General features: G+C 42.0%; 6 non-coding genes across 6 annotated transcripts; 3 read left to right on the top strand and 3 right to left on the bottom strand.

Annotated features, from left to right (window-relative positions):
- Window positions 1-15428: 15428 nt before the first annotated feature.
- Window positions 15429-15619, top strand: LOC140285696 (U2 spliceosomal RNA). Its single transcript, XR_011910677.1, has one exon. It is a non-coding gene; the product is annotated as a U2 spliceosomal RNA (small nuclear RNA).
- Window positions 15620-16006: 387 nt separating this feature from the next.
- LOC140285706 (U5 spliceosomal RNA) lies at window positions 16007-16120 on the top strand. Its single transcript, XR_011910686.1, has one exon. It is a non-coding gene; the product is annotated as a U5 spliceosomal RNA (small nuclear RNA).
- A 275-nt stretch (window positions 16121-16395) lies between these two features.
- Window positions 16396-16581, top strand: LOC140285684 (U2 spliceosomal RNA). The gene has a single exon (XR_011910667.1). It is a non-coding gene; the product is annotated as a U2 spliceosomal RNA (small nuclear RNA).
- A 5579-nt stretch (window positions 16582-22160) lies between these two features.
- On the bottom strand, window positions 22161-22348 carry LOC140285666 (U2 spliceosomal RNA). Its single transcript, XR_011910651.1, has one exon. It is a non-coding gene; the product is annotated as a U2 spliceosomal RNA (small nuclear RNA).
- A 275-nt stretch (window positions 22349-22623) lies between these two features.
- LOC140285714 (U5 spliceosomal RNA) lies at window positions 22624-22737 on the bottom strand. Its single transcript, XR_011910693.1, has one exon. It is a non-coding gene; the product is annotated as a U5 spliceosomal RNA (small nuclear RNA).
- Window positions 22738-23148: 411 nt separating this feature from the next.
- Window positions 23149-23339, bottom strand: LOC140285708 (U2 spliceosomal RNA). The gene has a single exon (XR_011910688.1). It is a non-coding gene; the product is annotated as a U2 spliceosomal RNA (small nuclear RNA).
- Between the last annotated feature and the right edge of the window lie 48750 nt (window positions 23340-72089).

Raw genomic sequence — 72089 nt, forward strand, 5'->3', positions numbered from 1 at the left:
GCCTGACAATGACTATGAGAAGAAGTGAAAAAATATGTGCGCCTACTTTATTGGCTGTGTCGCTCACTCCAGAGCACTTCGATTTTTTTAATGTTTGTGGTACTCGCCCTCACATTTCCTTGGCCAAACGTACACACTGGCAGTGACAAGGTGTGGGAGAGTTTGTTGCTACATGTCAGAAAGAAATGGAGTGGACTGTTTCACCTGCTGATCCAAATTTGATGTTTTCTGAACGATTGTCAGCATACAAAAAAACATTTTTGAGTACAATGCATTGTCAAAGAACTGTGGACTTAATTCCTACCACAGAATCACATTTTGAAGCATGTTTTTTATCTGAAACAGATTTGTCTTTGATACCCATGTTGGCTGAAGTGCCCAATGATCTTTGGGCTAAGAGCAAATATGATGTGGGGTTGATAAAAGGCTGTGAACCAGTAATTGTCACCCCTAAATCAGACTTTTGTCCATGTAAAAAACAATACCCTTTTAAGCCTGAAGCAATTAAAGGGATTAAACCTGTTTTTCAATCTTTTCAGAAAACAGGCGTTATTGTTCCTTTTGAAAATTCACCTGTGCTTACTCCATTGTTTCCTGTTAAAAAGATTAAAGATGCTGGCCAGCCAGATGAATGGCGTTTTGTACAGGACCTCCAAGCGGTGAATGCTGCAGTTCAGCCACATGCTCCTACTGTGCCCAACCCACACACTATTTTGTCTCAAATTACATCAGATGCACAGTTTTTCTCAGTGGTTGACTTGTCGCCAGTGCACCCTGATAGCCCATTTTGGTTTGCTTTTTAGTTTGAAGGGAGATCTTGGACTTTTACCCGGTTATGCCAGGGGTACTGTGAAAGTCCCACTATTTACAATGCTGCCCTCAAAGCTAGTCTGGATTAACTTCAATCAACCACAGGCTCTGCTCTTTTGCAGTATGTGGATGACATCCTTTTATGTGGTCCATCTAAACAACAGTGTGAAAAAGACAGTGAATCTGTTGAAACATCTTCCTTCTTATGGCCATAAAGCCAGCCTTTCTAAGTTACAGTTTGTACAGGACGAAGTCACCTTTTTGGGTCATGTGATTTTTAAGGATGGGCGCTCACTTTCTCCTAAACGTGTTGCTGCAGTTCAGATCATTCCTAAACCGGTTACTAAAAAACAGCTTATGTCATTCTTAGGTATAACATCTTACTGCAGGAACTTTATTCCTAACTACTCTTTTCTCGAAGCTCTCTTAGGTGCTCTTATCCATGGTAAAGGCAGCTGCAGTTCTGACATGCAGCTCCAGCCTTTAGTCAGCTTAAGCTGGCTCTTCAAACAGCACCAACACTTGACATTCCAGATCCTCATAAACCTTTCATACAGGCAGTTGATGAGAAGCATGGTTGTATGACATCTGTTCTTATGCAGGAACATGGGGCAGGCAAAGGCCAGTGGCTCATTTCTCAGCAAAACTGGACTCTGTGACTGCAGGCCTGCCTGGTTGTCTTCGTGCTGTTGCAGCTGCAGAGAAAGCTGTCCTGGCCTCCCAAGATATTGTGGGCTACGCTAATTTGACTGTTTTGGTTCCTCATGCTGTTGCCTTTATTCTTCTCGAGCAGAAAACTTCACATCTTTCAACTGCTCGTTGGCTCAGATACACCTCTGTGATATGCCAAATGTCACTGTTAAACGTTGTACTGTTCTGAATCCTGCTACTTTGCTTCCGACTCCTGAGGATGAGGAGCCTCATGACTGTGAAGCTGTTTTGGAACAAGTTTGTACACCCCGACCTGATCTTTTAGAGACTCCTCTTCCAAACTCTGACATGATTCTTTTTGTAGATGGATCAGCTTTGCGTGATCCAGCCACAGGTACTAACTGTGTTTGGTTTGCAGTATGTTCTTCACATGACACTTTGTTGTCTGGTTCTCTTCCTAAACATTTCTCTGCTCAAACTACTGAGCTTATTGCACTTACTGAAGCTTGTAAGTTGGCAGCTGGTAAGTCTGTCACTATTTACACAGATTCCAGATATGCTTTTGGTGTTGTTCATGACTTTGGTGCGCTGTGGAAACACAGGCATTTCCTTAAATCAGATGGTAAAACTATTCTGAACTCCAAGCAGGTTTCTGATCTTCTTGATGCGATCCTTTTGCCTACAGCAATCTCGGTCTGTAAGTGTACGGCTCACACTAACTCAGACGATCCTGTTGCTTGTGGCAATGCCAGAGCTGATGCTGCAGCTAAGCAAGCAGCTAATTTTTTCCTGTTTTCGCTTCCCTCTCTTTGCAGGCAGAAGACTCCCTCACAGATCTCCATGCTTTGCAAACTTTTGCCTCTGCAGATGAAATTTGGTCCTCTGGACGCATTTGGTCCTCTGTGGGTGCAACTCATACGGATGGTGTTTGGATGGGACCTGATGGTAAACCCTGTCTACCTAAACATTTTTTTCCTCATTTTTCAAAATTGACACATGGGTTGGACCATGTGTCAAAAGGGGGGATGCTGAATGCACTCACTGCTCAGTGGTTCACAAAAGGGTTCAGTTCATATGCGCAAAAATACTGTCAGTCATGTATGGTTTGTGCCACACATAATGTAGGAAAGGCATTACACACATCGCAAGTTGCACACCCTCCACCAGAGAAACCTTTTGAACATTTGATGATGGATTTTGTTGAACTCACACCAGCTGAAGGAAAGAAATATGCACTAGTAATAGTGGACGTGTTTAGTAAATGGGTTGAAGTTTTCCTTGCAAAACATGCAAACAGTAATGCAGTGACTAAAGCACTGCTAAACAGAAATCATTCCTAGATGGGGCATTCCAGAGAAGATCAGCAGTGATAATGGCACACATTTTGTAAACACTGCATTGACTGAGGTTGGTAAATTCCTGGGAATAACCTTGCGCACACATTGTGCTTATCATCCACAGAGTGGAGGTGCTGTGGAAAGAGAAAATGGTACATTAAAGTCCAAGTTAGCCAAATGTTGTGAAGAAACAGGTCTGCCATGGACAAAAGTATTACCTATTGTGCTTACCTACATGAGAATGAGAATCAGAGCTCAAGTGAATCTCAGCCCATTTGAAATTTTATTTGGCAGACCTCCTAACCTGGGATTGGGACCTGTAACCAGACCCCTCCCTTCCACAACTGTTTGTGATGATGCTATGTTGTCTTACTGTCGAAACCTTTCCACTGTTCTATCTCAAGTTTCACAGACAGTAAAAGCAGCCCTTCCAGCCACAGAAAACACACCACTCCAACCAGATGACAGGTGGTGAAGGAACTTCGCAGGAAACATTGGAAGTCCAAACGTTGGCAAGGCCCGTTCCAGGTGCTACTGGTCACTCATACAGCTGTTAAAGTTGCAGAGAGAGCAACCTGGATTCATGCCAGTCACTGTAAGAAGGTACCAGAACCAGTAGATGACTTCCACCCTGACATACATCAGCCTAACCAACACGCCCGGAAGGACAAAGATAAGAGTCAGCAGTAAAAGCTGTACTCCACCGGTGTGTTAAGTGCTAGTAACCTCTGACACCGAAGATTGAAACATCCTTACTGAGACCTGCGATGAAGATGATCATACACATGCTGTGAACCATGGAAGAAACTGTTTGTTGTTTGTATTTTCTTATTTGTAACCAGCATGTGCACATTGTATCTTGATTTCACAGGAAGCAATAATACAGGGCTGCTGTATTTTTCCCTGTGTGAAAGGCCTCATTGTATGTATCTCACCAAATGATTCAAATGACTCAAAGAACTTTTTTGCTTTCAAAATTTTTCCTCTAGTGACGCTGACTTAGAGAGGGATGAAGATAATCATATTTAATTGTTCATGTTTTGATTGTTTATCATTGGACCCTTTATCACTATGATGCCTGCATTTTAAACTCACGTTGTGTGCAAATGCAGGCTGATGTTTTACAGATAAAGTTATTATTTTCCTTGTTTCTTTTGGGTTGATTAATATAATGGTATTATTATAATCAAAAGGGAGGAATGTAATGGAAAATAATTCTTATATGCATTGTATTGAGTGTTACTGTGTATAACCTGCAAATGACCGAGCTGCAAGGTACCACCCTGCCCTGTTTTCTTAAATTCCTCTTTACAATGGTGGGCTTGTTATTATGAGATAGCTGCACTTTAGGGGGGACAGGGTTAGGCTGGTATTTACGAGTGTGTCTGGGTAACCTCAACTAATGGTTGGGGAGGAAAGTTAGAAGAACAATCAATTATACCCAAAAACAGATGACGTGATGAGTGGGCAATATAACTGTGTGTTTTTGCTTCAGTGGTCAGAGCAACTCTGTATTCTGTACTGTGTTGTTCTCTCTTGCAAGATATTATTATTAAAGCCTCTTATCTCCTCAAAAGAAAATAACTGACTCCCCAAGTGCAAGTGTCAGGACAAATGATCAAACTTCTCCAAGCTTCAGTCTGCAGAGAGGTACAAGACAGGGTTGCCCAATCTCGCCCTCACTTTTTGCTATTTTCATCGAACCTTTAGCAGCTGCTATCAGACAAGATAGAAATATTAAAGGCATCCAACCCCAAAATATTGAGCATAAAATAAGTCTTTATGCTGATGATGTATTACTTTTCCTTCAGAACTCACAGACGTCTCTCACTCACACGATCACACTCATAAATAAATTCTCAGCACTTTCTGACTACTCTATCAATTGGTCTAAGACCACAGTTCTGCCCATTAACTATAGGGACCAGAATATACCTTCGATCACTTTACAGTCAGGAAATATTAGATATTTAGGCATAAACATTTCCTCCAGGCTCTCAGGGCTAACAAAGCTAAATTATGTGCAATTATTAAAGACAGTAGAGGACGATCTCTCTCGTTTGAAGTCCTTACCTATATCACTTATGGGGAGAGTTACAACCATTAAAATGATGATACTACCAAAAGTTAACTATTTGTTCTCAATGATCCCCATAAAACCATCTGCTACTTGGTTTAAGTCACTAGGTTCATGCATCTCCAAATTTCTGTGGAAAAACAAACCACCACGTATTAGTTTAAAAACCCTACAGAAGACCAAGGACAGTGGTGGATTAGATTTACCTAATTTTCAGCACTATTCCTTAGCCAATAGGTTACAGTATATATCAAAATGGTTTAAACCTAGCCCAATAGATGAACCATGGATAAATATAGAACAAGCATTGTGTGATAATCTGGAAATCTCTGACCTGCCACTTATTAGTCAAAACGTAAAAAATCACAAATGTTTCAAAAGCATTAACATCAGCACCTCTCTGACAGCCTGGTAGGAATTTCTTAAAATAACAAAGTCTTCACTTGTCCCGTGTAAGCTTACACCCATCTGGAACAATCCTGACATCCTGCAAAACAAAAAAATGCTAAACTTTACTCTGTGGAAGATCAAAGGAATCAAACATCTGGAACATATAATCCAAAATGGACATTTTATTTCATTTGATGAGCTCATATCACAACATGAGATAGGCAGCAATAAATTCCTAGAATATCAACAACTTAAGTCTATAATAACAAAGAAATATATCCTCCACCAACCAGACTTACAACTCCCGATTAGGGTAGTAGAATTTCTAAGCATCTGCACCCCAAAACTACTATCAAAAATATATAAATTATTGTCTAAGATAGATGACACAATGTCTCTACCGTCCTCAAAATGGGAGGCAGATTTATCCATCAGTTCTAGTCATAGCTTCTGGCCACATATATGTTTGAACACCTTCAGAATGACTCGAAATCCTAATTTACAGCTCATACAATACAAAATTATTCATAGAACACACTATACAGGACAAAGGATGTTCAGGATGGGTCTAACACACTCAAACATCTGCTCACATTGCACAGATAACACACCTGATGATTATGCACACGCTTTGTGGTTTTGTGCGCCTGTCCAGAGGTTCTGGCTTGAAGTCTTTGCGGACCTATCAACATGACTAAAGTGTAGCATTCCTGCATGCCCCACACTGTGCATACTGGGTGACTTAGACAACATCAATGTGGAATTTAGCTTAGCACACATGATCCTCACAGTGTTATGTATAGCAAAGAAAACTATTCTCATGAACTGGAAAGCGAAGAACAATCTGTGTATTAACCAGTTTAGAAATTTTCTTTTAGATTATATTAGCATGGAAACAATGTTTGCTTCCTCAAAACATCAATTGGCTGAATTTCATTCTCTCTGGTCCCTTCTGATTAGCTTGATCACATAGTGGTGGTGGTGGGTTGCTGTCCCGTCGCTCTGGGCGGTTGGGTTTGTGCTGGGGGGGGCTGTGTGGCTTCGGGCGTCTGGTGGTCTCTCGGGTCGTGGGGAAATACAGCAGCCCTGTATTATTGCTTCCTGTGAAATCAAGATACAATGTGCACATGCTGGTTACAAATAAGAAAATACAAACAACAAACAGTTTCTTCCATGGTTCACAGCATGTGTATGATCATCTTCATCGCTGGTCTCAGTAAGGATGTTTCAATCTTCGGGGTCAGAGGTTACTAGCACTTAACACACCGGTGGAGTACAGCTTTTACTGCTGACTCTTATCTTTGTCCTTCCGGGCGTGTTGGTTAGGCTGATGTATGTCAGGGTGGAAGTCATCTACTGGTTCTGGTACCTTCTTACAGTGACTGGCATGAATCCAGGTTGCTCTCTCTGCAACTTTAACAGCTGTGTGAGTGACCAGTAGCACCTGGAACGGGCCTTGCCAACGTTTGGACTTCCAATGTTTCCTGCGAAGTTCCTTCACCACCTGTCATCTGGTTGGAGTGGTGTGTTTTCTGTGGCTGGAAGGGCTGCTTTTACTGCCTGTGAAACTTGAGATAGAACAGTGGAAAGGTTTCGACAGTAAGACAACATAGCATCATCACAAACAGTTGTGGAAGGGAGGGGTCTGGTTACAGGTCCCAATCCCAGGTTAGGAGGTCTGCCAAATAAAATTTCAAATGGGCTGAGATTCACTTGAGCTCTGATTCTCATTCTCATGTAGATAAGCACAATAGGTAATGCTTTTGTCCATGGCAGACCTGTTTCTTCACAACATTTGGCTAACTTGGACTTTAATGTACCATTTTCTCTTTCCACAGCACCTCCACTCTGTGGATGATAAGCACAATGTGTGCGCAAGGTTATTCCCAGGAATTTACCAACCTCAGTCAATGCAGTGTTTACAAAATGTGTGCCATTATCACTGCTGATCTTCTCTGGAATGCCCCATCTAGGAATGATTTCTGTTTAGCAGTGCTTTAGTCACTGCATTACTGTTTGCATGTTTTGCAGGGAAAACTTCAACCCATTTACTAAACACGTCCACTATTACTAGTGCATATTTCTTTCCTTCAGCTGGTGTGAGTTCAACAAAATCCATCATCAAATGTTCAAAAGGTTTCTCTGGTGGAGGGTGTGCAACTTGCGATGTGTGTAATGCCTTTCCTACATTATGTGTGGCACAAACCATACATGACTGACAGTATTTTTGCGCATATGAACTGAACCCTTTTGTGAACCACTGAGCAGTGAGTGCATTCAGCATCCCCCCTTTTGACACATGGTTCAACCCATGTGTCAATTTTGAAAAATGAGGAAAAAAATGTTTAGGTAGACAGGGTTTACCATCAGGTCCCATCCAAACACCATCCGTATGAGTTGCACCCACAGAGGACCAAATGCGTCCAGAGGACCAAATTTCATCTGCAGAGGCAAAAGTTTGCAAAGCATGGAGATCTGTGAGGGAGTCTTCTGCCTGCAAAGAGAGGGAAGCGAAAACAGGAAAAAAATTAGCTGCTTGCTTAGCTGCAGCATCAGCTCTGGCATTGCCACAAGCAACAGGATCGTCTGAGTTAGTGTGAGCCGTACACTTACAGACCGAGATTGCTGTAGGCAAAAGGATCGCATCAAGAAGATCAGAAACCTGCTTGGAGTTCAGAATAGTTTTACCATCTGATTTAAGGAAATGCCTGTGTTTCCACAGCGCACCAAAGTCATGAACAACACCAAAAGCATATCTGGAATCTGTGTAAATAGTGACAGACTTACCAGCTGCCAACTTACAAGCTTCAGTAAGTGCAATAAGCTTAGTAGTTTGAGCAGAGAAATGTTTAGGAAGAGAACCAGACAACAAAGTGTCATGTGAAGAACATACTGCAAACCAAACACAGTTAGTACCTGTGGCTGGATCACGCAAAGCTGATCCATCTACAAAAAGAATCATGTCAGAGTTTGGAAGAGGAGTCTCTAAAAGATCAGGTCGGGGTGTACAAACTTGTTCCAAAACAGCTTCACAGTCATGAGGCTCCCCATCCTCAGGAGTCGGAAGCAAAGTAGCAGGATTCAGAACAGTACAACGTTTAACAGTGACATTTGGCATATCACGGAGCACAGAGGTGTATCTGAGCCAACAAGCAGTTGAAAGATGTGAAGTTTTCTGCTCGAGAAGAATAATGGCAACAGCATGAGGAACCAAAACAGTCAAATTAGCGTAGCCCACAATATCTTGGGAGGCCAGGACAGCTTTCTCTGCAGCTGCAACAGCACGAAGACAACCAGGCAGGCCTGCAGCCACAGAGTCCAGTTTTGCTGAGAAATGAGCCACTGGCCTTTGCCTGCCCCATGTTCCTGCATAAGAACAGATGTCATACAACCATGCTTCTCATCAACTGCCTGTATGAAAGGTTTATGAGGATCTGGAATGCCAAGTGTTGGTGCTGTTTGAAGAGCCAGCTTAAGCTGACTAAAGGCTGATTCAGCCTCAGGAGTCCATGGAACACGATCAGCTGACTGGAGCTGCATGTCAGAACTGCAGCTGCCTTTACCATGGATAAGAGCACCTAAGAGAGCTTCGAGAAAAGAGTAGTTAGGAATAAAGTTCCTGCAGTAAGATGTTATACCTAAGAATGACATAAGCTGTTTTTTAGTAACCGGTTTAGGAATGATCTGAACTGCAGCAACATCCATCCATCCATTTTCTATACCGACAGTCCGTTAATCGGGTAGCGGGTGGGCTGGAGCCTATCCCAGCAGTCATCGGGCGAAAGGCGGGGTACACCCTGGACAGGTCGCCAGTCCATCGCAGGGCCACATAGAGACAAACGAGACAAACAACCATGCATACTCACACTCACTACGGACAATTTGGAGTCAACAATTAACCTGACATGCATGTTTTTGGATGGTGGGAGGAAGCCAGAGTACCTGGAGAGAACCCACGCATACACGGGGAGAACATGCAAACTCCACACAGAAAGGCCCCAGGCAGGGATCGAACCTGGAACCCTCTTGCTGTGAGGTGACAGTGCTAACCACCACACCACCGCGCAGCCCTGCAGCAACATGTTTAGGAGAAAGTGAGCGCCCATCCTTAGAAATCACATGACCCAAAAAGGTGACTTCGTCCTGTACAAACTGTAACTTAGAAAGGCTGGCTTTATGGCCATAAGAAGGAAGATGTTTCAACAGATTCACTGTCTTTTTCACACTGTTGTTTAGATGGACCACATAAAAGGATGTCATCCGCATACTGCAAAAGAGCAGAGCCTGTGGTTGATTGAAGTTAATCCAGACTAGCTTTGAGGGCAGCATTGTAAATAGTGGGACTTTCACAGTACCCCTGGCATAACCGGGTAAAAGTCCAAGATCTCCCTTCAAACTAAAAAGCAAACCAAAATGGGCTATGAGGGTGCACTGGCGACAAGTCAACCACTGAGAAAAACTGTGCATCTGATGTAATTTGAGACAAAATAGTGTGTGGGTTGGGCACAGTAGGAGCATGTGGCTGAACTGCAGCATTCACCGCTTGGAGGTCCTGTACAAAACGCCATTCATCTGGCTGGCCAGCATCTTTAATCTTTTTAACAGGAAACAATGGAGTAAGCACAGGTGAATTTTCAAAAGGAACAATAACGCCTGTTTTCTGAAAAGATTGAAAAACAGGTTTAATCCCTTTAATTGCTTCAGGCTTAAAAGGGTATTGTTTTTTACATGGACAAAAGTCTGATTTAGGGGTGACAATTACTGGTTCACAGCCTTTTATCAACCTCACATCATATTTGCTCTTAGCCCAAAGATCATTGGGCACTTCAGCCAACATGGGTATCGAAGACAAATCTGTTTCAGTTAAAAAACATGCTTCAAAATGTGATTCTGTGGTAGGAATTAAGTCCACAGTTCTTTGACAATGCATTGTACTCAAAAATGTTTTTTTGTATGCTGACAATCGTTCAGAAAACATCAAATTTGGATCAGCAGGTGAAACAGTCCACTCCATTTCTTTTTGACATGTAGCAACAAACTCTCCCACACCTTGTCACTGCCAGTGTGTACGTTTGGCCAAGGAAATGTGAGGGCGAGTACCACAAACATTAAAAAAATCAAAGTGCTCTGGAGTCAATAAAGTAGGCGCACATATTTTTTCACTTCTTCTCATAGTCATTGTCAGGCCCCAAAGAAATGTGTGATGTGCAGTGCAAATCAGTAGGTTGCATGAAATCAGAAAGGGGTGAAACTAACGCTTTTTCTTCTTCCACTAGTTGTTGTGAAAAAGGAGAGCTGGGAAGTTTCCACTCATAAGCATATGTAAGTGCCGATGAATCAAACTGCACTGCTGTGAAAAAAGGCTGTAACATAACCTTAACACCCTCTGGTGTAGAAGTTAAAATAATGCCTAATTTACACATGAGATCACAGCCCATCAGGTTAATGGGACACAACTCTGATAACAAAAATGAGTGTTTGAAGGAGAGCTCATCGGGAGTGACAACACGCAATGGGCATTGTCATTTTCTCCTTCACAACCTGGCCTGATGCAGACATACAGTAAACGTGGTTTCCACTTAACTTTGGAGGACAATCAAACTCCCCTGACGTCACTACTGACGAACATAAGTTCCTATATTCTGAGAGAAATATCTTTGCTCTAGGACGGAAATAGCATGCAAAACTTTACTACGTGAATCACAGTCGGCAAGCGTTGCTTCACTACACAGAGCAGGAAGAATGTGTGAGTGTGTTTGTGCTATCACCCATTAGTGGAGGCTCCGCTGCCGCGTGACGTCCAGAACCTGCCTCCCACCCTCAGTCAGCCTTTTGCCCAATTTCATCACTGTTTAGCTGTGGACAGTCCTTCTTCCAGTGTCCAGTCTGGCCACAGTAAAAACAAATATTCGGATCATAGCTCTGGCGTGGCCCATTTCGACCTCCTCTCCCACACGTCCACGTCTTCGACTTCGGCCTCGTCCTCTGTTTACACCAACTGCGTAATACATGGTCATTGTTGCCAAATGCAGCTCCTTTTCACACTTGTCCCTTTTGGTTGTCTTACGCGTCTCAACTTGGTTCTGAGCATGGCGAGCATATCGGCGAACGTCAGCCAAACGAGGACCCTCACACCATCCCACGTAAATGTTCTTTACTTCAGTGGCGACATCTATATAATATTGTCTGGGTCCCGTTAAAACATGTATTTTTCCCATCTAATTCCTTGTTTGCTTTAAGTATTCCCCATTTTCTATCCCATCAGTTGCCAACCAGTTTGTATGGAGTACACTGGAGCAACTTGACTGATCAGTAAAACACTGCTTTTGTTGTCACCGCAAGGCTTCCCCCGTCGGTTGTTTCACTGAGACACTACTGAGTAACTACAACTCAACACAGTTTATACACATAACATTCATATACATACTAACAAACAAACAAACAATAATTTATCGCAATTTTCTCATCTCTGTTTGAACGTACACCCAGGTAAATATTCCTGTAGTCTTCTCATACCGACTATGGACCCATTCATTGTTTAACTTCACTGTTTTGCAAATCCTAATTGAATATTACACATTGACATTGAACTTTACTGGATAAGCAGGTCTTCATTGCATTCAGCAGCCTATATGTGAGCATCTATGTGTAAGCTGTTCTTCTTTGCATTTATCAGCAGCAAGCAATTCTTCACTGCACATGCATATGTAAATAGTAAAACAATTCCAATGTGTTAGCGAAACCTTCTATATCACAGTGGTTTCTAAGATCTATTTTAAGTTCTTTGCCATCAGTGAGATGACATAGTTTACAAAGTGTGTCAAATTATCACTGAAGATCTTTTCAGGAATTTCAAATCTAGAAATGAGTTATTTTACGCGTGATTTTGCTACTGAGAGTGCATCTGCTTGTGCACATGGAAATATTTCAGACCATTTGGTAAAAACCTCTGTTGTCACTGAGCAGAATCGTTTCCCTTAACATTAATTTAGTTCAATGAAATCTACACAATAATGAAATAATGAAATACAAACAAATATGTTGAAAAAGATACACTGGCTTAGGGAATTATCTTCGTTTTGGTCTTAGATTGCCCTGTGGAATGTATTTTGCACATATTTGACCTGCTAGACAAAACTTTATTCATTTATTTATTCTAAAAAAAAAAATTCAATAATTAGTAAAACCATATGCTGTAAAAACCTTGTTCATTATTGCTTCCATCCCTCCTGTTGAGACATGACATGGTCCGTGGCTCAATACTGCAGCATATTTAAACAAATTCTTTGGCAGTATGGTTTTCCTTCCGGTCATTCATACGAGTCTATTGTAGATGGCAATTGAATAACATCTAATAATGCTAAAATATTTGTAGTTTATACATTTAGCTGTGGATGTCAACATACCTGTTTTTCCAATGCTGTGTTAACACATGTACAGTTGAGAAGGCATACTGACTGTCAGTGTAAACGTTAACAACCTTTTTGTTATTTAATTTACAAGCTTCAGTTAAAGCTACCAATTTGACTGCTTGAACAGAGTAATTTTTTGGTAGTGGTTGTTTTAAGAAAACTTCAGTTTCTGTTACTACTGCAAATCCTGTAGCATTTGTGCCATCAGGGTTTTTTGCTTGACCTGTTGAATAAATATAGTTATTTCTGCATTTTCATAACGTATATCAGTTAAGTCTGGCCTGGGTAAAACACTGATGGTTATTTCTGACATGCAATCATGAGGCTTTCCATCTGTGGGGTAGGTAGCAGTGTGGATGGATTAAGTGTAGCACATCTCTCGACAACAAGGTGTGGCTGTGAAAGAAGAACTGTTATGTAGGAGAGATGTCTGGTAAAGATATTTTGTTAAGTAACCATATCACAGCCACTGCATGAGGTACCTTAAGTGTTAATGGGTGAAATAACACCATTATTGTTGATGCCTGCACTGCCAATGGCTTCTGGCCATTGATTCAAAAGTACGATCTCGTCCCTGTTTCCCCCTTTCAGTGGACACTGGCCCCTAATTACCGCAATTCAGCAGGGGGTCTTTCATTAGGAGTACTGGACTCCCCCGTGCACGGTTTCAGCTCCGACCCTGGAAAGCGGAAAAAACGTTGAGATCTGGTTTGAGGACCCAATTGTTGAGAAAAGTCTCTCAATGAGACTCAGAGTTGCTGGAGTCAGTTAATGCAAATGTTTAATCTTGCAGCAAGTTCAAGAATGTGTGTGTGTATGGGTGTATGTGTGCGAACGTGTGTGAGTTTGTGTGTGTGAGAGTTTAAAGAACCTGTTATCCACAGGCAGGTCTTAACTAGTATGGCACAGGTCCAGCCTGTCTCATCTTTTTTGGAAGGTCCAGCGCTCGGCCGTAACCCTTCTGTCTGTTTGGACTCTCACATACATTCGGTTAATCATAGAAAAACGAGAACAAAACTTTTTAGCCCCTTAAATTCATAAAACAGACATGGTGCAGTTATTTCCATTCTAGAAAATAAGAGTAATCACCACCATTCCTATAAATTCTGGATATTCTAACAATCTGAATCTTTTTTAAATGTTCGATGAAGCCCTTTGCTGTTCTGTTTAGAGACTCAGCTGATCATAAACCAAGTTTTGCTCTTGAACCAAGCTTCTAAACTCTTCACCTTTTTCATTTCTCAGTTAGTATTCACTTTAAAACTGATTAAAAGAAAAATTAAATGAATGCCTATCAACAAATGTGGGATCTAAACTCTAGTGCTTTCTCTAAAATAATTTCCTTTCTCAATTCAGAAATGTGTGTGTGTAAGTCACAACACCCGTGACACCAAAACGGCTTTCTTTTCTCTCTTTTCTCTACACTCTGCACTGTGAGCACACACACCAAATCAGAAAGGCTTTTTTCTCTCTTTTCTACATTATGGACTGTGGGGACAGTCCATAATGTGTGCCAGGGCGTTGTCTCACGTATTAGATTATGCTTAAGATACGAATGGGTTTATCAGTCACATCAGAATCCATACATACTGATCCTCCCGTAATAAAATGGTCGGATCTTATCAAACACACTTTGTTTCTTGTGACAAGTCAGCGAAACAGCGTATACACGTCAAGACACTGAATCAAGTTTGCCACAAGAACTCATAAGTTTGGCAGTATTGCTCTGCCGTCAGCAATCATACACCCATTTTATTTTCATGAGACATGTGCAGGCACCTGTTCATCTACTGTTCTATCACTATGAATTAGTTTATCTATTATCAATAAGGATACTTCTACAACTACTATCAAAGTATGTCCAGACTTCTTATGTTGTCAGTTGCTATATATGAATAAGTGGGTTGCTACTGAAAAGCATTAAGCATGTCACACAGCCCAAACATATAACATTTCAGGACACACCACACAGTTAACAACCACAGTGAAGCGTGTCAAAGCCCAAACATGTAACATTCAACAGGACACTTACACAACACATTCAAATCAAACAGTCAGACAACATACAAGAACATATACCCCAGCCGGCATTGCTCCCTGCCTATTTTCCTACAACTCACTATGTGTGCGCACACCTTTATTCACAAACTCTTCAACTTATACTCTTTTACCGAAGCTGCTACAGCTCGATTGGCCAAATACCCTTAGATCCTATTTCGGTGAATTTGACATCTGCCTTGTATGTAACAGATTAGCGGTTTAGCAGTTTTAATTTAGTTTGAGTGAAGGAATTCATTTTATAGCAAAATCCGAAATCGTGAAGAACTCATGAAAGTAAGCTTATTCTCGGATTCCTGAAACTTTAGATTTGCTCTTTCTTTTACTGCAAAGTACAACGTTGAGCAGCACTAATGAGTTGTTTCTATTTTTGGCAGGCTTTACCTTTGCGGATGAAGCCCTTTCTGTCTGTGCAAAAGAAATCTTGTTACTGTGCAGAGTGACTTCTCTGAGTAGAGTCGCCTTACTTGTTGCGACTGTGCCGATGTTCGAAGCTGGAGTGCAAAGTTGTTGCTTGAATGGTGCTCGCTGGAGCGTGTGGTAGTGTAAAGTTATACCATTTAAAAGGGCTGAAGAGTGCTCAGTGCAGCGGGTGGGCGGAGGTGCAAAGTGACACTATGGCCATAAAAAGAACACCGCTACAAGTGCGCATTTTGCCAGGAAGGGCCCTCGGACGTGAACCAGTGGACAGTTATCGCTTCTCGGCCTTTTGGCTAAGATGAAGTGTAGTATCTGTTCTTATCAGTTTAATGTCTGATATGTCCTCTATGCGAGGACTACATATTAAATGGATTTTTATCAATAGGAGTTGAAAAAGGAGCTTGCTCCGTTCACTCCAAGCATCGACCCGGTACTGCAGTGCCGCTGGGAACGGTGCGCTCTCCTCTGCTCTTGTGAAAAAGCAAACAGCGGTGCAGGATGGAACTTTCTTTTAATCTGCTGAGAAAAGAGAGTGAATGCGAAGCAGACTTTAACACGGCTCTGGGAGCGAGCCGAGTGCGGGCTAACCGGGACAATTGCTTGAAAGAAACGCGACACCGAATGAGCAGTCAGAACAAAGCCTCAATACGGTGTTCCTGTGTTGTTTGTGGCTGCCTTGTCTTTTGCACAGAGTAAAAGACAAGGCAGCCATCGAATAGGGCCCGATTGTTCCTACTTGGTCAGCCGAGGAGCAAGGGGGGGAGCAAGCGTCTCAACCAAGCAAAGCTCACCATGGGGAAGGTGGCTATGCCAACTAGCCTGATGCCCTGCTCCCGCAGTGATGGATAATCGTACACTGGTTTCTCTTCATAATGTACAAGTCTTTCGCCTTTTACTAAAGACTTCCGTGGAGAGCAGCACTAATGAATTGTTTCTATTTTTGGCAGGCTTTACCTTTGCGGGTGAAGCCCTTTCTGTCTGTGCAAAAGAAATCTTGTTACTGTGCAGAGTGACTTCTCTGAGTAGAGTCGCCTTACTTGTTGCGACTGTGCCGATGTTGCTTGAATGGTGCTCGCTGGAGCGTGCGGTAGTGTAAAGTTATACCATTTAAAAGGGTTGAAGAGTGCTCAGTGCAGCGGGTGGGCGGAGGTGCAAAGTGACACTATGGCCATAAAACGAACACCGCTACAAGTGCGCATTGTGCCAGGAAGGGCCCTCGGACGTGAACCAGTGGACAGATATCGCTTCTCGGCCTTTTGGCTAAGATCAAGTGTAGTATCTGTACTTATCAGTTTAATATGTGATATGTCTATGCAAGGACTACATATTAAATGGATTTTTATCAATAGGATTTGAAAAAGGAACGGTGCGCTCTCCTCTGCTCTTGTGAAAAAGCAAACAGCGGTGCAGGATGGAAGTTTCTTTTAATCTGCTGAGAAAAGAGAGTGAATGCAAAGCAGACTTTAACACGGCTCTGGTAGCGAGCCGAGTGCGGGCTAACCAGGAGAATTGCTTGAAAGATACGCGACACCGAATGAGCGGTCAGAACAAAATCTCAATACGGTGTTCTTGTGGTGTTTTTATAAAATGCGGTGTAAAAAAAGGTGTGAATGCCCCATAGAAAACTAAAAGGTGGAGCGGAAGTGTTCGGCTGCAAGAAGGTGTGAATGTCCGACTATATTTGGTGAAAAGCAGGTGAAGCAAGGTCTGAATGCCCAACCTTACATCATCAAAAGCGAGATAAGAGGTTTTTGGCTGCAAGAAGGCCATAGTTTGCCAAAAGCGGGTAAGGTGCGAATGATCGGCTAAATATCAACAAAAGTGGGGGCGGAGGTCTTCGGATGCAAGTGGGTGTGAATATCCCACCATACAAGTATGGTGGAGAGGAAGCTGTGAATGGCCGACCATAGTTTGCAAAAAGCGGGTGAGAAAAGGTGCGAATGTCCAACCATACATGATCAAAACAGGGAGCGGAGGTGTTTTGCTGCGACAAGGTGTGAATGTCCACCCATAATTAATGAAAAGCGGGCAACAAGTAGGTTCGAATGCCCAACCATACATCATCAAAAGCAGGAGTGGATGTGTTCGGCTACAAGAAGGTTTGAATGTCCGAGCATAGTTTGTAAAAAGCGGGTAAGAAAAGGTTCGAATGCCCGAACATACACCATCAAAAGAGGGAGCGGAGGTGTTCCGCTGAAAGACGGTGTGAATGTCCGACCATAGTTGGTAAAAAGCGGGTAAGAAAAGGTTCGAATGCCCGAATATGTACCATCAAAACGGAAGCGGAGGTGTTCGGCTGTAAGAAGTTGTGAATGTCCGACCAAAGTTTGTAAAAAGCAGTTAAGAAAAGGTTCGAATATCCAACCAAACATAATCAAAAGTGGGAGCAGAGCTGTTCGACTGCAAGTAGGTGTGAATGTCCACCCATAATTCCTGAAAAATGGGTAAGAAAAGGTGCGAATGCCCAACCATACATCATCAAAAGAAGAAGTGGATGTGTTCTGCTACAAGAAGGTTTGAATATCCGACCATAGTTTGTAAAAAGTGGGTAAGAAAAAGTTCGAATGCCCGAACATACACCATCAAAAGAGGGAGCGGAGGTGTTCCGCTGTAAGATGCTGCGAATGTCCGACCATAGTTGGTAAAAAGCGGGTAAAAAAAGGTTAAAAAACCCGACTGTACACAATCAATAGCGGAAGCGGAGTTGTTCGGCTACAAGAAGGTGTGAAAGTCCACCAATAATTACTGAAAAATGGGTAAGAAAAGGTGTGAATGCCCAACTATACATCATCAAAAGCAGAAGTGGATGTGTTCGGCCACAAGAAGGTTTGAATGTCCGACCATAGTTTGTAAAAGGCGGGTAAGAAAAGGTTCGAATGCCCGTACATACACAATCAAAAGAGGGAGCGGAGGTGTTTCGCTGCAAGAAGGTGTGAATGTCCGAGCATAGTTTGTAAAAAGTGGGTGAGAAAAGGTTCGAATGCCAGAACATACACCATCAAAAGAGGGAGCGGAGGTGTTCCGCTGTAAGAAGGTGTGAATGTCCGACCATAGTTGGTAAAAAGCGGGTAAGAAAAGGTTCGAATGCCAAAATATACACCATCAAAAGCGGAAGCCGAGGTGTTCGGCTGCAAGTAGGTGTGAATGTCAGATCATAATTTGCAAAAAGCTGATGAGAAATGTGTGAATGACCGACAATAATTGCTGAAAAATGTGTTAGAAAAGGTAAGAATGCCGGACCATTCATCATCAAAAGCGGGAGAAGAGGTGTTCGGCTGCAAGAAGCTGTGAATGTCCAGCCATAATTACTCAAAAACGGGTAAGAAAAGGTAGTATTGCCAGACCATAAATGATCAAAAAAGGGAGCGGAGGTTTTCCGCTGTAAGAAGGTGTGAATATCCGACCATAATTGGTAAAAAGCGGGTAAGAAAAGGTGCAAATGCCCGACAATGTATGATCAAAAGAGGGAGCGGAGGTTATCGGCTGCAAGAAGGTCTAAATGTCCAACCATAATTTGTAAAAACCGGGGAAGAAAAGGCTCCGAAGCCCAACTATACACCATCAAAAGCGGGAGCGGAGGTGTTCAGCTGCAAGAAGGTCTGAATGTCCATCAATAATTGCTAGAAAACATGAAAAAAAAATTTCGAATATCCAACCGCACATGATCATAAGTGGGAGAAGAGGTGTTCAGCTGCAAGAAGGTGTGAATGTCCACCCATAATTCCTCAAAAATGGGTAAGAAAAGGTGCGAATGCCCAACCATACATCATCAAAAGAAGAAGTGGATGTGTTCTGCTACAAGAAGGTTTGAATGTCCGACCATAGTTTGTAAAAAGTGGGTAAGAAAAAGTTCGAATGCCCGAACATACACCATCAAAAGAGGGAGCGGAGGTGTTCCGCTGTAAGATGCTGCGAATGTCCGACCATAGTTGGTAAAAAGCGGGTAATAAAAGATTAAAAAAACCCGACTGTACACAATCAATAGCGGAAGCGGAGTTGTTCGGCTACAAGAAGGTGTGAAAGTCCACCAATAATTACTGAAAAATGGGTAAGAAAAGGTGTGAATGCCCAACTATACATCATCAAAAGCAGAAGTGGATGTGTTCGGCCACAAGGTTTGAATGTCCGACCATAGTTTGTGAAAAGTGGGTAAGAAAAAGTTCGAATGCCCGAACATACACCATCAAAAGAGGGAGCGGAGGTGTTCCGCTGTAAGATGCTGCGAATGTCCGACCATAGTTGGTAAAAAGCGGGTAAGAAAAGGTTAAAAAACCCGACTGTACACAATCAATAGCGGAAGCGGAGTTGTTCGGCTACAAGAAGGTGTGAAAGTCCACCAATAATTACTGAAAAATGGGTAAGAAAAGGTGTGAATGCCCAACTATACTTCATCAAAAGCAGAAGTGGATGTGTTCGGCCACAAGAAGGTTTGAATGTCCGACCATAGTTTGTAAAAGGCGGGTAAGAAAAGGTTCGAATGCCCGTACATACACAATCAAAAGAGGGAGCGGAGGTGTTTCGCTGCAAGAAGGTGTGAATGTCCAGCCATAATTACTCAAAAACGGGTAAGAAAAGGTAGTATTGCCAGACCATAAATGATCAAAAAAGGGAGCGGAGGTTTTCCGCTGTAAGAAGGTGTGAATATCCGACCATAATTGGTAAAAAGCGGGTAAGAAAAGGTGCAAATGCCCGACAATGTATGATCAAAAGAGGGAACAGAGGTTTTCGGCTGCAAGAAGGTCTAAATGTCCAACCATAATTTGTAAAAACCGGGGAAGAAAAGGCTCGGAAGCCCAACTATACACCATCAAAAGCGGGAGCGGAGGTGTTCAGCTGCAAGAAGGTCTGAATGTCCATCAATAATTGCTAGAAAACATGAAAAAAATTTTTCGAATATCCAACCGCACATGATCATAAGTGGGAGAGGAGGTGTTCAGCTGCAAGAAGGTGTGAATGTCCACCCATAATTCCTCAAAAATGGGTAAAAAAAAAGGTGCGAATGCCCAACCATACATCATCAAAAGCAGGACTGGATGTGTTCGGCTACAAGAAGGTTTGAATGTCCGAGCATAGTTTGTAAAAAGCGGGTAAGAAAAGGTTCGAATGCCCGAACATACACCATCAAAAGAGGGAGCGGAGGTGTTCCGCCATAAGAAGGTGTGAATGTCCGACCGTAGTTGGTTAAAATACCCGACTGTACACAATCAATAGCGGGAGCGAATGTGTTCGGCTACAAGAAGGTGTGAATGGCCGACCATTTTTTGTAAATAGCGGGTAAGAAAAGGTGCGAATGCCCGACAATGTATGATCAAAAGAGGGAGCGGAGGTTTTCGGCTAAAAGAAGGTCTGAATTTCCAACCATAATTTGTAAAAACCGGGGAAGAAAAGGCTCGAAAGCCCGACTATACACCATCAAAAGCGGCAGCAGAGGGGTTCAGCTGCAAAGTCTGAATGTCCATCAATAATTGCTAGAAAAAATGAAAGAAAATTTTCAAATATAAAACCGCACATGATCATATGCGGGAGAGGAGGTGTTCAGCTGCAAGAAGGTGTGAATGTCCACCCATAATTCCTGAAAAATGGGTAAAAAAAGGTGCGAATGCCCAACCATACATCATCAAAAGCATGTGTGAATGTCAGATCATAATTTGCAAAAACCTGATTGTGTGCAGCTGAACACCTCTGCTCCCGCTTTTGATGGTGTATAGTCGGGCTTTCGAGGCTTTTCTTCAACGGTGTTTACAAATTATGGTTGGAAATTCAGACCTTGCAGCCGAACACCTCCGCTCCCTCTTTTGATCATACATTGTCGGGCATTCGCACCTTGTCTTACCCGCGTTTTACAAACCATGGTCGGACTTTCACACCTTCTTGTAGCTGAACAGCTCTGCTCCCACTTTTGATTATGTTTGGTTGGATATTCGCACCTTTTCTTAACTGCTTTTTACAAACTTTGGTCGGACGTTCACAACTTCTTACAGCCGAACACCTCCGCTTCCGCTTTCGATGGTATATATTCGGGCATTCGAACCTTTTCTTACCCGCTTTTTACCAACTATGGTCGGACATTCACACCGTCTTTCAGCGGAACACCTCCGCTCCCTCTTTTGATGGTGTATGTTCGGGCATTCGCACCTTTTATTACCCACTTTTTACAAACTATGGTCGTACATTCAAACCTTCTTGTAGCCGAAAACCTCCACTCCCTCTTTTGATCATACTTTGTGGGGCATTCGCACCTTTTCTTACCCGCTTTTTACAAACTATGCTCGGACATTCAAACCTTCTTGTAGCCAAACACATCCACTCCTGCTTTTGTTGATGTATGGTTGGGCATTCGAACCTACTTGTTGCCCGCTTTTCATTAATTATGGGTGGACATTCACACCTTGTCGCAGCCAAACACCTCCGCTCCCTGTTTTGATCATGTATGGTTGGACATTCGCACCTTTTCTTACCCGCTTTTTGCAAACTATGGTCGGCCATTCACAGCTTCCTCTCCACCATACTTGTATGGTGGGATATTCACACCCACTTGCATCCGAAGACCTCCGCCCCCACTTTTGTTGATATTTAGCCGATCATTCGCACCTTACCCGCTTTTGGCAAACTATGGCCTTCTTGCAGCCAAAAACCTCTGATCTCGCTTTTGATGATGTAAGGTTGGGCATTCAGACCTTGCTTCACCTGCTTTTCACCAAATATAGTCGGACATTCACACCTTCTTGCAGCCGAACACTTCCGCTCCACCTTTTAGTTTTCTATGGGGCATTCACACCTTTTTTTACACCGCATTTTATAAAAACACCACAGGAACACCGTATTGAGGCTTTGTTCTGACCGCTCATTCGGTGTCGCGTTTCTTTCAAGCAATTCTCCTGGTTAGCCCGCACTCGGCTCGCTCCCAGAGCCGTGTTAAAGTCTGCTTCGCATTCACTCTCTTTTCTCAGCAGATTAAAAGAAACTTCCATCCTGCACCGCTGTTTGCTTTTTCACAAGAGCAGAGGAGAGCGCACCGTTCCCAGCGGCACTGCAGTACCGGGTCGATGCTTGGAGTGAACGGAGCAAGCTCCTTTTTCAACTCCTATTGATAAAAATCCATTTAATATGTAGTCCTCGCATAGACATATCACATATTAAACTGATAAGTACAGATACTACACTTGATCTTAGCCAAAAGGCCGAGAAGCGATATCTGTCCACTGGTTCACGTCCGAGGGCCCTTCCTGGCACAATGCGCACTTGTAGCGGTGTTCGTTTTATGGCCATAGTGTCACTTTGCACCTCCGCCCACCCGCTGCACTGAGCACTCTTCAACCCTTTTAAATGGTATAACTTTACACTACCGCACGCTCCAGCGAGCACCATTCAAGCAACATCGGCACAGTCGCAACAAGTAAGGCGACTCTACTCAGAGAAGTCACTCTGCACAGTAACAAGATTTCTTTTGCACAGACAGAAAGGGCTTCACCCGCAAAGGTAAAGCCTGCCAAAAATAGAAACAATTCATTAGTGCTGCTCTCCACGGAAGTCTTTAGTAAAAGGCGAAGGACTTGTACATTATGAAGAGAAACCAGTGTACGATTATCCATCACTGCGGGAGCAGGGCATCAGGCTAGTTGGCATAGCCACCTTCCCCATGGTGAGCTTTGCTTGGTTGAGATGCTTGCTCCCCCCCCTTGCTCCTCGGCTGACCAAGTAGGAACAATCGGGCCCTATTTGATGGCTGCCTTGTCTTTTACTCTGTGCAAAAGACAAGGCAGCCACAAACAACACGGGAACACCGTATTGAGGCTTTGTTCTGACTGCTCATTCGGTGTCGCGTTTCTTTCAAGCAATTCTCCCGGTTAGCCCGCACTCGGCTCGCTCCCAGAGCCGTGTTAAAGTCTGCTTCGCATTCACTCTCTTTTCTCAGCAGATTAAAAGAAAGTTTCATCTTAGGCTCCCTGAAACTTCCATCCTGCACCGCTGTTTGCTTTTTCACAAGAGCAGAGGAGAGCGCACCGTTCCCAGCGGCACTGCAGTACCGGGTCGATGCTTGGAGTGAACGGAGCAAGCTCCTTTTTCAACTCCTATTGATAAAAATCCATTTAATATGTAGTCCTCGCATAGAGGACATATCAGACATTAAACTGATAAGAACAGATGTTACACTTGATCTTAGCCAAAAGGCCGAGAAGCGATAACTGTCCACTGGTTCACGTCCGAGGGCCCTTCCTGGCACAATGCGCACTTGTAGCGGTGTTCTTTTTATGGCCATAGTGTCACTTTGCACCTCCGCCCACCCGCTGCACTAAGCACTCTTCAGCCCTTTTAAATGGTATAACTTTACACTACCACACGCTCCAGTGAGCACCATTCAAGCAACAACTTTGCACTCCAGCTTCGAACATCGGCACAGTCGCAACAAGTAAGGCGACTCTACTCAGAGAAGTCACTCTGCACAGTAACAAGATTTCTTTTGCACAGACAGAAAGGGCTTCATCCGCAAAGGTAAAGCCTGCCAAAAATAGAAACAACTCATTAGTGCTGCTCAACGTTGTACTTTGCAGTAAAAGAAAGAGCAAATCTAAAGTTTCAGGAATCCGAGAATAAGCTTACTTTCATGAGTTCTTCACGATTTCGGATTTTGCTATAAAATGAATTCCTTCACTCAAACTAAATTAAAACTGCTAAACCGCTAATCTGTTACATACAAGGCAGATGTCAAATTCACCGAAATAGGATCTAAGGGTATTTGGCTTATCGAGCTGTAGCAGCTTCGGTAAAAGAGTATAAGTTGAAGAGTTTGTGAATAAAGGTGTGCGCACACATAGTGAGTTGTAGGAAAATAGGCAGGGAGCAATGCCGGCTGGGGTATATGTTCTTGTATGTTGTCTGACTGTTTGATTTGAATGTGTTGTGTAAGTGTCCTGTTGAATGTTACATGTTTGGGCTTTGACACGCTTCACTGTGGTTGTTAACTGTGTGGTGTGTCCTGAAATGTTATATGTTTGGGCTGTGTGACATGCTTAATGCTTTTCAGTAGCAACCCACTTATTCATATATAGCAACTGACAACATAAGAAGTCCGGACATACTTTGATAGTAGTTGTAGAAGTATCCTTATTGATAATAGATAAACTAATTCATAGTGATAGAACAGTAGATGAACAGGTGCCTGCACATGTCTCATGAAAATAAAATGGGTGTATGATTGCTGACGGCAGAGCAATACTGCCAAACTTATGAGTTCTTGTGGCAAACTTGATTCAGTGTCTTGACGTGTATACGCTGTTTCGCTGACTTGTCACAAGAAACAAAGTGTGTTTGATAAGATCCGACCATTTTATTATTGGAGGATCAGTATGTATGGATTCTGATGTGACTGATAAACCCATTCGTATCTTAAGCATAATCTAATACGTGAGACAACGCCCTGGCACACAATCAAAAAAAAAAGAGAGAGAGCGGTTTTGTGTCCCCACAGTCCTTTCTGATTTGGTGTGTGTGCTCACAGTGCAGAGTGTAGAGAAAAGAGAGAAAAGAAAGCCGTTTTGGTGTCACGGGTGTTGTGACTTACACACATACATTTCTGAATTGAGAAAAGAAATTATTTTAGAGAAAGCACTAGAGTTTAGATCCCACATTTGTTGATAGGCATTCATTTAATTTTTCTTTTAATCAGTTTTAAAGTGAATACTAACTGAGAAATGAAAAAGGTGAAGAGTTTAGAAGCTTGGTTCAAGAGCAAAACTTGGTTTATGATCAGCTGAGTCTCTAAACAGAACAGCAATGGGCTTCATCGAACATTTAAAAAAGATTCAGATTGTTAGAATATCCAGAATTTATAGGAATGGTGGTGATTACTCTTATTTTCTAGAATGGAAATAACTGCACCATGTCTGTTTTATGAATTTAAGGGGCTAAAAAGTTTTGTTCTCATTTTTCTATGATTAACCGAATGTATGTGAGAGTCCAAACAGACAGAAGGGTTACGGCCGAGCGCTGGACCTTCCAAAAAAGATGAGACAGGCTGGACCTGTGCCATACTAGTTAAGACCTGCCTGTGGATAACAGGTTCTTTAAACTCTCACACACACAAACTCACACACGTTCACACACATACACCCATACACACACACATTCTTGAACTTGCTGCAAGATTAAACATTTGCATTAACTGACTCCAGCAACTCTGAGTCTCATTGAGAGACTTTTCTCAACAATTGGGTCCTCAAACCAGATCTCAACGTTTTTTCCGCTTTCCAGGGTCGGAGCTGAAACCGTGCACGGGGGAGTCCAGTACTCCTAATGAAAGACCCCCTGCTGAATTGCGGTAATTAGGGGCCAGTGTCCACTGAAAGGGGGAAAAAGGGACGAGATCGTACTTTTGAATCAATGGCCAGAAGCCATTGGCAGTGCAGGCATCAACAATAATGGTGTTATTTCACCCATTAACACTTAAGGTACCTCATGCAGTGGCTGTGATATGGTTACTTAACAAAATATCTTTACCAGACATCTCTCCTACATAACAGTTCTTCTTTCACAGCCACACCTTGTTGTCGAGAGATGTGCTACACTTAATCCATCCACACTGCTACCTACCCCACAGATGGAAAGCCTCATGATTGCATGTCAGAAATAACCATCAGTGTTTTACCCAGGCCAGACTTAACTGATATACGTTATGAAAATGCAGAAATAACTATATTTATTCAACAGGTCAAGCAAAAAACCCTGATGGCACAAATGCTACAGGATTTGCAGTAGTAACAGAAACTGAAGTTTTCTTAAAACAACCACTACCAAAAAATTACTCTGTTCAAGCAGTCGAATTGGTAGCTTTAACTGAAGCTTGTAAATTAAATAACAAAAAGGTTGTTAACGTTTACACTGACAGTCAGTATGCCTTCTCAACTGTACATGTGTTAACACAGCATTGGAAAAACAGGTATGTTGACATCCACAGCTAAATGTATAAACTACAAATATTTTAGCATTATTAGATGTTATTCAATTGCCATCTACAATAGACTCGTATGAATGACCGGAAGGAAAACCATACTGCCAAAGAATTTGTTTAAATATGCTGCAGTATTGAGCCACGGACCATGTCATGTCTCAACAGGAGGGATGGAAGCAATAATGAACAAGGTTTTTACAGCATATGGTTTTACTAATTATTGAATTTTTTTTTTTAGAATAAATAAATGAATAAAGTTTTGTCTAGCAGGTCAAATATGTGCAAAATACATTCTACAGGGCAATCTAAGACCAAAACGAAGATAATTCCCTAAGCCAGTGTATCTTTTTCAACATATTTGTTTGGATTTCATTATTTCATTATTGTGTAGATTTCATTGAACTAAATTAATGTTAAGGGAAACGATTCTGCTCAGTGACAACAGAGGTTTTTACCAAATGGTCTGAAATATTTCCATGTGCACAAGCAGATGCACTCTCAGTAGCAAAATCACGCGTAAAATAACTCATTTCTAGATTTGAAATTCCTGAAAAGATCTTCAGTGATAATTTTACACACTTTGTAAACTATGTCATCTCACTGATGGCAAAGAACTTAAAATAGATCTTAGAAACCACTGTGATATAGAAGGTTTCGCTATCACATTGGAATTGTTTTACTATTTACATATGCATGTGCAGTGAAGAATTGCTTGCTGCTGATAAATGCAAAGAAGAACAGCTTACACATAGATGCTCACATATAGGCTGCTGAATGCAATGAAGACCTGCTTATCCAGTAAAGTTCAATGTCAATGTGTAATATTCAATTAGGATTTGCAAAACAGTGAAGTTAAACAATGAATGGGTCCATAGTCGGTATGAGAAGACTACAGGAATATTTACCTGGGTGTACGTTCAAATAGAGATGAGAAAATTGCGATAAATTATTGTTTGTTTGTTTGTTAGTATGTATATGAATGTTATGTGTATAAACTGTGTTGAGTTGTAGTTACTCAGTAGTGTCTCAGTGAAACAACCGACGGGGGAAGCCTTGCGGTGACAACAAAAGCAGTGTTTTACTGATCAGTCAAGTTGCTCCAGTGTACTCCATACAAACTGGTTGGCTACTGAAGGGATAGAAAATGGGGAATACTTGTTTTAAAGCAAACAAGGAATTAGATGGGAAAAATACATGTTTTAACGGGACCCAGACAATATTATATAGATGTCGCCACTGAAGTAAAGAACATTTACGTGGGATGGTGTGAGGGTCCTCGTTTGGCTGACGTTCGCCGATATGCTCGCCATGCTCAGAACCAAGTTGAGACGCGTAAGACAACCAAAAGGGACAAGTGTGAAAAGGAGCTGCATTTGGCAACCATGACCATGTATTACGCAGTTGGTGTAAACAGAGGACGAGGCCGAAGTCGAAGACGTGGACGTGTGGGAGAGGAGGTCGAAATGGGCCACGCCAGAGCTATGATCCGAATATTTGTTTTTACTGTGGCCAGACTGGACACTGGAAGAAGGACTGTCCACAGCTAAAAAGTGATGAAATTGGGCAAAAGGCTGACTGAGGGTGGGAGGCAGGTTCTGGACGTCACGCGGCAGCGGAGCCTCCACTAATGGGTGATAGCACAAACACACTCACACATTTTTCCTGCTCTGTGTAGTGAAGCAACGCTTGCCGACTGTGATTCACGTAGTAAAGTTTTGCAGGCTATTTCCGTCCTAGAGCAAAGATATTTCTCTCAGAATATAGGAATTTATGTTCATCAGTAGTGACGTCAGGGGAGTTTGATTGTCCTCCAAAGTTAAGTGGAAACCACGTTTACTGTATGTCTGCATCAGGCCAGGTTGTGAAGGAGAAAATGACAATGCCCATTGCGTGTTGTCACTCCGGATGAGCTCTCCTTCAAACACTCATTTTTGTTATCAGAGTTGTGTCCCATTAACCTGATGGGCTGTGATCTCATGTGTAAATTAGGCATTATTTTAACTTCTACACTAGAGGGTGTTAAGGTTATGTTACAGCCTGACAAAGTTTTCACAGCAGTGCAGTTTGATTCATCGGCACTTACATATGCTTATGAGTGGAAACTTCCCAGCTCTCCTTTTTCACAACAACTAGTGGAAGAAGCAAAAGTGTTAGTTTCACCCCTTTCTGATTTCATGCAACCTACTGATTTGCACTGCACATCACACATTTCTTTGGGGCCTGACAATGACTATGAGAAGAAGTGAAAAAATATGTGCGCCTACTTTATTGGCTGTGTCGCTCACTCCAGAGCACTTCGATTTTTTTAATGTTTGTGGTACTCGCCCTCACATTTCCTTGGCCAAACGTACACACTGGCAGTGACAAGGTGTGGGAGAGTTTGTTGCTACATGTCAGAAAGAAATGGAGTGGACTGTTTCACCTGCTGATCCAAATTTGATGTTTTCTGAACGATTGTCAGCATACAAAAAAACATTTTTGAGTACAATGCATTGTCAAAGAACTGTGGACTTAATTCCTACCACAGAATCACATTTTGAAGCATGTTTTTTTATCTGAAACAGATTTGTCTTCGATACTCATGTTGGCTGAAGTGCCCAATGATCTTTGGGCTAAGAGCAAATATGATGTGTACAGTTTTGTACAGGACCTCCAAGCGGTGAATGCTGCAGTTCAGCCACATGCTCCTACTGTGCCCAACCCACACACTATTTTGTCTCAAATTACATCAGATGCACAGTTTTTCTCAGTGGTTGACTTGTCGCCAGTGCACCCTGATAGCCCATTTTGGTTTGCTTTTTAGTTTGAAGGGAGATCTTGGACTTTTACCCGGTTATGCCAGGGGTACTGTGAAAGTCCCACTATTTACAATGCTGCCCTCAAAGCTAGTCTGGATTAACTTCAATCAACCACAGGCTCTGCTCTTTTGCAGTATGTGGATGACATCCTTTTATGTAGTCCATCTAAACAACAGTGTGAAAAAGACCAAATGACTCAAATAACTTTCTTGCTTTCAAAATTTTTCCTCTAGTGACGCTGACTTAGAGAGGGATGAAGATAATCATGTTTAATTGTTCATGTTTTGATTGTTTATCATTGGACCCTTTATTACTATGATGCCTGCATTTTAAACTCACGTTGTGTGCAAATGCAGGCTGATGTTTTACAGATAAAGTTATTATTTTCCTTGTTTCTTTTGGGTTGATTAATATAATGGTATTATTATAATCAAAAGGGAGGAATGTAATGGAAAATAATTCTTATATGCATTGTATTGAGTGTTACTGTGTATAACCTGCAAATGACCGAGCTGCAAGGTACCACCCTGCCCTGTTTTCTTAAATTCCTCTTTACAATGGTGGGCTTGTTATAATGAGATAGCTGCACTTTAGGGGGGACAGGGTTAGGCTGGTATTTACGAGTGTGTCTGGGTAACCTCAACTGATGGTTGGGGAGGAAAGTTAGAAGAACAATCAATTATACCCAAAAACAGATGACGTGATGAGCGGGCAATATAACTGTGTGTTTTTGCTTCAGTGGTCAGAGCAACTCTGTATTCTGTACTGTGTTGTTCTCTCTTGCAAGATATTATTATTAAAGCCTCTTATCTCCTCACAAGAAAATAACTGACTCCCCAAATGCAAGTGTCAGGACAAATGATCAAACTTCTCCAAGCTTCAGTCTGCAGAGAAGTACAAGACAGGGTTGCTCACTTTCTCCCTCACTTTTTTGCTATTTTCATCAAACCTTTAGCAGCTGCTATCAGACAAGATAGAAATATTAAAGACATCCAACCCCAAAATATTTAGCATAAAATAAGTCTTTATGCTGATGATGTATTACTTTTCCTTCAGAACTCACAGACGTCTCTCACTCACACGATCACACTCATAAATAAATTCTCAGCACTTTCTGACTACTCTATCAATTGGTCTAAGACCACAGTTCTGCCCATTAACTGTAGGGTCCAGAATATACCTGCGATCACTTTACAGTCAGGAAATATTAGATATTTAGGCATAAATATTTCCTCCAGGCTCTCAGAGCTAATAAAGCTAATTTATGTGCAATTATTAAAGACAGTAGAGGACAATCTCTCTCGTTAGAAGTCCTTACCTATATCACTTATGGAGAGAGTTACAACCATTAAAATGATGATACTACCAAAAGTTAACTATTTGTTCTCAATGATCCCCATAAAACCAACCTGCTACTTGGTTTAAGTCACTAGATTCATGCATCTCCAAATTTCTGTGGAAAAACAAACCACCACGTATTAGTTTAAAAACCCTACAGAAGACCAAGGACAGTGGTGGATTAGATTTACCTAATTTTCAGCACTATTCCTTAGCCAATAGGTTACGGTATATATCAAAATGGTTTAAACCTAGCCCAATAGATGAACATGGATAAATATAGAACAAGCATTGTGTGATAATCTGGAAATCTCTGACCTGCCACTTATTAGTCAAAACGTAAAAAATCACAAATGTTTCAAAAGCATTAACATCAGCACCTCTCTGACAGCCTGGTGGGAATTTCTTAAAATAACAAAGTCTTCACTTGTCCCGTGTAAGCTTACACCCATCTGGAACAATCCTGACATCCTGCAAAACAAAAAAATGCTAAACTTTACTCTGTGGAAGATCAAAAGAATCAAACATCTGGAACATATAATCCAAAATGGGCATTTTATTTCATTTGATGAGCTCATATCACAACATGAGATAGGCAGCAATAAATTCCTAGAATATCAACAACTTAAGTCTATAATAACAAAGAAATATATCCTCCACCAACCAGACTTACAACTCCCGATTAGGGTAGCAGAATTTCTAAGCATCTGCACCCCAAAACTACTATCAAAAATATATAAATTATTGTCTAAGATAGATGACACAATGTCTCTACCGTCCTCAAAATGGGAGGCAGATTTATCCATCAGTTCTAGTCATAGCTTCTGGCCACAAATATGTTTGAACACCTTCAGAATGACTCAAAATCCTAATTTACAGCTCATACAATACAAAATTCTTCATAGAACACACTATACAGGACAAAGGATGTTCAGGATGGGTCTAACACACTCAAACATCTGCTCACATTGCACAGATAACACACCTGATGATTATGCACACGCTTTGTGGTTTTGTGCGCCTGTCCAGAAGTTCTGGCTTGAAGTCTGTGCGGACCTATCAACATGGCTAAAGTGTAGCATTCCTGCATGCCCCACACTGTGCATACTGGGTGACTTAGACAACATCAACGTGGAATTTAGCTTAGCACACATGATCCTCACAGTGTTATGTATAGCAAAGAAAACTATTCTCATGAACTGGAAAGCGAAGAACAATCTGTGTATTAACCAGTTTAGAAATCGCTCTGGGCGGTTGGGTGTGTGCTGGGGGGAGCTGTGTGGCTTCGGGCGTCTGGTGGTCTCTCGGGTCGTGGGGACCGGGTTGGTCATTGCTGGGGGGGACTGTGTGTCGGGCTTGGAGGGCAGTTTTGGGGGCTTGCGGGTTGGGTTGTCTTGCGGTGTGGGGCGGGGTCCCTTAGGGGCCTTGGGGTGGTGGCTGCTGGCTCTGTACCGGGTGACCGGGCCGCTCTGGCGTGGGTGGTGGAGCTGGGCCTTGACCTGGTGGCTTGCCGCTGCCTTGTGCCCAGGGCGGGGCCCTGCCTGTGCCTGGGGGGTCTGGGTTGCCCTGGACATGCCACAGTATGCGTGGGTTGGTGCAGGTCCTGGTGCCGGGCTTGTTGCTCTGGGAACTCGAAGGTGTCCGCAGGTGGTTGTTTTTTTTAGGGTGTTGGGGCGTGCGGTGAGGGGGAGGGGGTCTGTGTGGGGGTGTGCTTTTCCCCTGTTGGGAGGGGCCTGGGGGGGCCTGGGTGATGGTGGGTGTCAGGCCCGGGCTGCTGCGACTGGTGTAATAAGAATAAGCTTCTTTTCACGAGTTCTACACAATTCCGGATTTTGATATAAAATTAATTCCTTCACTCAAACCAAGTTAAAACTGCTTTGTCCTTCATATTTATCCATGTCTAAATAGCTTTAAACAAAAAAGAACGTTGTACTTTGCAGGATAGGAAAGAACAACACTAAACCTTTAGGAATCCGAGAATAAGCTTATTTTCACGAGTTCTACACAATTTCAGATTTTGTTATAAAATGAATTCCTTCACTCAAACCAAGTTAAAACTGCTTTGTCCTTCATATTTTTGCATGTCTAAATAGGTTTCAGGCATAATATTCTTCATATTACCCTGTTTGTGAAAGAAGCATACTTGTGATGGAGCAATACACTCCTTTTGGGTAACCTAAACTGATGGTTGGGGAGGAAAGTTAGAAGAACAATCAACTATCAACCAAAGACAGATGACGTGATGAGCGGGCAATATAACTGTGTGTTTTTACTTCAGTGGTCAGTGCAACTCTGTATTCTGTACTGTGCTGTTCTCTCTTTCAAGATATTATTATTAAAGCCTCTTATCTCCTCAGAAGAAAATAACTGACTCTGTGCGTTACTAAATTTCCACCACAATTTTGGCGTCACGAACAGGATCCCTCGACTGGTGTCTCTGGACCGGATCGCAGTGCATGGCCAGCCTGGACTGAAGTAGCTGTTCCAGCCTCATACCTCCAAGGCCTTTTCTGAGAGAGAGGACTGGCAGGTCCTTTTCCTGAATACCAGCGCTGGGATCATTTTTGAAATATGATAGTCTGAGACGATAGGACTGCTTTTTAGTTTTTATTTGAATAAAAGAGGGTTTCCCGGTTGTGTCATTAGTGAGACAGAGATTTCATGGGTAAGTGAAACTTTTGAAGCAGTCCGAAGAAGTGTGAAGTACTCCGAAGAAGTGTGAGTACAGATTAAGGTCCTCATTGGAGACGTCCTTTGAGTGAAGGAATATATTTCCCCATTCCAAGTCTGAGAATGGGAAACAGTAGGTCTCAGACTTTTGACCCTACCGGGGGACCTGAGCATGATGAAATGAAAAAGACATATGGTCCAGAGGTTTTCCACCTGAAGGTTCTTTTAGTATGTTAGAAATAAGAAAGTTTTGCAAATATGAGAAAGAGATGAAGCAAAAAAAAGAAAATTAAGTTTAAATAAGAAGTAAGAAAGGTATAGAATTTTGGAAAAAATAAAGTGTATTAAGAGAAAGAAAGGAAAATGTTAAACAAATGCCATGACGGAATGATGATAATAATTTAGTATTAGCTGTGCCGGATCCAGACCTGGACTCCTGCCCTCCACGACGCCTGCAACAACAACAGCCAGCCCTGCCACAAGCCTCTGGCTCTCGGAAAGAAGGGACTTCTTCCATCCTCCCTCGGGAAGAAATTCCATCATTCTCACAACATCAGTTACATAGGTCTGATGATGAGGAAAAGGAAGACGTTTGGTTCTCCAGCGTACCTGCCCAAGAACTTTTAACGCAAGTGACAAAAATCCTTTACCCACAATCTGGACTTCAGAGATCTAAACTTGAGAAAAAACAAAACCAGATTCAAACCATGCCTATGGTTAAAGTTGCAGTTCCCACTGGACCATTACTGGTTTATCGACCCTGGACTGAGACTGACATCATGGAAGCATAACAATGCTTACCAGATCCAGAGATTTCTGGACCCCATTTTGCTGACGAGTTGCGAGATTTCTGCGCACAATTCTGCCTGACTGGGGTTGAATTGCGTCGCATATTGGCAAAAAAGTTCAAACTGACCGACCTCTGCAAAATAGAGGCCAGTATGCTACAACTGAATTTGCGACCTACCAACAGTGAACGAGGACATAATGATAACGCTCAATATGAAGCAGCCATCCAAAGACTGTGTCAAGCCATCACCACTCAATTTCCAACCAAAATCAATATGTCCCACATTTACACCTGCAAACAGAAACCTGGTGAAGGGACTGATGATTTTGTACACCGCATCCTTGAGAAAGTCAGCAAGCACAGCGGTCATCAGAGACCAAGGGATTTGGGTAATGAATCAGGACCATGGGAGAGTATTGCATGCAATGGAATGTCCGACCATAGTTGGTAAAAAGCGGGTAAGAAAAGGTTAAAATACCCGACTGTACACAATCAATAGTGGGAGCGTATGTGTTCGGCTACAAGAAGGTGTGAAAGTCCGACCATGGTTTGTAAAAAGCGGGTAAGAAAAGGTGCAAATGCCCGACAATGTATGATCAAAAGAGGGAGCGGAGGTTTTCGGCTGCAAGAAGGTCTGAATGTCCAACCATAATTTTTTTAAAAACGGGGAAGAAAATAATCGAAAGCCCGACTATACACCATCAAAAGCGGGAGCGGAGGTGTTCAGCTGCAAAAAGGTCTGAATGTCCATCAAAAATTGCTAGAAAACATGAAAGAAAATTTTCGAATATCAAACCGCACATGATCATAAGCGGGAGAGGAGGTGTTCAGCTGCAGGAAGGTTTGAATGTCCATAATTCCTGAAAAATGAAAAATTCCTGAAAAATGGGTAAGAAAAGGTGTGAATGTCCAACTATACATCATCAAAAGCAGGTGTGAATGTTAGATCATAATTTGCAAAAAGCTGATGAGAAAGGGTGAGAATGCCCAACTATACACCATCAAATGCAGGAGCGGAGGTGTTCAGCTGTAAGGAGGTATGAATCTCCGACCATAATTGCTGAAAAATGTGTTAGAAAAGGTAAGAATGCCGGACCATACATCATCAAAAGCGGGAGAGGTGGTGTTCGGCTGCAAGTAGGTGTGAATGTCCAGCCATAATTACTCACAAACGGGTAAGAAAAGGTAGTATTGCCAGACCATACATGATCAAAACAGGGAGCGGAGGTGGTTCGGCTGCAAGAAGGTGTGAATGTCCGACTAAAGTTCAAATATATTAACAAAAGCGGAAGGAGAGGTCTTCGGATGAGAGTGGTTGAGAATTTCCAACCATAATCTATAAAATGCGGTGAAAAAAAAGGTGTGATAGAACACTAAAAGGTGGAGCGGAAGTGTTCGGCTGCAAGAAGGTGTGAATGTCCGACTATATTTGGTGAAAAGCAGGTGAAGCAAGGTCTGAATGCCCAACCTTACATCATGAAAAGCGAGATCAGAGGTGTTTGGCTGAGAGAAGGCCACAGTCTGCGATGCAATAATTAAAGGCCTCATGCCAGATGTCGCCACTGAAGTAAAGAACATTTACGTGGGATGGTTTTTGGCATTTGGCAGCCATGACCATGTATTACGCAGTTGGTGTAAACAGAGGACGAGGCCGAAGTCGAAGACGTGGACGTGTGGGAGAGGAGGTCGAAATGGGCCACGCCAGAGCTATGATCCGAATATTTGTTTTTACTGTGGCCAGACTGGACACTGGAAGAAGGACTGTCCACAGCTGAAAAGTGATGAAATTGGGCAAAAGACTGACTGAGGGTGGGAGGCAGGTTCTGGACGTCACGCGGCAGCGGAGCCTCCACTAATGGGTGATAGCACAAACACACTCACACATTTTTCCTGCTCTGTGTAGTGAAGAAATGCTTGCCGACTGTGATTCACGTAGTAAAGTTTTGCATGCTATTTCCGTCCTAGAGCAAAGATATTTCTCTCAGAATATAGGAACTTATGTTCATCAGTAGTGACGTCAGGGGAGTTTGATTGTCCTCCAAAGTTAAGTGGAAACCACGTTTACTGTATGTCTGCATCAGGCCAGGTTGTGAAGGAGAAAATGACAATGCCCATTGCGTGTTGTCACTCCGGATGAGCTCTCCTTCAAACACTCATTTTTGTTATCAGAGTTGTGTCCCATTAACCTGATGGGCTGTGATCTCATGTGTAAATTAGGCATTATTTTAACTTCTACACCAGAGGGTGTTAAGGTTATGTTACAGCCTGACAAAGTTTTCACAGCAGTGCAGTTTGATTCATCGGCACTTACATATGCTTATGAGTGGAAACTTCCCAGCTCTCCTTTTTCACAACAACTAGTGGAAGAAGCAAAAGTGTTAGTTTCACCCCTTTCTGATTTCATGCAACCTACTGATTTGCACTGCACATCACACATTTCTTTGGGGCCTGACAATGACTATGAGAAGAAGTGAAAAAATATGTGCGCCTACTTTATTGGCTGTGTCGCTCACTCCAGAGCACTTCGATTTTTTTAATGTTTGTGGTACTCGCCCTCACATTTCCTTGGCCAAACGTACACACTGGCAGTGTCAAGGTGTGGGAGAGTTTGTTGCTACATGTCAGAAAGAAATGGAGTGGACCGTTTCACCTGCTGATCCAAATTTGATGTTTTCTGAACGATTGTCAGCATACAAAAAAACATTTTTGAGTACAATGCATTGTCAAAGAACTGTGGACTTAATTCCTACCACAGAATCACATTTTGAAGCATGTTTTTTATCTGAAACAGATTTGTCTTCGATACCCATGTTGGCTGAAGTATCCAATGATCTTTGGGCTAAGAGCAAATATGATGTGGGGTTGATAAAAGGCTGTGAACCAGTAATTGTCACCCCTAAATCAGACTTTTGTCCATGTAAAAAACAATACCCTTTTAAACCTGAAGCAATTAAAGGGATTAAACCTGTTTTTCAATCTTTTCAGAAAACAGGCGTTATTGTTCCTTTTGAAAATTCACCTGTGCTTACTCCATTGTTTCCTGTTAAAAAGATTAAAGATGCTGGCCAGCCAGATGAATGGCGTTTTGTACAGGACCTCCAAGCGGTGAATGCTGCAGTTCAGCCACATGCTCCTACTGTGCCCAACCCACACACTATTTTGTCTCAAATTACATCAGATGCACAGTTTTTCTCAGTGGTTGACTTGTCGCCAGTGCACCCTGATAGCCCATTTTGGTTTGCTTTTTAGTTTGAAGGGAGATCTTGGACTTTTACCCGGTTATGCCAGGGGTACTGTGAAAGTCCCACTATTTACAATGCTGCCCTCAAAGCTAGTCTGGATTAACTTCAATCAACCACAGGCTCTGCTCTTTTGCAGTATGTGGATGACATCCTTTTATGTAGTCCATCTAAACAACAGTGTGAAAAAGACAGTGAATCTGTTGAAACATCTTCATTCTTATGGCCATAAAGCCAGCCTTTCTAATTTACAGTTTGTACAGGACGAAGTCACCTTTTTGGGTCATGTGATTTCTAAGGATGGGCGCTCACTTTCTCCTAAACGTGTTGCTGCAGTTCAGATCATTCCTAAACCGGTTACTAAAAAACAGCTTATGTCATTCTTAGGTATAACATCTTACTGCAGGAACTTTATTCCTAACTACTCTTTTCTCGAAGCTCTCTTAGGTGCTCTTATCCATGGTAAAGGCCTCCAGTCAGCTGATCGTGTTCCATGGACTCCTGAGGCTGAATCAGCCTTTAGTCAGCTTAAGCTGGCTCTTCAAACAGCACCAACACTTGGCATTCCAGATCCTCATAAACCTTTCATACTGGCAGTTGATGAGAAGCATGACATCTGTTCTTATGCAGGAACATGGGGCAGGCAAAGGCCAGTGGCTCATTTCTCAGCAAAACTGGACTCTGTGGCTGCAGGCCTGCCTGGTTGTCTTCGTGTTGTTGCAGCTGCAGAGAAAGCTGTCCTGGCCTCCCAAGATATTGTGGGCTACGCTAATTTGACTGTTTTGGTTCCTCATGCTGTTGCCATTATTCTTCTCGAGCAGAAAACTTCACATCTTTCAACTGCTCGTTGGCTCAGATACACCTCTGTGATATGCCAAATGTCACTGTTAAACGTTGTACTGTTCTGAATCCTGCTACTTTGCTTCCGACTCCTGAGGATGGGGAGCCTCATGACTGTGAAGCTGTTTTGGAACAAGTTTGTACACCCCGACCTGATCTTTTAGAGACTCCTCTTCCAAACTCTGACATGATTCTTTTTGTAGATGGATCAGCTTTGCGTGATCCAGCCACAGGTACTAACTGTGTTTGGTTTGCAGTATGTTCTTCACATGACACTTTGTTGTCTGGTTCTCTTCCTAAACATTTCTCTGCTCAAACTACTGAGCTTATTGCACTTACTGAAGCTTGTAAGTTGGCAGCTGGTAAGTCTGTCACTATTTACACAGATTCCAGATATGCTTTTGGTGTTGTTCATGACTTTGGTGCGCTGTGGAAACACAGGCATTTCCTTAAATCAGATGGTAAAACTATTCTGAACTCCAAGCAGGTTTCTGATCTTCTTGATGTGATCCTTTTGCCTACAGCAATCTCGGTCTGTAAGTGTGCGGCTCACACTAACTCAGACGATCCTGTTGCTTGTGGCAATGCCAGAGCTGATGCTGCAGCTAAGCAAGCAGCTAAATCTTTTCCTGTTTTCGCTTCCCTCTCTTTGCAGGCAGAAGACTCCCTCACAGATCTCCATGCTTTGCAAACTTTTGCCTCTGCAGATGAAATTTGGTCCTCTGGACGCATTTGGTCCTCTGTGGGTGCAACTCATATGGATGGTGTTTGGATGGGACCTGATGGTAAACCCTGTCTACCTAAACATTTTTTTCCTCATTTTTCAAAATTGACACATGGGTTGGACCATGTGTCAAAAGGGGGGATGCTGAATGCACTCACTGCTCAGTGGTTCACAAAAGGGTTCAGTTCACATGCGCAAAAATACTGTCAGTCATGTATGGTTTGTGCCACACATAATGTAGGAAAGGCATTACACACATCGCAAGTTGCACACCCTCCACCAGAGAAACCTTTTGAACATTTGATGATGGATTTTGTTGAACTCACACCAGCTGAAGGAAAGAAATATGCACTAGTAATAGTGGACGTGTTTAGTAAATGGGTTGAAGTTTTCCCTGCAAAACACGCAAACAGTAATGCAGTGACTAAAGCACTGCTAAACAGAAATCATTCCTAGATGGGGCATTCCAGAGAAGATCAGCAGTGATAATGGCACACATTTTGTAAACACTGCATTGACTGAGGTTGGTAAATTCCTGGGAATAACCTTGCGCACACATTGTGCTTATCATCCACAGAGTGGAGGTGCTGTGGAAAGAGAAAATGGTACATTAAAGTCCAAGTTAGCCAAATGTTGTGAAGAAACAGGTCTGCCATGGACAAAAGTATTACCTATTGTGCTTACCTACATGAGAATGAGAATCAGAGCTCAAGTGAAACTCAGCCCATTTGAAATTTTATTTGGCAGACCTCCTAACCTGGGATTGGGACCTGTAACCAGACCCCTCCCTTCCACAACTGTTTGTGATGATGCTATGTTGTCTTACTGTTGAAACCTTTCCACTGTTCTATCTCAAGTTTCACAGACAGTAAAAGTAGCCCTTCCAGCCACAGAAAACACACCACTCCAACCAGATGACAGGTGGTGAAGGAACTTCGCAGGAAACATTGGAAGTCCAAACGTTGGCAAGGCCCGTTCCAGGTGCTACTGGTCACTCATACAGCTGTTAAAGTTGCAGAGAGAGCAACCTGGATTCATGCCAGTCACTGTAAGAAGGTACCAGAACCAGTAGATGACTTCCACCCTGACATACATCAGCCTAACCAACACGCCCGGAAGGACAAAGATAAGAGTCAGCAGTAAAAGCTGTACTCCACCGGTGTGTTAAGTGCTAGTAACCTCTGACACCGAAGATTGAAACATCCTTACTGAGACCAGCGATGAAGATGATCATACACATGCTGTGAACCATGGTTCAAACTGTTTGTTGTTTGTATTTTCTTATTTGTAACCAGCATGTGCACATTGTATCTTGATTTCACAGGAAGCAATAATACAGGGCTGCTGTATTTCCCCACGACCCGAGAGACCACCAGACGCCCGAAGCCACACAGCCCCCCCCAGCACACACCCAACCGCCCAGAGCGACGGGACAGCAACCCACCACCACCACTATGTGATCAAGCTAATCAGAAGGGACCAGAGAGAATTAAATTCAGCCAATTGATGTTTTGAGGAAGCAGACATTGTTTCCATGCTAATATAATCTAAAAGAAAATTTCTAAACTGGTTAATACACAGATTGTTCTTCGCTTTCCAGTTCATGAGAATAGTTTTCTTTGCTATACATAACACTGTGAGGATCATGTGTGCTAAGCTAAATTCCACATTGATGTTGTCTAAGTCACCCAGTATGTACAGTGTGGGGCATGCAGGAATGCTACACTTTAGTCATGTTGATAGGTCCGCAAAGACTTCAAGCCAGAACCTCTGGACAGGCGCACAAAACCACAAAGCGTGTGCATAATCATCAGGTGTGTTATCTGTGCAATGTGAGCAGATGTTTGAGTGTGTTAGACCCATCCTGAACATCCTTTGTCCTGTATAGTGTGTTCTATGAAGAATTTTGTATTGTATGAGCTGTAAATTAGGATTTCGAGTCATTCTGAAGGTGTTCAAACATATATGTGGCCAGAAGCTATGACTAGAACTGATGGATAAATCTGCCTCCCATTTTGAGGACGGTAGAGACATTGTGTCATCTATCTTAGACAATAATTTATATATTTTTGATAGTAGTTTTGGGGTGCAGATGCTTAGAAATTCTACTACCCTAATCGGGAGTTGTAAGTCTGGTTGGTGGAGGATATATTTCTTTGTTATTATAGACTTAAGTTGTTGATATTCTAGGAATTTATTGCTGCCTATCTCATGTTGTGATATGAGCTCATCAAATGAAATAAAATGTCCATTATGGATTATATGTTCCAGATGTTTGATTGCTTTGATCTTCCAGAGAGTAAAGTTTAGCATTTTTTTGTTTTGCAGGATGTCAGGATTGTTCCAGATGGGTGTAAGCTTACACGGGACAAGTGAAGACTTTGTTATTTTAAGAAATTCCCACCAGGCTGTCAGAGAGGTGCTGATGTTAATGCTCTTGAAACATTTGTGATTTTTTACGTTTTGACTAATAAGTGGCAGGTCAGAGATTTCCAGATTATCACACAATGCTTGTTCTATATTTATCCATGGTTCATCTATTGGGCTAGGTTTAAACCATTTTGATATATACTGTAACCTATTGGCTAAGGAATAGTGCTGAAAATTAGGTAAATCTAATCCACCACTGTCCTTGGTCTTCTGTAGGGTTTTTAAACTAATACGTGGTGGTTTGTTTTTCCACAGAAATTTGGAGATGCATGAACCTAGTGACTTAAACCAAGTAGCAGATGGTTTTATGGGGATCATTGAGAACAAATAGTTAACTTTTGGTAGTATCATCATTTTAATGGTTGTAACTCTCTCCATAAGTGATATAGGTAAGGACTTCAAACGAGAGAGATCGTCCTCTACTGTGTTTAATAATTGCACATAATTTAGCTTTGTTAGCTCTGAGAGCCTGGAGGAAATGTTTATGCCTAAATATCTAATATTTCCTGACTGTAAAGTGATCGCAGGTATATTCTGGTCCCTATAGTTAATGGGCAGAACTGTGGTCTTAGACCAATTGATAGAGTAGTCAGAAAGTGCTGAGAATTTATTTATGAGTGTGATCGTGTGAGTGAGAGACGTCTGTGAGTTCTGAAGGAAAAGTAATACATCATCAGCATAAAGACTTATTTTTTGCTCAATATTTTGGGGTTGGATGCCTTTAATATTTCTATCTTGTCTGATAGCAGCTGCTAAAGGTTCGATGAAAATAGCAAAAAGTGAGGGCGAAAGGGGGCAACCCTGTCTTGTACCTCTCTGCAGACTGAAGCTTGGAGAAGTTTGATCATTTGTCCTGACACTTGCACTTGGGGAGTCAGTTATTTTCTTTTGAGGAGATAAGAGGCTTTAATAATAATATCTTGCAAGAGAGAACAACACAGTACAGAATACAGAGTTGCTCTGACCACTGAAGCAAAAACACACAGTTATATTGCCCGCTCATCACGTCATCTGTTTTTGGGTATAGTTGATTGTTCTTCTAACTTTCCTCCCCAACCATTAGTTGAGGTTACCCAGACACACTCGTAAATACCAGCCTAACCCTGTCCCCCCTAAAGTGCAGCTATCTCATAATAACAAGCCCACCATTGTAAAGAGGAATTTAAGAAAACAGGGCAGGGTGGTACCTTGCAGCTCAGTCATTTGCAGGTTATACACAGTAACACTCAATACAATGCATATAAGAATTATTTTCCATTACATTCCTCCCTTTTGATTATAATAATACCATTATATTAATCAACCCAAAAGAAACAAGGAAAATAATAACTTTATCTGTAAAACATCAGCCTGCATTTGCACACAACGTGAGTTTAAAATGCAGGCATCATAGTGATAAAGGGTCCAATGATAAACAATCAAAACATGAACAATTAAATATGATTATCTTCATCCCTCTCTAAGTCAGCGTCACTAGAGGAAAAATTTTGAAAGCAAAAAAGTTCTTTGAGTCATTTGAATCATTTGGTGAGATACATACAATGAGGCCTTTCACACAGGGAAAAATACAGCAGCCCTGTATTATTGCTTCCTGTGAAATCAAGATACAATGTGCACATGCTGGTTACAAATAAGAAAATACAAACAACAAACAGTTTCTTCCATGGTTCACAGCATGTGTATGATCATCTTCATTGCAGGTCTCAGTAAGGATGTTTCAATCTTCGGTGTCAGAGGTTACTAGCACTTAACACACCGGTGGAGTACAGCTTTTACTGCTGACTCTTATCTTTGTCCTTCCGGGCGTGTTGGTTAGGCTGATGTATGTCAGGGTGGAAGTCATCTACTGGTTCTGGTACCTTCTTACAGTGACTGGCATGAATCCACGTTGCTCTCTCTGCAACTTTAACAGCTGTGTGAGTGACCAGTAGCACCTGGAACGGGCCTTGCCAACGTTTGGACTTCCAATGTTTCCTGCGAAGTTCCTTCACCACCTGTCATCTGGTTGGAGTGGTGTGTTTTCTGTGGCTGGAAGGGCTGCTTTTACTGTCTGTGAAACTTGAGATAGAACAGTGGAAAGGTTTCGACAGTAAGACAACATTAGGGGTAAGCACAATAGGTAATGCTTTTGTCCATGGCAGACCTGTTTCTTCACAACATTTGGCTAACTTGGACTTTAATGTACCATTTTCTCTTTCCACAGCACCTCCACTCTGTGGATGATAAGCACAATGTGTGCGCAAGGTTATTCCCAGGAATTTACCAACCTCAGTCAATGCAGTGTTTACAAAATGTGTGCCATTATCACTGCTGATCTTCTCTGGAATGCCCCATCTAGGAATGATTTCTGTTTAGCAGTGCTTTAGTCACTGCATTACTGTTTGCATGTTTTGCAGGGAAAACTTCAACCCATTTACTAAACACGTCCACTATTACTAGTGCATATTTCTTTCCTTCAGCTGGTGTGAGTTCAACAAAATCCATCATCAAATGTTCAAAAGGTTTCTCTGGTGGAGGGTGTGCAACTTGCGATGTGTGTAATGCCTTTCCTACATTATGTGTGGCACAAACCATACATGACTGACAGTATTTTTGCGCATATGAACTGAACCCTTTTGTGAACCACTGAGCAGTGAGTGCATTCAGCATCCCCCCTTTTGACACATGGTTCAACCCATGTGTCAATTTTGAAAAATGAGGAAAAAAATGTTTAGGTAGACAGGGTTTACCATCAGGTCCCATCCAAACACCATCCGTATGAGTTGCACCCACAGAGGACCAAATGCGTCCAGAGGACCAAATTTCATCTGCAGAGGCAAAAGTTTGCAAAGCATGGAGATCTGTGAGGGAGTCTTCTGCCTGCAAAGAGAGGGAAGCGAAAACAGGAAAAAAATTAGCTGCTTGCTTAGCTGCAGCATCAGCTCTGGCATTGCCACAAGCAACAGGATCGTCTGAGTTAGTGTGAGCCGCACACTTACAGACCGAGATTGCTGTAGGCAAAAGGATCGCATCAAGAAGATCAGAAACCTGCTTGGAGTTCAGAATAGTTTTACCATCTGATTTAAGGAAATGCCTGTGTTTCCACAGCGCACCAAAGTCATGAACAACACCAAAAGCATATCTGGAATCTGTGTAAATAGTGACAGACTTACCAGCTGCCAACTTACAAGCTTCAGTAAGTGCAATAAGCTCAGTAGTTTGAGCAGAGAAATGTTTAGGAAGAGAACCAGACAACAAAGTGTCATGTGAAGAAAATACTGCAAACCAAACACAGTTAGGACCTGTGGCTGGATCACGCAAAGCTGATCCATCTACAAAAAGAATCATGTCAGAGTTTGGAAGAGGAGTCTCTAAAAGATCAGGTCGGGGTGTACAAACTTGTTCCAAAACAGTTTGACAATGCATTGTACTCAAAAATGTTTTTTTGTATGCTGACAATCGTTCAGAAAACATCAAATTTGGATCAGCAGGTGAAACGGTCCACTCCATTTCTTTCTGACATGTAGCAACAAACTCTCCCACACCTTGTCACTGCCAGTGTGTACGTTTGGCCAAGGAAATGTGAGGGCGAGTACCACAAACATTAAAAAAATCGAAGTGCTCTGGAGTGAGCGACACAGCCAATAAAGTAGGCGCACATATTTTTTCACTTCTTCTCATAGTCATTGTCAGGCCCCAAAGAAATGTGTGATGTGCAGTGCAAATCAGTAGGTTGCTTGAAATCAGAAAGGGGTGAAACTAACACTTTTGCTTCTTCCACTAGTTGTTGTGAAAAAGGAGAGCTGGGAAGTTTCCACTCATAAGCATATGTAAGTGCCGATGAATCAAACTACACTGCTGTGAAAACTTTGTCAGGCTGTAACATAACCTTAACACCCTCTGGTGTAGAAGTTAAAATAATGCCTAATTTACACATGCGATCACAGCCCATCAGGTTAATGGGACACAACTCTGATAACAAAAATGAGTGTTTGAAGGAGAGCTCATCGGGAGTGACAACACGCAATGGGCATTGTCATTTTCTCCTTCACAACCTGGCCTGAGGCAGACATACAGTAAACGTGGTTTCCACTTAACTTTGGAGGACAATCAAACTCCCCTGACGTCACTACTGATGAACATAAGTTCCCATATTCTGAGAGAAATATCTTTGCTCTAGGACGGAAATAGCATGCAAAACTTTACTACGTGAATCACAGTCGGCAAGCGTTTCTTCACTACACAGAGCAGGAAAAATGTGTGAGTGTGTTTGTGCTATCACCCATTAGTGGAGGCTCCGCTGCCGCGTGACGTCCAGAACCTGCCTCCCACCCTCAGTTAGCCTTTTGCCCAATTTCATCACTTTTCAGCTGTGGACAGTCCTTCTTCCAGTGTCCAGTCTGGCCACAGTAAAAACAAATATTCGGATCATAGCTCTGATCCCACACGTCCACGTCTTCGACTTTGGCCTCGTCCTCTGTTTACACCAACTGCGTAATACATGGTCATGGCTGCCAAATGCAGCTCCTTTTCACACTTGTCCCTTTTGGTTGTCTTACGCGTCTCAACTTGGTTATGAGCATGGCGAGCATATCGGCGAACGTCAGCCAAACGAGGACCCTCACACCATCCCACGTAAATGTTCTTTACTTCAGTGGCGACATCTGGCATGAGGCCTTTAATTATTGCATTGCATGCAATACTCTCCCATGGTCCTGATTCATTACCCAAATCCCTTGGTCTCTGATGACCGCTGTGCTTGCTGACTTCCTCAAGGATGCTTTGTATAAAATCATCAGTCACTTCACCGGGTTTCTGTTTGCAGGTGTAAATGTGGGACATATTGATTTTGGTTGGAAATTGAGTGGTGATGGCTTGACACAGTCTTTGGTTGGCTGCTTCATATTGAGCGTTATCATTATGTCCTCGTTCACTGTTGGTAGGTCGCAAATCCAGTTGTAGCATACTGGCCTCTATTTTGCAGAGGTCGGACGGTTTGAACTTTTTTGCTAATATGCGACGCAATTCAACCCCAGTCGGGCAGAATTGTGCGCAGAAATCTCGCAACTCATCAGCAAAATGGGGTCCAGAAATCTCTGGATCTGGTAAGCATTGTTATGCTTCCATGATGTCAGTCTCAGTCCAGGGTCGATAAACCAGTAATGGTCCAGTGGGAACTGCAACTTTAACCATAGGCATGGTTTGAATCTGGTTTTGTTTTTTCTCACGTTTAGATCTCTGAAGTCCAGATTGTGGGTAAAGGATTTTTGTCACTTGCGTTAAAAGTTCTTGGGCAGGTACGCTGGAGAACCAAACGTCTTCCTTTTCCTCATCATCAGACCTATGTAGCTGATGTTGTGAGAATGATGGAATTTCTTCCCGAGGGAGGATGGAAGAAGTCCCTTCTTCCCGAGAGCCAGAGGCTTGTGGCAGGGCTGGCTGTTGTTGTTGCAGGCGTCGTGGAGGGCAGGAGTCCAGGTCTGGATCCGGCACAGCTAATACTAAATTATTATCATCATTCCGTCATGGCATTTGTTTAACATTTTCCTTTCTTTCTCTTAATACACTTTATTTTTTCCAAAATTCTATACCTTTCTTACTTCTTATTTAAACTTAATTTTCTTTTTTTTTGCTTCATCTCTTTCTCATATTTGCAAAACTTTTCTTCTAATTTTCTTATTTCTAACATACTAAAAGAACCTTCTGGTGGAAAACCTCTGGACCATATGTCTTTTTCATTTCATCATGCTTAGGTCCCCCGGTAGGGTCAAAAGTCTGAGACCTACTGTTTCCCATTCTCAGACTTGGAATGGGGAAATATATTCCTTCACTCAAAGGACGTCTCCAATGAGGACCTTAATCTGTACTCACACTTCTTCGGAGTACTTCACACTTCTTCGGACTGCTTCAAAAGTTTCACTTACCCATGAAATCTCTGTCTCACTAATGACACAACCGGGAAACCCTCTTTTATTCAAATAAAAACTAAAAAGCAGTCCTATCGTCTCAGACTATCATATTTCAAAAAGATCGCGCTGGTATTCAAGAAAAGGACCTGCCAGTCCTCTCTCTCAGAAAAGGCCTTGGAGGTATGAGGCTGGAACAGCTACTTCAGTCCAGGCTGGCCATGCACTGCGATCCGGTCCAGAGACACCAGTCGAGGGATCCTGTTCGTGACGCCAAAATTGTGGTGGAAATTTAGTAACGCACAGAGTCAGTTATTTTCTTCTGAGGAGATAAGAGGCTTTAATAATAATATCTTGAAAGAGAGAACAACACAGTACAGAATACAGAGTCGCTCTGAAGCAAAAACACAGTTATATTGCCCGCTCATCACGTCATCTGTCTTTGGTTGATAGTTGATTGTTCTTCTAACTTTCCTCCCCAACCATCAGTTTAGGTTACCCAAAAGGAGTGTATTGCTCCATCACAAGTATGCTTCTTTTTTTTTATATTTTATATCAAAATCCGGAATTGTGTAGAACTCGTGAAAAGAAGCTTATTCTTGGATTCCTGAAAAAATTTAGTGTTGTTGTTTCCTATCCTGAAAAGTACTACGTTCGTTTTTGTTTAAAGGTATTTAGACATGGATAAATATGAAGGACAAAGCAGTTTTAACTTGGTTTGAGTGAAGGAATTAATTTTATATCAAAATCCGATATTGTGTAGAACTCGTCAAACGACGCTTATTCTCGGATTCCTGAAAAGGTTTAGTGTTGTTCTTTCCTATCCTGCAAAGTACAACGTTCTTTTTTGTTTAAAGCTATTTGGACATGGATAAATATGAAGGACAAAGCAGTTTTAACTTAGTTTGAGTGAAGGAATTCATTTTATATCAAAATCCGAAATTGTGTAGAACTCGTGAAAATAAGCTTATTCTCGGATTCCTAAAGGTTTAGTGTTGTTGTTTCCTATCCTGCAAAGTACAACGTTCTTTTTTGTTTAAAGCTATTTAGACATGGATAAATATGAAGGAAAAGCAGTTTTAACTTGGTTTGAGTGAAGGAATTCATTTTATATCAAAATCCGGAATTGTGCATTATGGCAGCAGAATTGTAGTCTGAATACCTTTATGCCAAACAGATTTGCTTTGCCAAGGGAAGTTTTATAATTGTTTATTGTTTATGTTTATAATATATAAACTAGCAGAGTAATTAATTCATCCTCCTGGTCCCTCCCACCCCGGAGAGGGCAGCCAGAGACTGGCTGCAATAGGCATCCCCGCTACCTGGGACCCAACACAGGGCAGGAGGGCCTGATGTCCACCAGGCTCGGGGCCTGCAGTCACCATATTCCGGGAGCTACTGTACCCCCAGAAGGAACCCATCCCGCCCCACCCCACTCAACCCAACCCCACCCCGGAGGACCTCTACAAAAACAAACAAACAACAACAAAAATCAAACAAACAAACAAACAAATCACCCGGTTACACCAGTCGCAGCAGCCCGGGCCTGAGACCCACCATCACCCAGGCCCCCCGAGGCCCCCCCCAACAGGGGAAAAGCACACCCCCATACAGACCCCCTCCTCCTCACCGCACGCCCCAACACCCTAAAAAAAATAACCACCTGCGGACACCTTGGAGTTCCCAGAGCAACAAGGCCGGCACCAGGACCTGCACCAACCCACGCATGCTGTGGCATGTCCAGGGCAACCCAGACCCCCCAGGCACAGGCAGGGCCCCGCCCCGGGCACAAGGCAGCGGCAAGCCACCAGGTCCAGGCCCAGCTCCACCACCCACGCCAGAGCGGCCCCGTCACCCGGTACAGAGCCAGCAGCCACCACCCCAAGGCCCCTAAGGGACCCCGCCCCACACCGCAAGACAGCCCCACCCGCAAGCCCCCAAAACTGCCCTCCAAGCCCGACACACAGTCCCCCCAGCAATGACCAACCGCCCAGAGCGACGGGACAGCAACCCACCACCAACACTATGTGATCAAGCTAATCAGAGGGGACCAGAGAGAATTAAATTCAGCCAATTGATGTTTTGAGGAGGCAGACATTGTTTCCATGCTAATATAATCTAAAAGAAAATTTCTAAACTGGTTAATACACAGATTGTTCTTCGCTTTCCAGTTCATGAGAATAGTTTTCTTTGCTATACATAACACTGTGAGGATCATGTGTGCTAAGCTAAATTCCACGTTGATGTTGTCTAAGTCACCCAGTATGCACAGTGTGGGGCATGCAGGAATGCTACACTTTAGCCATGTTGATAGGTCCGCACAGACTTCAAGCCAGAACTTCTGGACAGGCGCACAAAACCACAAAGCGTGTGCATAATCATCAGGTGTGTTATCTGTGCAATGTGAGCAGATGTTTGAGTGTGTTAGACCCTTCCTGAACATCCTTTGTCCTGTATAGTGTGTTCTATGAAGAATTTTCTATTGTGTGAGCTGTAAATTAGGATTTTGAGTCATTCTGAAGGTGTTCAAACATATTTGTGGCCAGAAGCTATAACTAGAACTGATGGATAAATCTGCCTCCCATTTTGAGGACGGTAGAGACATTGTGTCATCTATCTTAGACAATAATTTATATATTTTTGATAGTAGTTTTGGGGTGCAGATGCTTAGAAATTCTGCTACCCTAATCGGGAGTTGTAAGTCTGGTTGGTGGAGGATATATTTCTTTGTTATTATAGACTTAAGTTGTTGATTTTCTAGGAATTTATTGCTGCCTATCTCATGTTGTGATATGAGCTCATCAAATGAAATAAAATGTCCATTTTGGATTATATGTTCCAGATGTTTGATTCCTTTGATCTTCCACAGAGTAAAGTTTAGCATTTTTTTGTTTTGCAGGATGTCAGGATTGTTCCAGATGGGTGTAAGCTTACACGGGACAAGTGAAGACTTTGTTATTTTAAGAAATTCCCACCAGGCTGTCAGAGAGGTGCTGATGTTAATGCTTTTGAAACATTTGTGATTTTTTACGTTTTGACTAATAAGTGGCAGGTCAGAGATTTCCAGATTATCACACAATGCTTGTTCTATATTTATCCATGTTCATCTATTGGGCTAGGTTTAAACCATTTTGATATATACCGTAACCTATTGGCTAAGGAATAGTGCTGAAAATTAGGTAAATCTAATCCACCACTGTCCTTGGTCTTCTGTAGGGTTTTTAAACTAATACGTGGTGGTTTGTTTTTCCACAGAAATTTGGAGATGCATGAATCTAGTGACTTAAACCAAGTAGCAGGTTGGTTTTATGGGGATCATTGAGAACAAATAGTTAACTTTTGGTAGTATCATCATTTTAATGGTTGTAACTCTCCCCATAAGTGATATAGGTAAGGACTTCCAACGAGAGAGATTGTCCTCTACTGTCATTAATAATTGCACATAAATTAGCTTTGTTAGCTCTGAGAGCCTGGAGAAAATGTTTATGCCTAAATATCTAATATTTCCTGACTGTAAAGTGATCGCAGGTATATTCTGGACCCTACAGATAATGGGCAGAACTGTGGTCTTAGACAAATTGATAGAGTAGTCAGAAAGTGCTGAGAATTTATTTATGAGTGTGATCGTGTGAGTGAGAGACGTCTGTGAGTTCTGAAGGAAAAGTAATACATCATCAGCATAAAGACTTATTTTATGCTCAATATTTTGGGGTTGGATGTCTTTAATATTTCTATCTTGTCTGATAGCAGCTGCTAAAGGTTTGATGAAAATAGCAAAAAGTGAGGGAGAAAGTGAGCAACCCTGTCTTGTACCTCTCTGCAGACTGAAGCTTGGAGAAGTTTGATCATTTGTCCTGACACTTGCATTTGGGGAGTCAGTTATTTTCTTGTGAGGAGATAAGAGGCTTTAATAATAATATCTTGCAAGAGAGAACAACACAGTACAGAATACAGAGTTGCTCTGACCACTGAAGCAAAAACACACAGTTATATTGCCCGCTCATCACGTCATCTGTTTTTGGGTATAATTGATTGTTCTTCTAACTTTCCTCCCCAACCATCAGTTGAGGTTACCCAGACACACTCGTAAATACCAGCCTAACCCTGTCCCCCCTAAAGTGCAGCTATCTCATTATAACAAGCCCACCATTGTAAAGAGGAATTTAAGAAAACAGGGCAGGGTGGTACCTTGCAGCTCGGTCATTTGCAGGTTATACACAGTAACACTCAATACAATGCATATAAGAATTATTTTCCATTACATTCCTCCCTTTTGATTATAATAATACCATTATATTAATCAACCCAAAAGAAACAAGGAAAATAATAACTTTATCTGTAAAACATCAGCCTGCATTTGCACACAACGTGAGTTTAAAATGCAGGCATCATAGTAATAAAGGGTCCAATGATAAACAATCAAAACATGAACAATTAAACATGATTATCTTCATCCCTCTCTAAGTCAGCGTCACTAGAGGAAAAATTTTGAAAGCAAGAAAGTTATTTGAGTCATTTGGTCTTTTTCACACTGTTGTTTAGATGGACTACATAAAAGGATGTCATCCACATACTGCAAAAGAGCAGAGCCTGTGGTTGATTGAAGTTAATCCAGACTAGCTTTGAGGGCAGCATTGTAAATAGTGGGACTTTCATAGTACCCCTGGCATAACCGGGTAAAAGTCCAAGATCTCCCTTCAAACTAAAAAGCAAACCAAAATGGGCTATCAGGGTGCACTGGCGACAAGTCAACCACTGAGAAAAACTGTGCATCTGATGTAATTTGAGACAAAATAGTGTGTGGGTTGGGCACAGTAGGAGCATGTGGCTGAACTGCAGCATTCACCGCTTGGAGGTCCTGTACAAAACGCCATTCATCTGGCTGGCCAGCATCTTTAATCTTTTTAACAGGAAACAATGGAGTAAGCACAGGTGAATTTTCAAAAGGAACAATAACGCCTGTTTTCTGAAAAGATTGAAAAACAGGTTTAATCCCTTTAATTGCTTCAGGCTTAAAAGGGTATTGTTTTTTACATGGACAAAAGTCTGATTTAGGGGTGACAATTACTGGTTCACAGCCTTTTATCAACCCCACATCATATTTGCTCTTAGCCCAAAGATCATTGGGCACTTCAGCCAACATGGGTATCGAAGACAAATCTGTTTCAGATAAAAAACATGCTTCAAAATGTGATTCTGTGGTAGGAATTAAGTCCACAGTTCTTTGACAATGCATTGTACTCAAAAATGTTTTTTTGTATGCTGACAATCGTTCAGAAAACATCAAATTTGGATCAGCAGGTGAAACAGTCCACTCCATTTCTTTCTGACATGTAGCAACAAACTCTCCCACACCTTGTCACTGCCAGTGTGTACGTTTGGCCAAGGAAATGTGAGGGCGAGTACCACAAACATTAAAAAAATCGAAGTGCTCTGGAGTGAGCGACACAGCCAATAAAGTAGGCGCACATATTTTTTCACTTCTTCTCATAGTCATTGTCAGGCCCCAAAGAAATGTGTGATGTGCAGTGCAAATCAGTAGGTTGCATGAAATCAGAAAGGGGTGAAACTAACGCTTTTGCTTCTTCCACTAGTTGTTGTGAAAAAGGAGAGCTGGGAAGTTTCCACTCATAAGTGTGCCGATGAATCAAACTGCACTGCTGTGAAAACTTTGTCAGGCTGTAACATAACCTTAACACCCTCTGGTGTAGAAGTTAAAATAATGCCTAATTTACACATGAGATCACAGCCCATCAGGTTAATGGGACACAACTCTGATAACAAAAATGAGTGTTTGAAGGAGAGCCCATCTGGAGTGACAACACGCAATGGGCATTGTCATTTTCTCCTTCACAACCTGGCCTGATGCAGACATACAGTAAACGTGGTTTCCACTTAACTTTGGAGGACAATCAAACTCCCCTGACGTCACTACTGATGAACATAAGTTCCTATATTCTGAGAGAAATATCTTTGCTCCAGGACGGAAATAGCATGCAAAACTTTACTACGTGAATCACAGTCGGCAAGCGTTGCTTCACTACACAGAGCAGGAAAAATGTGTGAGTGTGTTTGTGCTATCACCCATTAGTGGAGGCTCCGCTGCCGCGTGACGTCCAGAACCTGCCTCCCACCCTCAGTCAGCCTTTTGCCCAATTTCATCACTTTTTAGCTGTGGACAGTCCTTCTTCCAGTGTCCAGTCTGGCCACAGTAAAAACAAATATTCGGATCATAGCTCTGGCGTGGCCCATTTCGACCTCCTCTCCCACACGTCCACGTCTTCGACTTCGGCCTCGTCCTCTGTTTACACCCACTGCGTAATACATGGTCATGGTTGCCAAATGCAGCTCCTTTTCACACTTGTCCCTTTTGGTTGTCTTACGCGTCTCAAGTTGGTTCTGAGCATGGCGAGCATATCGGCGAACGTCAGCCAAACGAGGACCCTCACACCATCCCACGTAAATGTTCTTTACTTCAGTGGCGACATCTATATAATATTTTCTGGGTCTCGTTAAAACATGTATTTTTCCCATCTAATTCCTTTTTTGCTTTAAAACAAGTATTCCCCATTTTCTATCCCTTCAGTAGCCAACCAGTTTGTATGGAGTACACTGGAGCAACTTGACTGATCAGTAAAACACTGCTTTTGTTGTCACCGCAAGGCTTCCCCCGTCGGTTGTTTCACTGAGACACTACTGAGTAACTACAACTCAACACAGTTTATACACATAACATTCATATACATACTAACAAACAAACAAACAATAATTTATCGCAATTTTCTCATCTCTGTTTGAACGTACACCCAGGTAAATATTCCTGTAGTCTTCTCATACCGACTATGGACCCATTCATTGTTTAACTTCACTGTTTTGCAAATCCTAATTGAATATTACACATTGACATTGAAATTTAGTGGTTAAGCAGGTCTTCATTGCATTCAGCAGCCTATATGTGAGCATCTATGTGTAAGCTGTTCTTCTTTGCATTTATCAGCAGCAAGCAATTCTTCACTGCACATGCATATGTAAATAGTAAAACAATTCCAATGTGTTAGCGAAACCTTCTATATCACAGTGGTTTCTAAGATCTATTTTAAGTTCTTTGCCATCAGTGAGATGACATAGTTTACAAAGTGTGTCAAATTATCACTGAAGATCTTTTCAGGAATTTCAAATCTAGAAATGAGTTATTTTACGCGTGATTTTGCTACTGAGAGTGCATCTGCTTGTGCACATGGAAATATTTCAGACCATTTGGTAAAAACCTCTGTTGTCACTGAGCAGAATCGTTTCCCTTAACATTAATTTAGTTCAATGAAATCTACACAATAATGAAATAATGAAATCCAAACAAATATGTTGAAAAAGATACACTGGCTTAGGGAATTATCTTCGTTTTGGTCTTAGATTGCCCTGTGGAATGTATTTTGCACATATTTGACCTGCTAGACAAAACTTTATTCATTTATTTATTCTAAAAAAAAAAATTCAATAATTAGTAAAACCATATGCTGTAAAAACCTTGTTCATTATTGCTTCCATCCCTCCTGTTGAGACATGACATGGTCCGTGGCTCAATACTGCAGCATATTTAAACAAATTCTTTGGCAGTATGGTTTTCCTTCCGGTCATTCATACGAGTCTATTGTAGATGGCAATTGAATAACATCTAATAATGCTAAAATATTTGTAGTTTATACATTTAGCTGTGGATGTCAACATACCTGTTTTTCCAATGCTGTGTTAACACATGTACAGTTGAGAAGGCATACTGACTGTCAGTGTAAACGTTAACAACCTTTTTGTTATTTAATTTACAAGCTTCAGTTAAAGCTACCAATTCGACTGCTTGAACAGAGTAATTTTTTGGTAGTGGTTGTTTTAAGAAAACTTCAGTTTCTGTTACTACTGCAAATCCTGTAGCATTTGTGCCATCAGGGTTTTTTGCTTGACCTGTTGAATAAATATAGTTATTTCTGCATTTTCATAACGTATATCAGTTAAGTCTGGCCTGGGTAAAACACTGATGGTTATTTCTGACATGCAATCATGAGGCTTTCCATCTGTGGGGTAGGTAGCAGTGTGGATGGATTAAGTGTAGCACATCTCTCGACAACAAGGTGTGGCTGTGAAAGAAGAACTGTTATGTAGGAGAGATGTCTGGTAAAGATATTTTGTTAAGTAACCATATCACAGCCACTGCATGAGGTACCTTAAGTGTTAATGGGTGAAATAACACCATTATTGTTGATGCCTGCACTGCCAATGGCTTCTGGCCATTGATTCAAAAGTACGATCTCGTCCCTTTTTCCCCCTTTCAGTGGACACTGGCCCCTAATTACCGCAATTCAGCAGGGGGTCTTTCATTAGGAGTACTGGACTCCCCTGTGCACGGTTTCAGCTCCGACCCTGGAAAGCGGAAAAAACGTTGAGATCTGGTTTGAGGACCCAATTGTTGAGAAAAGTCTCTCAATGAGACTCAGAGTTGCTGGAGTCAGTTAATGCAAATGTTTAATCTTGCAGCAAGTTCAAGAATGTGTGTGTATGGGTGTATGTGTGCGAACGTGTGTGAGTTTGTGTGTGTGAGAGTTTAAAGAACCTGTTATCCACAGGCAGGTCTTAACTAGTATGGCACAGGTCCAGCCTGTCTCATCTTTTTTGGAAGGTCCAGCGCTCGGCCGTAACCCTTCTGTCTGTTTGGACTCTCACATACATTCGGTTAATCATAGAAAAACGAGAACAAAACTTTTTAGCCCCTTAAATTCATAAAACAGACATGGTGCAGTTATTTCCATTCTAGAAAATAAGAGTAATCACCACCATTCCTATAAATTCTGGATATTCTAACAATCTGAATCTTTTTTAAATGTTCGATGAAGCCCTTTGCTGTTCTGTTTAGAGACTCAGCTGATCATAAACCAAGTTTTGCTCTTGAACCAAGCTTCTAAACTCTTCACCTTTTTCATTTCTCAGTTAGTATTCACTTTAAAACTGATTAAAAGAAAAATTAAATGAATGCCTATCAACAAATGTGGGATCTAAACTCTAGTGTTTTCTCTAAAATAATTTCCTTTCTCAATTCAGAAATGTGTGTGTGTAAGTCACAACACCCGTGACACCAAAACGGCTTTCTTTTCTCTCTTTTCTCTACACTCTGCACTGTGAGCACACACACCAAATCAGAAAGGCTTTTTTCTCTCTTTTCTACATTATGGACTGTGGGGACACAAAACCGCTCTCTCTCTTTTTTTTTTTGATTGTTTGCCAGGGCGTTGTCTCACGTATTAGATTATGCTTAAGATACGAATGGGTTTATTCTCTGACTCAGTCACATCAGAATCCATACATACTGATCCTCCCGTAATAAAATGGTCGGATCTTATCAAACACACTTTGTTTCTTGTGACAAGTCAGCGAAACAGCGTATACACGTCAAGACACGAAGATACGAAGGTGTGAATGTCCGACCATACTTGGTAAAAAGCGGGTAAGAAAAGGTTAAAATACCCGACTGTACACAATCAATAGCGGGAGCGGATGTGTTCGGCTACAAGAAGGTGTGACAGTCCGACCATGGTTTGTAAAAAGCGGGTAAGAAAAGGTGCGAATGTCCGACAATGTATGATCAAAAGAGAGAGCGGAGGTTTTCGGATACACGAAGGTTTGAATGTCCTACCAAAGTTTGTAAAAAGCGGGTAAGAAAAGGTTCGAATGCCCGACTATACACCATAAAAAGCGGGAGCGGAGGTGTTCCGCTGTAAGACGGTGTGAATGTCCGACCATAGTTGGTAAAAAGCGGGTAAGAAAAGGTTAAAATACCCGACTGTACACAATCAATAGCGGGAGCGGAGTTGTTCGGCTACAAGAAGGTGTGAAAGTCCGACCATGGTTTGTAAAAAGCAGTTAAGAAAAGGTTCGAATATCCAACCAAACATAATCAAAAGCGGGAGCAGAGCTGTTCGACTGCAAGTAAGTGTGAATGTCCAGCCATAATTACTCACAAACGGGGGAAGAAAAGGTAGTATTGCCAGACCATACATGATCAAAACAGGGAGCGGAGGTTCAGTGTTAACTTAGTTTGAGTGAAGGAATTCATTTTATACATAAAATCCCAAATCATGCAGAACGTATGAAAAGAAGCTTATTCTCGGATTCCTGATCCTTCAGTTTTGCTCTTTCTTCTACTGCAAAATACAATGTTGTTCTTTGTTGAAGTCGATCTAGACATTGATAAATATGAAGGAAAAAGCAGTTTTAACTTGGTTTGAGTGAATGAATTCATTTTATACATAAAATCCGAAATCGTGCAGAACTCATGAAAATAAGCTTATTCTCGGATTCCTAAAACTTTTGATTAGCTCTTTCTTTTATTGCAAAGTACGTTGTTTTTTTTGTTTAAATCTATCGAGACATTGATATATATGAAGGTAAAAGCCGTTTTAACATAGTTTGAGTGAAGGAATTAATTTTATAGATAAAATCCCAAATCATGCAGAACTCCTCAAAAGGGAGGTATGGCTTAATCACAAGTGTGGCTCTTTCTCATTCAGGGTAATATGAGGAAGTTTATGCTTGAAATATATGTAGAAATGGGTACATATGAAGGACAAAGCAGTGTTAACTTAGTTTGCATGAAGAAATTCATTTTATACATAAAATCCGAAATCGTGCAGAACTCATGAAAATAAGCTTATTCTCGGATTCCTAAAACTTTTGATTTGCACTTTCTTTTACTGCAAAGTACAACGTTGTTTTTTGTTGAAATCTATCTAGACATTGATTACATTCACACCTACTTGCAGTCGAACACCTTCTCATCCACTTATGATCATGTGCGGTTGGGCTTTCGCACCTTTTCTTACCCATTTTTCAGTAATTATGGGTGGACATTCAGACCTTCTTGCAGCCGAAAACCTCCGCTCCTCTTTTGATCATACATTGTCGGGCATTCACACCTTGTCTTACCCGCTTTTTACAAACTTTAGTCGGACATTCAAACCTTCTTGCAGCTGAACCACCTCCGCTCCCTGTTTTGATCATATATGGTCTGGCAATAGTACCTTTTCTTACCCGTTTGTGAGTAATTATGGCTGGACATTCACACCTTCTTGCAGCCGAACACAACCTCTCCCGCTTTTGATGATATATGGTCCGGCCTTCTTACCTTTTCTAACAAATTTTTCAGCAATTATGGTCGGACATTCACACCTACTCACAGACGAACACCTCCGCTCCCACATTTGATAGTGTATAGTCGGGCATTCTCACCCTTTCTCATCAGCTTTTTGCATATTATGATCTGATATTCACACCTACTTGAAGTCGAACAGCTCTGCTCCCGCTTTTGATTATGTTTGGTTGGATATTCGAACATTTTCTTAATGCTTTTTACAAACTTTGGTCGGACGTTCACACCGTCTTGCAGCCGAACACCTCCGCTTCCGCTTTTGATGGTGTATAGTCGGGCATTCGAGCCTTTTCTTACCCACCTATTACTTACTATGGTTGGACATTCAAACCTTCTTGTAGCCGAACACATCCGCTCCTGCTTTTGATGATATATGATTTGGCATTCGCACCTTTTCTTACCCATTTTTCAGTAATTATTGGTCGGACATTCAGACCTTCTTGCACCTGAACACCTCTGCTCCCGCTTTTGATGGTGTATAGTCGGGCTTTCGAGCCTTTTCTTCCCCGATTTTTACAAATTATGGTTGGACATTCAGACCTTGCAGCCGAAAACCTCCGCTCCCTCTTTTGATCATAAATTGTCGGGCATTCGCCCCTTGTCTTACACGGTTTTTACAAACTTTAGTCAGACATTCACACCTTGCAGCTGAACCACCTCCATTCCCTGTTTTGATCATGTGTGGTCTGGAAATACTACCTTTTCTTCCCCCGTTTGTGAGTAATTATGGCTGGACATTCACACCTACTTGCAGCCGAAAAACCACCTCTCCCGCTTTTGTTGATGTATTGTCCGGCATTCTAGTCTTTTCTATCACATTTTTCAGCAATTATGATCTGACATTCACACCTACTTGAGAATGCCCGACTATACACCATCAAATGCGGGAGCGGAGTTGTTCGGCTGTGAGTAGGTGTGAATCTCCGACCATAATTGCTGAAAAATGTGTTAGAAAAGGTAAGAATGCCGGTCCATACATCATCAAAAGCGAGAGAGGTTGTGTTCGGCTGCAAGTAGGTGTGACTGTTCGACTAAAGTTTGTAAAAAGTGGGTAAGACAAGGTGCGAATGCCTGACAATGTATGATCAAAAGCGGGAGCGGAGGTGTTCAGCTGCTAATCAGTTTTAAAGTGAATACTAACTGAGAAATGAAAAAGGTGAAGAGTTTAGAAGCTTGGTTCAAGAGCAAAACTTGGTTTATGATCAGCTGAGTCTCTAAACAGAACAGCAAAGGGCTTCATCGAACATTTAAAAAAGATTCAGATTGTTAGAATATCCAGAATTTATAGGAATGGTGGTGATTACTCTTATTTTCTAGAATGGAAATAACTGCACCATGTCTGTTTTATGAATTTAAGGGGCTAAAAAGTTTTGTTCTCGTTTTTCTATGATTAACCGAATGTATGTGAGAGTCCAAACAGACAGAAGGGTTACGGCCGAGCGCTGGACCTTCCAAAAAAGATGAGACAGGCTGGACCTGTGCCATACTAGTTAAGACCTGCCTGTGGATAACAGGTTCTTTAAACTCTCACACACACAAACTCACACACGTTCGCACACATACACCCATACACACACATTCTTGAACTTGCTGCAAGATTAAACATTTGCATTAACTGACTCCAGCAACTCTGAGTCTCATTGAGAGACTTTTCTCAACAATTGGGTCCTCAAACCAGATCTCAACGTTTTTTCCGCTTTCCAGGGTCGGAGCTGAAACCGTGCACAGGGGAGTCCAGTACTCCTAATGAAAGACCCCCTGCTGAATTGCGGTAATTAGGGGCCAGTGTCCACTGAAAGGGGGAAAAAGGGACGAGATCGTACTTTTGAATCAATGGCCAGAAGCCATTGGCAGTGCAGGCATCAACAATAATGGTGTTATTTCACCCATTAACACTTAAGGTACCTCATGCAGTGGCTGTGATATGGTTACTTAACAAAATATCTTTACCAGACATCTCTCCTACATAACAGTTCTTCTTTCACAGCCACACCTTGTTGTCGAGAGATGTGCTACACTTAATCCATCCACACTGCTACCTACCCCACAGATGGAAAGCCTCATGATTGCATGTCAGAAATAACCATCAGTGTTTTACCCAGGCCAGACTTAACTGATATACGTTATGAAAATGCAGAAATAACTATATTTATTCAACAGGTCAAGCAAAAAACCCTGATGGCACAAATGCTACAGGATTTGCAGTAGTAACAGAAACTGAAGTTTTCTTAAAACAACCACTACCAAAAAATTACTCTGTTCAAGCAGTCGAATTGGTAGCTTTAACTGAAGCTTGTAAATTAAATAACAAAAAGGTTGTTAACGTTTACACTGACAGTCAGTATGCCTTCTCAACTGTACATGTGTTAACACAGCATTGGAAAAACAGGTATGTTGACATCCACAGCTAAATGTATAAACTACAAATATTTTAGCATTATTAGATGTTATTCAATTGCCATCTATAATAGACTCGTATGAATGACCGGAAGGAAAACCATACTGCCAAAGAATTTGTTTAAATATGCTGCAGTATTGAGCCACGGACCATGTCATGTCTCAACAGGAGGGATGGAAGCAATAATGAACAAGGTTTTTACAGCATATGGTTTTACTAATTATTGAATTTTTTTTTTTAGAATAAATAAATGAATAAAGTTTTGTCTAGCAGGTCAAATATGTGCAAAATACATTCCACAGGGCAATCTAAGACCAAAACGAAGATAATTCCCTAAGCCAGTGTATCTTTTTCAACATATTTGTTTGTATTTCATTATTTCATTATTGTGTAGATTTCATTGAACTAAATTAATGTTAAGGGAAACGATTCTGCTCAGTGACAACAGAGGTTTTTACCAAATGGTCTGAAATATTTCCATGTGCACAAGCAGATGCACTCTCAGTAGCAAAATCACGCGTAAAATAACTCATTTCTAGATTTGAAATTCCTGAAAAGATCTTCAGTGATAATTTGACACACTTTGTAAACTATGTCATCTCACTGATGGCAAAGAACTTAAAATAGATCTTAGAAACCACTGTGATATAGAAGGTTTCGCTAACACATTGGAATTGTTTTACTATTTACATATGCATGTGCAGTGAAGAATTGCTTGCTGCTGATAAATGCAAAGAAGAACAGCTTACACATAGATGCTCACATATAGGCTGCTGAATGCAATGAAGACCTGCTTAACCACTAAATTTCAATGTCAATGTGTAATATTCAATTAGGATTTGCAAAACAGTGAAGTTAAACAATGAATGGGTCCATAGTCGGTATGAGAAGACTACAGGAATATTTACCTGGGTGTACGTTCAAACAGAGATGAGAAAATTGCGATAAATTATTGTTTGTTTGTTTGTTAGTATGTATATGAATGTTATGTGTATAAACTGTGTTGAGTTGTAGTTACTCAGTAGTGTCTCAGTGAAACAACCGACGGGGGAAGCCTTGCGGTGACAACAAAAGCAGTGTTTTACTGATCAGTCAAGTTGCTCCAGTGTACTCCATACAAACTGGTTGGCTACTGAAGGGATAGAAAATGGGGAATACTTGTTTTAAAGCAAAAAAGGAATTAGATGGGAAAAATACATGTTTTAACGGGACCCAGAAAATATTATATAGATGTCGCCACTGAAGTAAAGAACATTTACGTGGGATGGTGTGAGGGTCCTCGTTTGGCTGACGTTCGCCGATATGCTCGCCATGCTCAGAACCAACTTGAGACGCGTAAGACAACCAAAAGGGACAAGTGTGAAAAGGAGCTGCATTTGGCAACCATGACCATGTATTACGCAGTGGGTGTAAACAGAGGACGAGGCCGAAGTCGAAGATGTGGACGTGTGGGAGAGGAGGTCGAAATGGGCCACGCCAGAGCTATGATCCGAATATTTGTTTTTACTGTGGCCAGACTGGACACTGGAAGAAGGACTGTCCACAGCTAAAAAGTGATGAAATTGGGCAAAAGGCTGACTGAGGGTGGGAGGCAGGTTCTGGACGTCACGCGGCAGCGGAGCCTCCACTAATGGGTGATAGCACAAACACACTCACACATTTTTCCTGCTCTGTGTAGTGAAGCAACGCTTGCCGACTGTGATTCACGTAGTAAAGTTTTGCATGCTATTTCAGTCCTGGAGCAAAGATATTTCTCTCAGAATATAGGAACTTATGTTCATCAGTAGTGACGTCAGGGGAGTTTGATTGTCCTCCAAAGTTAAGTGGAAACCACGTTTACTGTATGTCTGCATCAGGCCAGGTTGTGAAGGAGAAAATGACAATGCCCATTGCGTGTTGTCACTCCAGATGGGCTCTCCTTCAAACACTCATTTTTGTTATCAGAGTTGTGTCCCATTAACCTGATGGGCTGTGATCTCATGTGTAAATTAGGCATTATTTTAACTTCTACACCAGAGGGTGTTAAGGTTATGTTACAGCCTGACAAAGTTTTCACAGCAGTGCAGTTTGATTCATCGGCACACTTATGAGTGGAAACTTCCCAGCTCTCCTTTTTCACAACAACTAGTGGAAGAAGCAAAAGCGTTAGTTTCACCCCTTTCTGATTTCATGCAACCTACTGATTTGCACTGCACATCACACATTTCTTTGGGGCCTGACAATGACTATGAGAAGAAGTGAAAAAATATGTGCGCCTACTTTATTGGCTGTGTCGCTCACTCCAGAGCACTTCGATTTTTTTAATGTTTGTGGTACTCGCCCTCACATTTCCTTGGCCAAACGTACACACTGGCAGTGACAAGGTGTGGGAGAGTTTGTTGCTACATGTCAGAAAGAAATGGAGTGGACTGTTTCACCTGCTGATCCAAATTTGATGTTTTCTGAACGATTGTCAGCATACAAAAAAACATTTTTGAGTACAATGCATTGTCAAAGAACTGTGGACTTAATTCCTACCACAGAATCACATTTTGAAGCATGTTTTTTATCTGAAACAGATTTGTCTTCGATACCCATGTTGGCTGAAGTGCCCAATGATCTTTGGGCTAAGAGCAAATATGATGTGGGGTTGATAAAAGGCTGTGAACCAGTAATTGTCACCCCTAAATCAGACTTTTGTCCATGTAAAAAACAATACCCTTTTAAGCCTGAAGCAATTAAAGGGATTAAACCTGTTTTTCAATCTTTTCAGAAAACAGGCGTTATTGTTCCTTTTGAAAATTCACCTGTGCTTACTCCATTGTTTCCTGTTAAAAAGATTAAAGATGCTGGCCAGCCAGATGAATGGCGTTTTGTACAGGACCTCCAAGCGGTGAATGCTGCAGTTCAGCCACATGCTCCTACTGTGCCCAACCCACACACTATTTTGTCTCAAATTACATCAGATGCACAGTTTTTCTCAGTGGTTGACTTGTCGCCAGTGCACCCTGATAGCCCATTTTGGTTTGATTTTTAGTTTGAAGGGAGATCTTGGACTTTTACCCGGTTATGCCAGGGGTACTATGAAAGTCCCACTATTTACAATGCTGCCCTCAAAGCTAGTCTGGATTAACTTCAATCAACCACAGGCTCTGCTCTTTTGCAGTATGTGGATGACATCCTTTTATGTAGTCCATCTAAACAACAGTGTGAAAAAGACCAAATGACTCAAATAACTTTCTTGCTTTCAAAATTTTTCCTCTAGTGACGCTGACTTAGAGAGGGATGAAGATAATCATGTTTAATTGTTCATGTTTTGATTGTTTATCATTGGACCCTTTATTACTATGATGCCTGCATTTTAAACTCACGTTGTGTGCAAATGCAGGCTGATGTTTTACAGATAAAGTTATTATTTTCCTTGTTTCTTTTGGGTTGATTAATATAATGGTATTATTATAATCAAAAGGGAGGAATGTAATGGAAAATAATTCTTATATGCATTGTATTGAGTGTTACTGTGTATAACCTGCAAATGACCGAGCTGCAAGGTACCACCCTGCCCTGTTTTCTTAAATTCCTCTTTACAATGGTGGGCTTGTTATAATGAGATAGCTGCACTTTAGGGGGGACAGGGTTAGGCTGGTATTTACGAGTGTGTCTGGGTAACCTCAACTGATGGTTGGGGAGGAAAGTTAGAAGAACAATCAATTATACCCAAAAACAGATGACGTGATGAGCGGGCAATATAACTGTGTGTTTTTGCTTCAGTGGTCAGAGCAACTCTGTATTCTGTACTGTGTTGTTCTCTCTTGCAAGATATTATTATTAAAGCCTCTTATCTCCTCACAAGAAAATAACTGACTCCCCAAATGCAAGTGTCAGGACAAATGATCAAACTTCTCCAAGCTTCAGTCTGCAGAGAGGTACAAGACAGGGTTGCTCACTTTCTCCCTCACTTTTTGCTATTTTCATCAAACCTTTAGCAGCTGCTATCAGACAAGATAGAAATATTAAAGACATCCAACCCCAAAATATTGAGCATAAAATAAGTCTTTATGCTGATGATGTATTACTTTTCCTTCAGAACTCACAGACGTCTCTCACTCACACGATCACACTCATAAATAAATTCTCAGCACTTTCTGACTACTCTATCAATTTGTCTAAGACCACAGTTCTGCCCATTATCTGTAGGGTCCAGAATATACCTGCGATCACTTTACAGTCAGGAAATATTAGATATTTAGGCATAAACATTTCCTCCAGGCTCTCAGAGCTAACAAAGCTAATTTATGTGCAATTATTAATGACAGTAGAGGACAATCTCTCTCGTTGGAAGTCCTTACCTATATCACTTATGGGGAGAGTTACAACCATTAAAATGATGATACTACCAAAAGTTAACTATTTGTTCTCAATGATCCCCATAAAACCAACCTGCTACTTGGTTTAAGTCACTAGATTCATGCATCTCCAAATTTCTGTGGAAAAACAAACCACCACGTATTAGTTTAAAAACCCTACAGAAGACCAAGGACAGTGGTGGATTAGATTTACCTAATTTTCAGCACTATTCCTTAGCCAATAGGTTACGGTATATATCAAAATGGTTTAAACCTAGCCCAATAGATGAACATGGATAAACATAGAACAAGCATTGTGTGATAATCTGGAAATCTCTGACCTGCCACTTATTAGTCAAAACGTAAAAAATCACAAATGTTTCAAAAGCATTAACATCAGCACCTCTCTGACAGCCTGGTGGGAATTTCTTAAAATAACAAAGTCTTCACTTGTCCCGTGTAAGCTTACACCCATCTGGAACAATCCTGACATCCTGCAAAACAAAAAAATGCTAAACTTTACTCTGTGGAAGATCAAAGGAATCAAACATCTGGAACATATAATCCAAAATGGACATTTTATTTCATTTGATGAGCTCATATCACAACATGAGATAGGCAGCAATAAATTCCTAGAAAATCAACAACTTAAGTCTATAATAACAAAGAAATATATCCTCCACCAACCAGACTTACAACTCCCGATTAGGGTAGCAGAATTTCTAAGCATCTGCACCCCAAAACTACTATCAAAAATATATAAATTATTGTCTAAGATAGATGACACAATGTCTCTACCGTCCTCAAAATGGGAGGCAGATTTATCCATCAGTTCTAGTTATAGCTTCTGGCCACAAATATGTTTGAACACCTTCAGAATGACTCAAAATCCTAATTTACAGCTCACACAATACAAAATTCTTCATAGAACACACTATACAGGACAAAGGATGTTCAGGATGGGTCTAACACACTCAAACATCTGCTCACATTGCACAGATAACACACCTGATGATTATGCACACGCTTTGTGGTTTTGTGCGCCTGTCCAGAAGTTCTGGCTTGAAGTCTGTGCGGACCTATCAACATGGCTAAAGTGTAGCATTCCTGCATGCCCCACACTGTGCATACTGGGTGACTTAGACAACATCAACGTGGAATTTAGCTTAGCACACATGATCCTCACAGTGTTATGTATAGCAAAGAAAACTATTCTCATGAACTGGAAAGTGAAGAACAATCTGTGTATTAACCAGTTTAGAAATTTTCTTTTAGATTATATTAGCATGGAAACAATGTCTGCCTCCTCAAAACATCAATTGGCTGAATTTAATTCTCTCTGGTCCCCTCTGATTAGCTTGATCACATAGTGTTGGTGGTGGGTTGCTGTCCCGTCGCTCTGGGCGGTTGGGTGTGTGCTGAGGGGGGCTGTGTGGCTTCGGGCGTCTGGTGGTCTCTCGGGTCGTGGGGAGCGGGTTGGTCATTGCTGGGGGGGACTGTGTGTCGGGCTTGGAGGGCAGTTTTGGGGGCTTGCGGGTGGGGCTGTCTTGCGGTGTGGGGCGGGGTCCCTTAGGGGCCTTGGGGTGGTGGCTGCTGGCTCTGTACCGGGTGACCGGGCCGCTCTGGCGTGGGTGGTGGAGCTGGGCCTGGACCTGGTGGCTTGCCGCTGCCTTGCGCCCGGGGCGGGGCCCTGCCTGTGCTTGGGGGGTCTGGGTTGCCCTGGACATGCCACAGTATGCGTGGGTTGGTGCAGGTCCTGGTGCCGGCCTTGTTGCTCTGGGAACTCCAAGGTGTCCGCAGGTGGTTATTTTTTTTAGGGTGTTGGGGCGTGCGGTGAGGGGGAAGGGGTCTGTGTGGGGGTGTGCTTTTCCCCTGTTGGGGGGGGCCTGGGGGGGCCTGGGTGATGGTGGGTCTCGCTGCTGCGACTGGTGTGACCGGGTGATTTGTTTGTTTGTTTGTTTGATTTTTGTTGTTGTTTGTTTGTTTTTGTAGAGGTCCTCCGGGGTGGGGTTGGGTTCAGTGGGGTGGGGCGGGATGGGTTCCTTCTGGGGGTACAGTAGCTCCCGGAATATGGTGACTGCAGGCCCCGAGCCTGGTGGACATCAGGCCCTCCTGCCCTGTGTTGGGTCCCAGGTAGCGGGGATGCCTATTGCAGCCAGTCTCTGGCTGCCCTCTCCGGGGTGGGAGGGACCAGGAGGATGAATTAATTATTCTGCTAGTTTATATATTGTAAACATAAACAATAAACATTTATAAAACTTCCCTTGGCAAAGCAAATCTGTTTGGCATAAAGGTATTCAGACTACAATTCTGCTGCCATAATGCACAATTCCGGATTTTGATATAAAATGAATTCCTTCACTCAAACCAAGTTAAAACTGCTTTTCCTTCATATTTATCCATGTCTAAATAGCTTTAAACAAAAAAGAACGTTGTACTTTGCAGGATAGGAAACAACAACACTAAACCTTTAGGAATCCGAGAATAAGCTTATTTTCACGAGTTCTACACAATTTCGGATTTTGATATAAAATGAATTCCTTCACTCAAACTAAGTTAAAACTGCTTTGTCCTTCATATTTATCCATGTCCAAATAGCTTTAAACAAAAAAGAACGTTGTACTTTGCAGGATAGGAAAGAACAACACTAAACCTTTTCAGGAATCCGAGAATAAGCGTCGTTTGACGAGTTCTACACAATATCGGATTTTGATATAAAATTAATTCCTTCACTCAAACCAAGTTAAAACTGCTTTGTCCTTCATATTTATCCATGTCTAAATACCTTTAAACAAAAACGAACGTAGTACTTTTCAGGATAGGAAACAACAACACTAAATTTTTTCAGGAATCCAAGAATAAGCTTCTTTTCACGAGTTCTACACAATTCCGGATTTTGATATAAAATATAAAAAAAAAGAAGCATACTTGTGATGGAGCAATACACTCCTTTTGGGTAACCTAAACTGATGGTTGGGGAGGAAAGTTAGAAGAACAATCAACTATCAACCAAAGACAGATGACGTGATGAGCGGGCAATATAACTGTGTTTTTGCTTCAGAGCAACTCTGTATTCTGTACTGTGTTGTTCTCTCTTTCAAGATATTATTATTAAAGCCTCTTATCTCCTCAGAAGAAAATAACTGACTCTGTGCGTTACTAAATTTCCACCACAATTTTGGCGTCACGAACAGGATCCCTCGACTGGTGTCTCTGGACCGGATCGCAGTGCATGGCCAGCCTGGACTGAAGTAGCTGTTCCAGCCTCATACCTCCAAGGCCTTTTCTGAGAGAGAGGACTGGCAGGTCCTTTTCTTGAATACCAGCGCTGGGATCATTTTTGAAATATGATAGTCTGAGACGATAGGACTGCTTTTTAGTTTTTATTTGAATAAAAGAGGGTTTCCCGGTTGTGTCATTAGTGAGACAGAGATTTCATGGGTAAGTGAAACTTTTGAAGCAGTCCGAAGAAGTGTGAAGTACTCCGAAGAAGTGTGAGTACAGATTAAGGTCCTCATTGGAGACGTCCTTTGAGTGAAGGAATATATTTCCCCATTCCAAGTCTGAGAATGGGAAACAGTAGGTCTCAGACTTTTGACCCTACCGGGGGACCTAAGCATGATGAAATGAAAAAGACATATGGTCCAGAGGTTTTCCACCAGAAGGTTCTTTTAGTATGTTAGAAATAAGAAAATTAGAAGAAAAGTTTTGCAAATATGAGAAAGAGATGAAGCAAAAAAAAAGAAAATTAAGTTTAAATAAGAAGTAAGAAAGGTATAGAATTTTGGAAAAAATAAAGTGTATTAAGAGAAAGAAAGGAAAATGTTAAACAAATGCCATGACGGAATGATGATAATAATTTAGTATTAGCTGTGCCGGATCCAGACCTGGACTCCTGCCCTCCACGACGCCTGCAACAACAACAGCCAGCCCTGCCACAAGCCTCTGGCTCTCGGGAAGAAGGGACTTCTTCCATCCTCCCTCGGGAAGAAATTCCATCATTCTCACAACATCAGCTACATAGGTCTGATGATGAGGAAAAGGAAGACGTTTGGTTCTCCAGCGTACCTGCCCAAGAACTTTTAACGCAAGTGACAAAAATCCTTTACCCACAATCTGGACTTCAGAGATCTAAACGTGAGAAAAAACAAAACCAGATTCAAACCATGCCTATGGTTAAAGTTGCAGTTCCCACTGGACCATTACTGGTTTATCGACCCTGGACTGAGACTGACATCATGGAAGCATAACAATGCTTACCAGATCCAGAGATTTCTGGACCCCATTTTGCTGACGAGTTGCGAGATTTCTGCGCACAATTCTGCCCGACTGGGGTTGAATTGCGTCGCATATTAGCAAAAAAGTTCAAACCGTCCGACCTCTGCAAAATAGAGGCCAGTATGCTACAACTGGATTTGCGACCTACCAACAGTGAACGAGGACATAATGATAACGCTCAATATGAAGCAGCCAACCAAAGACTGTGTCAAGCCATCACCACTCAATTTCCAACCAAAATCAATATGTCCCACATTTACACCTGCAAACAGAAACCCGGTGAAGTGACTGATGATTTTATACAAAGCATCCTTGAGGAAGTCAGCAAGCACAGCGGTCATCAGAGACCAAGGGATTTGGGTAATGAATCAGGACCATGGGAGAGTATTGCATGCAATGCAATAATTAAAGGCCTCATGCCAGATGTCGCCACTGAAGTAAAGAACATTTACGTGGGATGGTGTGAGGGTCCTCGTTTGGCTGACGTTCGCCGATATGCTCGCCATGCTCATAACCAAGTTGAGACGCGTAAGACAACCAAAAGGGACAAGTGTGAAAAGGAGCTGCATTTGGCAGCCATGACCATGTATTACGCAGTTGGTGTAAAAAGAGGACGAGGCCGAAGTCGAAGACGTGGACGTGTGGGATCAGAGCTATGATCCGAATATTTGTTTTTACTGTGGCCAGACTGGACACTGGAAGAAGGACTGTCCACAGCTGAAAAGTGATGAAATTGGGCAAAAGGCTAACTGAGGGTGGGAGGCAGGTTCTGGACGTCACGCGGCAGCGGAGCCTCCACTAATGGGTGATAGCACAAACACACTCACACATTTTTCCTGCTCTGTGTAGTGAAGAAACGCTTGCCGACTGTGATTCACGTAGTAAAGTTTTGCATGCTATTTCCGTCCTAGAGCAAAGATATTTCTCTCAGAATATGGGAACATGTTCATCAGTAGTGACGTCAGGGGAGTTTGATTGTCCTCCAAAGTTAAGTGGAAACCACGTTTACTGTATGTCTGCCTCAGGCCAGGTTGTGAAGGAGAAAATGACAATTCCCATTGCGTGTTGTCACTCCCAATGAGCTCTCCTTCAAACACTCATTTTTGTTATCAGAGTTGTGTCCCATTAACCTGATGGGCTGTGATCGCATGTGTAAATTAGGCATTATTTTAACTTCTACACCAGAGGGTGTTAAGGTTATGTTACAGCCTGACAAAGTTTTCACAGCAGTGCAGTTTGATTCATCGGCACTTACATATGCTTATGAGTGGAAACTTCCCAGCTCTCCTTTTTCACAACAACTAGTGGAAGAAGCAAAAGTGTTAGTTTCACCCCTTTCTGATTTCAAGCAACCTACTGATTTGCACTGCACATCACACATTTCTTTGGGGCCTGACAATGACTATGAGAAGAAGTGAAAAAATATGTGCGCCTACTTTATTGGCTGTGTCGCTCACTCCAGAGCACTTCGATTTTTTTAATGTTTGTGGTACTCGCCCTCACATTTCCTTGGCCAAACGTACACACTGGCAGTGACAAGGTGTGGGAGAGTTTGTTGCTACATGTCAGAAAGAAATGGAGTGGACCGTTTCACCTGCTGATCCAAATTTGATGTTTTCTGAACGATTGTCAGCATACAAAAAAACATTTTTGAGTACAATGCATTGTCAAAGAACTGTGGACTTAATTCCTACCACAGAATCACATTTTGAAGCATGTTTTTTATCTGAAACAGATCTGTCTTCGATACCCATGTTGGCTGAAGTGCCCAATGATCTTTGGGCTAAGAGCAAATATGATGTGGGGTTGATAAAAGGCTGTGAACCAGTAATTGTCACCCCTAAATCAGACTTTTGTCCATGTAAAAAACAATACCCTTTTAAGCCTGAAGCAATTAAAGGGATTAAACCTGTTTTTCAATCTTTTCAGAAAACAGGCGTTATTGTTCCTTTTGAAAATTCACCTGTGCTTACTCCATTGTTTCCTGTTAAAAAGATTAAAGATGCTGGCCAGCCAGATGAATGGCGTTTTGTACAGGACCTCCAAGCGGTGAATGCTGCAGTTCAGCCACATGCTCCTACTGTGCCCAACCCACACACTATTTTGTCTCAAATTACATCAGATGCACAGTTTTTCTCAGTGGTTGACTTGTCGCCAGTGCACCCTGATAGCCCATTTTGGTTTGCTTTTTAGTTTGAAGGGAGATCTTGGACTTTTACCCGGTTATGCCAGGGGTACTGTGAAAGTCCCACTATTTACAATGCTGCCCTCAAAGCTAGTCTGGATTAACTTCAATCAACCACAGGCTCTGCTCTTTTGCAGTATGTGGATGACATCCTTTTATGTGGTCCATCTAAACAACAGTGTGAAAAAGACAGTGAATCTGTTGAAACATCTTCCTTCTTATGACCATAAAGCCAGCCTTTCTAAGTTACAGTTTGTACAGGACGAAGTCACCTTTTTGGGTCATGTGATTTCTAAGGATGGGCGCTCACTTTCTCCTAAACGTGTTGCTGCAGTTCAGATCATTCCTAAACCGGTTACTAAAAAACAGCTTATGTCATTCTTAGGTATAACATCTTACTGCAGGAACTTTATTCCTAACTACTCTTTTCTCGAAGCTCTCTTAGGTGCTCTTATCCATGGTAAAGGCAGCTGCAGTTCTGACATGCAGCTCCAGTCAGCTGATCGTGTTCCATGGACTCCTGAGGCTGAATCAGCCTTTAGTCAGCTTAAGCTGGCTCTTCAAACAGCACCAACACTTGGCATTCCAGATCCTCATAAACCTTTCATACAGGCAGTTGATGAGAAGCATGGTTGTATGACATCTGTTCTTATGCAGGAACATGGGGCAGGCAAAGGCCAGTGGCTCATTTCTCAGCAAAACTGGACTCTGTGGCTGCAGGCCTGCCTGGTTGTCTTCGTGCTGTTGCAGCTGCAGAGAAAGCTGTCCTGGCCTCCCAAGATATTGTGGGCTACGCTAATTTGACTGTTTTGGTTCCTCATGCTGTTGCCATTATTCTTCTCGAGCAGAAAACTTCCCATCTTTCAACATCTTGTTGGCTCAGATACACCTCTGT

This window comes from Leuresthes tenuis, unplaced genomic scaffold (assembly GCF_036924035.1).
Source record: "Leuresthes tenuis unplaced genomic scaffold, fLeuTen1.0.hap1 SCAF_50, whole genome shotgun sequence".
NCBI lineage: Eukaryota > Metazoa > Chordata > Actinopteri > Atheriniformes > Atherinopsidae > Leuresthes > Leuresthes tenuis.